The 72,089-nt window shown below is 36.0% G+C and overlaps 4 protein-coding genes and 2 long non-coding RNA genes across 7 annotated transcripts in view; 1 reads left to right on the top strand and 5 right to left on the bottom strand.

The window, feature by feature from the left end:
- LOC114522982 overlaps positions 1-2,600 on the bottom strand; it is a 2,952-nt gene extending 352 nt beyond the window's left edge. Inside the window, exons 1-2 of the long non-coding RNA XR_003686973.1 lie at positions 2,462-2,600; positions 1,161-1,194 (exon numbers count right to left, since the gene is read on the bottom strand). This is a non-coding gene — a long non-coding RNA (uncharacterized LOC114522982). The remainder of the gene's footprint in view (positions 1-1,160; positions 1,195-2,461) is intronic.
- Positions 2,601-5,441: 2,841 nt separating this feature from the next.
- On the bottom strand, positions 5,442-11,225 carry LOC114522976. The gene is made up of 8 exons (XM_028543765.1): positions 10,832-11,225; positions 9,709-9,744; positions 8,956-9,198; positions 8,663-8,839; positions 7,106-7,282; positions 6,599-6,772; positions 5,995-6,105; positions 5,442-5,833 (listed from the first exon to the last, which is right to left on the bottom strand). Exons 1-8 carry the CDS (start codon positions 11,223-11,225, stop codon positions 5,442-5,444), a joined length of 1,704 nt encoding a protein of 567 aa, XP_028399566.1.
- A 4,362-nt stretch (positions 11,226-15,587) lies between these two features.
- Positions 15,588-16,370, bottom strand: LOC114522983. Its single transcript, XR_003686974.1, has 3 exons — positions 16,329-16,370; positions 15,961-16,068; positions 15,588-15,646 (listed from the first exon to the last, which is right to left on the bottom strand). It is a non-coding gene; the product is annotated as an uncharacterized LOC114522983 (long non-coding RNA).
- A 25,883-nt stretch (positions 16,371-42,253) lies between these two features.
- On the bottom strand, positions 42,254-48,060 carry LOC114522975. The gene is made up of 3 exons (XM_028543764.1): positions 47,963-48,060; positions 42,534-42,914; positions 42,254-42,437 (listed from the first exon to the last, which is right to left on the bottom strand). Exons 1-3 carry the CDS (start codon positions 48,058-48,060, stop codon positions 42,254-42,256), a joined length of 663 nt encoding a protein of 220 aa, XP_028399565.1.
- Positions 48,061-60,826: 12,766 nt separating this feature from the next.
- LOC114522980 lies at positions 60,827-67,796 on the top strand. Of its 2 annotated transcripts, none has more exons than XM_028543771.1 (17): positions 60,827-60,977; positions 61,213-62,206; positions 62,488-62,596; positions 62,766-62,986; positions 63,098-63,147; positions 63,393-63,474; positions 63,935-64,111; positions 64,353-64,498; positions 64,591-64,699; positions 64,775-64,858; positions 64,935-65,115; positions 65,194-65,283; positions 65,391-65,459; positions 65,567-65,636; positions 65,747-65,815; positions 66,023-66,210; positions 66,372-67,796. In XM_028543771.1, the coding sequence occupies exons 2-17, from the start codon at positions 61,667-61,669 to the stop codon at positions 67,058-67,060; spliced, it is 2,874 nt and encodes a 957-aa protein (XP_028399572.1). In that variant the 5' UTR covers positions 60,827-60,977; positions 61,213-61,666; the 3' UTR covers positions 67,061-67,796. The 2 variants fall into 2 exon arrangements, with proteins under 2 accessions (XP_028399572.1, XP_028399571.1); XM_028543770.1 differs by having other exon boundaries at positions 61,095-62,206.
- Positions 67,797-70,826: 3,030 nt separating this feature from the next.
- On the bottom strand, positions 70,827-72,079 carry LOC114522981. The gene is made up of 2 exons (XM_028543773.1): positions 72,001-72,079; positions 70,827-71,688 (listed from the first exon to the last, which is right to left on the bottom strand). Exons 1-2 carry the CDS (start codon positions 72,077-72,079, stop codon positions 70,913-70,915), a joined length of 855 nt encoding a protein of 284 aa, XP_028399574.1. The 3' UTR covers positions 70,827-70,912.
- Positions 72,080-72,089: the final 10 nt, after the last annotated feature.

Below are 72,089 nucleotides of genomic sequence, written 5' to 3'. Positions count from 1 at the left end.
GTTCACCTATTTGATATGCTTCGTATACCCATGAGATATTTTAGGCAACTTCTGTCACATTACAGCCGATTACAAACAATTACAGACAGATTGCAGCTAATTTGAATTTCAAAGGTGTCAGGTTTTTTTTACTCACCCTGTATACTTTTATTTTATTATATAATTTCATAAGGATTATATGTATATATTCTTTGATAAGGCTTATATAAAATTATATGGGCCAAGCTTGTCCGGTAACCCAAACCGATATAATTCTTTCGCTATACTTTATACGATTTCTATAAATTATACTTGAAAGAGCAGCTATTCAAGGTTAAGTGCAAGCTAGCTGTGAGTTTGATTATACACGTTCTGTTGTGACCCAAAAAAGACTTGAGTTTGATTATATAACTTCCGTCTGACATAAAAAAGCCCCTTATAGCTATCGATGTTGAGGTATTGAAATGAGCAGATAACATGATCCTGACAGTCGTATAATCACCACAACAATAGTATGTGCTTGTTTGGTGTCATAAAGACTTATTTCAATACATCAAAGTCCTCTCACGCTTCGTTGAATCTCGGGTAACCGAGCTGTAGACAGCCCCTAAAGGCTAATTTCCACTCAGGAAAACGAGCAGCGGATCGGATCGGATCGGAACGAAAGATAATCCGCGCGTGCGCCGTCTGTTGAAATTTTTGGCTTATATTGATCCGAAAGCGTCCGAGACCGGATAAAAAAAAGTTCAAATAGTTTTAACTTTTTTTTATCCGATCCGAAATCACTTCATGGATCGGACCAGGCTCGGAAAAAAATCCGATCCGATCCGATCCGCTGCTCGTTTTCCGGAGTGGAAATTAGCCTTAAGTCCAACCAACCGCGGAGGCTTAAATATTCTTATTTTTTTTGCCAAGAACAAATCTCAAAGTTAAAATCCAAAGTCCATCATATCTATATTCAACCCTGCGGATCACTAAGCGGAATATATATGGTGTTAAACTTGAAAGTCAGGTATACCAATCGCGTGAACTTTTGTCTCAATTAATTCGAACACGTAAAACGGTTTCGAAACGCGAGAAACATTTTCCCACACATCGTGGGAAAATTTCGCCGGCATCATATAAGTTCGGAATTTATGGACTTCCTTTCTGATATAGTAGCAAGAAAATCGTATGTATACCTATTTTTATCTTCATCATGAAAATTGTAGCCACCTAAAACAAAAGAAAATATGTTGACATCAACGCAAACTCTATGGCGGATGCATGCAGGTGTACATGAGGAATCGGTACACAATTTATCGAAATGCCCCTATATAAATTCGCAAATTTGACCCGATTTATATTAGACACGGGTTATCCGTCCGGTCTGAACGAATATTACCTACAGGAATCCCTCTAATCCGGTATATAATATGTTTGGCGGGAAAAGTAAATGGACATCAAACGCTTGCAAACGTTTCCGATTAAAAAATTTATTCACTGTCTGTCCACGCGAGGATATTTTTTTTACTTTTTGCTTACCCTTCGTTGTCCGCCATTTTGTTTGTACTTGGATCAATCTGGTTTCGTGTGATCAAGACAAATCCGATACGTAGCTACCATAATGATGTATATCGAATCAACGTAGATAATCCGATACGAAACTAATCCCGTATCGTGTAACTGGGGCTTCAAATTCGTCTAAATATAGACGAACTATGCGGATAATTCGTGTTGCAGATGATCCGTCTGTTTGTCTGTGTTTACACCCAGACGAACTACAGTATATCTTTTGCTTGCTGAAGTTCATTCAGACTGATGCATCACCAGCCATTGTCAAGCCATTGTTATAATTTATAAATGCTTGCAATTGTTATTTGGGTATTTTTGTTAAGTTAAATGTGTTCGAGATAAAAGGCTATATATGCAAAACATTGTTCCCTTTTGTTCAAAAGCCCAGTTTTAATCCTAATGCCGGCTTTATATACAAAATACAAAATTCTGATTGGCTACTTCTGACGTTATATGTATTTAACTATATATACCTTTTTATAACCGGCCTCTAGATTAGCGCAATTCTTCAGAATTTTGTACGTCAAATATTTCAGAAATAACGAAAATGAATAAAGGGTCAGGCTTACCAAAAATGCCATCAATTGGCGCTAATTCAGCGCTGCTAACGATATTTATTCTGAGGCATTTGTTCGAAGCCCATTCGGCAAAATGCAGTTAAAATAAATATCTCTCACGCATGAATGAACCTAAATACGCAGGCAATATTATATGTACTGAATATGTAGTAGTAAAATTGTCGTACTATTCACTTTAAAAACTACTAAACTCGTTTTTCAATAACGAACCTTTAGTTTAGACCTGCTTTGAACTTATAAATACACGGTTTTGCTAAAACGGCTTGATGCACGGCGGCCCGAATGCATGCACATGCACAATGTCAATGATATACACAAATTTAGATACTCGTGATTGACTTTCACTTTACCTGCAATATTTGTGCGGAATATCGATGCCAGAATTAGTATAGAGCCACTGCCACAGATAAAATTGAACATTCCCGTCGTATAAGCGACTCCAATCTATGAGGGGTGTTCAGAAAAGGTCAACCAACACCAGCATTTACTTTAGTGTATTGTATTTCATATGATTTACGTAAACCAGCTCAATTTCCATAAAGACTTCCGCAAAGTGTCTGGCACAAACGACTTCCTTTAGTTCCTTATTACGAAATATGCAAAGCAATGCATGCAATGTAAATAATATGCATGCTTTTGCAAGAAAGTTTGCCAACAGTGATTGTCACTTTCTTTTACAAAACATCGTTTTCTTTCGAAAGCAGCAAAGTCATTAGGGTAGCCAACCAGGCGATTTCGTCTTGCTACACCAATAATTCTGTGTTCATTGACTGTGAAAACAATCAGTTTCTAAAGAAATGAATAATTACTCAAGTATTAGCAAACGACCCTTGCCGTTATAAATGTGTGGTGAGATAGGGTAATGCTGAAAGAATATGACAGATTGTAAACGACGAAAGTATATAGCCGATATTTTTTCAACCTTGGACGCAGATGACATATTTGCATTGTATGGTCTGCATTTAACGTTCTAACGGATCCTAAGGCTCACATCAGTACGATAGCACACCAGCTCTTACACTATATTTTTGCCCGCTGCCGATCGGTAGGGATGGAGACGGTATCCGAGCGAAACGGTCGGGCTAGGGGTGAAACGGTGTTTCTTTTGAGTTTGCTGTTTTCGGCGCAGATAATAACTCAACGAACCATGCTATTTTAACGGTACCTCCTCCATCCCGTGATCAACTGTCACACGTGAGTCACTGAAGTGAAACCGTGGAATAAACGATACGAACATCAAAGTACACACACACACAAAACAAAAAAAAAAAAATACCTGTAAATGTGGCGATCATTAATGAATTTACCTTTACCCCAAACACCCATTCCACGACCAAAACGGGTGTGAAAAGAACTGTGCTTAATCCTGCAAAACAAACTAACAAAAAAAACAAACCCCAGCGAGATTAATAAGACGCTTCTCCCGTAGAGTTCACAACATCGCGTGAAGTCGTTAGGGAAAGGGGCGGGATGGGTCACGCAAGCAACTAACAACTCGATCAGGCAAACTGGGCTCATATTTGTACTCACCGGAGGGGGCAAGTAGCCGACCGGACAAGCGTCCTAGGACCCGCGACACTACGATACGAAGACCCGTATAACATTAACTTCCTTTATTATTTAATAATAAATACATTTAAAAGCAAAATATTTTGTTTACATTTCAAAATTTTATGCTACTGTCTACATGTCTAAATGCATTCGTCAATCAACTATATTTAGTTTGCTGTGCGTATAATGAAATACTTGTTGTGCGTTGAACTGTGTGTGTATAAACTTGCTAGAGTTTTTGAGCTATGTATATTTAAAACAGAGTTGGAACAGTTTTTTGAATCAACCGATGAGCAGAAGGCGCTGTCACCCGTTTAAAACACAATTCTCGATATTCCATGAAATTGCAGTAATGCATGCATAGCCATATAGGCTTGTAGTGCATATTTTCTCGCGCGTATAAAGGCATGTTGCACGTGCACGGTGCAATTTTTCTTGCAACTTGCAATGCCATTCTACTTTCGAGAGATGTAAATTTACCCACTTCGAAACTTTTATGTTTATTACACTCCATGTACATTTCTTACACTCACATTTTGAATACACTTCACTATTTTGCATATTTTAGAAGTAGAATTGCATTGCATTGAAAATTGCATCGTGTAACATGGCCTTAAGTAAGAATAAATTATTATACCTAGAAGTTATATTAATGTAATCTTAAGAGGTATTAATTGTGAAAATAGGAAAGGGCCAATAACATTTCCTTGTGGAACTCCACCGATTTGTTGGAAAGCCATGCAGTCTTGATAATATGAAAGAATTGATGATATGATTTAATCGATGATCGAGATTTGTCTGCCTTGGTTTTCGAGCAGAATACCTTGGGAAATAAAATCAGTTGTCTTGGTAAATCAAAGAACGTCAAAATTTAATTCTCTGTAATGCAGTGAAAGTTGACCACTTCTGGCGATCATCAATATTCAACAACCTCCTGTATTTACGCTTTTCGTTTCGTATATGATGTATTTATATATGCAAATTTTACATGTTAAAGATATCAAAGCTTCAAAGTAATCTCTATATTTTACGCTTTGTCCGCTTGTTAGGCTAGGTCTGCCGCGCGTAACCACGCAGCTCAACAGTGCTGCGTTCCCATGATCAAACATCCATCAATCAATCAATCATTCAGATTGAAGGCTGGAGGCTATACTAAGACATTAATTGGCAACGAAGATTAGCAATAACTCACATTTTTTATACAAATCAGCAGAGGACGGAATGCTAGCATTTCCTGCAGTCTGATTGAAACCTCGGTAAAATATTTACTATCATTATATTTACTATCGAGATATACTATCATTATTTGAAAAATACCAAGTTGGACGATATTACTTTTTTAGTACAATGATTGCAACAATTATTCTGTCCCGGCAGTAAACTATAATTTATAAAGTAATTTATAGGAACGTATGTCGTTATTTCGAAATCCAGCGAGTGTATTTTACACAAAAAGCACAACAAATCGTTTCGATAATTGCTTCTCGCTCAACATGAGAAATAAGTATTAATATGTTCTTGTGATTCACCATAGGTGGGTATATTTTTTCAAAATTATTGCGTAATATTCCGGTCATCATAAACAGGCAGTTCAGAACGTCTTGCTGTTAGAAATTAGGTAATACCATTCGTTAAACACCCTCGGCTCTGGTTGGCAATACCACAGCTGGAAATCTTTCCAGGGTATTGTAAATTGAACTAATTGCCTCCGTCTCACTTTCACTAGAGTCTTCCTGCGCTGAGCCGGGATCAGAAGTTGCATCGCAACTTCCAGCGGAGTCATTTTGCCACTGCGTGTTCCAGCCTATCGTATGGGACAAAGACTTGTCTGACATCACATTGCATGACGTCATAAATATGGTTGCCAAACTCGTCCACATTCCCCCACGCGTTTCGAAGCCATGCAACAGCCATTGGCCGGAATACTTGCAGTTTGCCATACAAGGAACTTCGCGAGAGCGTGTTGGCGTAATAATTTCTGTGATCTACAACACCTCGGGAAAGGCCTGGAGCCGGGTTTCCTACGATTGTCAGGTTTTCATATAATTTATCCCTCGTATCATTCCCCTGTAAGAAGCTTGCGCCTTCTGCTGTATCATTACATTGGTGATGTTGCCCACCATCCGGGGAATTTTGAGAAGAAAAACGAAAAATGGCATAATGTTGACATCCTAGACAAATTAAACCGTTGAGAATCTGTCATACGGCAATAATCAGCTTCAAGTTTGCGTATGTTGAGATAAAATAATGTGCTTTAAAGGCGGCGCCTTCAATTATTTCATATCGTGCAATTAAAACAGAAATTGTACAATTGCAAAGCAGTGAAATTTACCTTGTTTTCGCCATCGTTTTCGTAGGAAGAAGATAAGAATGGCAACTGCAGTAATGAATGCTAAGCTTGAAGTAATAACGATGATGCTAATCGTCCCGGAATCAAGGACAACTAAATATTAAAACATAAATAAAGTTTCACTGTTAAATAAAAATATTGTAAGTTTCGAAAACAATAAAAAATATGATATCGAAAACAGCACTTTAAAAGTCAGGTAAACTATATGTTCATTATAAATGAGAATAAAGTAATTTTCTTGTACAGTTGTACATATCATGGCTGTGAAAGTGCCAAAAAGCTATATATAATATTCCGTGGTTTTACTTTATGTCAATACTGAACTAAAACGCAGTTCTTCAGAGGGCAACGAGTTAAATTTTTGGCTGGATGGAGAAAAAATTTGGTTAAATGCTAGTAGTGTATTTTTTGGTGGGAACCCACTATGACACGGTGGTTAGCGCCAGTACGGAAATCTAGTAAAAATCAAATCACCTTTAAAGATTATAAGAGGCTCGTCCATATTAATTTTGCAACTCGTAAGAATTGTAAAGAATATACTTGACATTTGAACCCCAGACAAAAAAGTTATCATGTGATAGCTTACAAGGACATGGTTGCTTCTCACACAAGCGTTCATCTTGATCCTTGCCCTGCTTACTACAGTTACCACCGTACTTTCCAGGGGGATTATCACAATGCCGTATCCAGACCTCGACTCCACCGCCACACGTGGTACTACATGGCGATGCTTTCGTCCAGTTGCCATAGTTACCATCAACTAGAGTAAAAATTTGAATATAGATTGCAAGGAGGTATAAGTATCCTATTATTCATGTCACACAGTAAAATATTTTGTCCTGTAATTTGGATAAAATAACAAATATAAGCCTGGTATAGCTCCGGGGAAAACTAGTTTCTATTAAAAAAGTTAGGGCAAATTTCCACTTGCAGAGAAAGAGTTTGCTAGGAAAATGTTTGCAGATTCTCTGTTGAATTTTGACAAGAGAAATAACTTAGTTCAGCTTAACTATTCTTATTACAAAAAAAGGTGCAGATATTTCGCTAGCGAACAATCTCTCTGCGAGTGCTTTAAATATGCTTGTACCATTACCTGGACAAGGTTTTCTGTTACATTTTCTTTTCTCAGTTGAGCTTCCAAGAACACTGCAGTTACTGCCTCCGTATTTTGGTTCTGGTTTATCACAAGTTCTTTCCCATATTTCCACTCCTTCACCGCATGAGACATGGCATATGATACTCACACTCCAGTTGCTATAACCGCCATTGACTAGGGATTTAAGAATATAAGAGGAAAAGTGGGTATAATAGACCCCTTTATTCTATCTCTTATACGCGAGTATTATCTCTTATACACGAGTATTATCTCTTATGGACGTTGCGAAATCCCTGAAAGAAAAAATTCTGGATACGAGGCTGTTAAAATCTATCCATGTAAAATAACATTCTGAGAAATATTGGGGAATTATATACCTTGTGAAAAACAAACCATAATAGTGTTTTTTGCCTGCGGAAAAATTGATCATAGTTAATTGATCATAATCAATTGATCGTAATGTAAACATAATAAGTCGTAATGATAACATAATGAATTGCCAATAAATTGATAGTTATGTGATGTTTATAAGTACCCTACGAAGTGTTATTCAATACGTTTGATGTAAAAGGTTTACATCCGAACATACACCAAACGTATGTAAATTAACCGGTTATTATTTAAAATGACGCTAACAAGTGATCGTATTTTTCTCTTGTGGTCATCTGCGGTTTTTATCGGTCGAACGCAACCGAACCGCGACCGAACCGCGACCGAACCGCAACCGCGACCGAACCGCAACCGCAGTGTTCAGTTATTTCTGGACAGTACTATATACAATACAGTACATATATGTGATTTTGAGTAATAAATTTAGAACTATAAAAACTTTTAATTTTGCCTTTTGTCTCTGCAGCATATTCATGCATGGAACAAAACATCAACGTTTATCACTGTAAGTAAATCTAGACGCAACCAACCATGATACAAAATTCATTGACATTTTAGATGCAAAATTTTATCTACACATAGGCATAAAATAATACTTACTTTTTAATTAAATGAACGTGTATGTCTTTAAATCTTGAATTCTTTAATCAGTTATTTGTGAAAATTTGGATCAACTTCAAGTTCGGAGTACAACATGTTTTTGGTAGAATCATGCAAGAACCTAATATAAGTGCAGATTTGCACTGCTCGATTGCATATCTAACACTAAATAATTGTATATTCAGGCTATCGTAAAGTGTAATATAACCAGACAAAGAGAAACTGGACACCATTTTCATGTAAGCTTACACCAAATTTGGTGTAAAAAGAGTATTTATGCCGAGGAACGTTAGCAAATAACAGGAACGTTAACATTGTGTGGAGTTACACTTTCCAAGTGTTGTGTTACACTCAAATGGTGTTCGAGTATAATCGGTGTTATCCTACACCTTTTCGGTGTTAGCGTAACACTGCGAGATTTATCGTGTTAAATTGAAATTATTACCCTCGCCTACTAGCCATTGTGCTCACATGCAAACCCACACCAATATATTCCACCCACATAATATATTTTTGCATGCATAATGCTACGGCTTAGCGGAGTTATTTGAAAATTTAACTTACCAGGACAAGGTCTTGCTGAACAAGATCTGTCTTCAACTGGTTTTCCAAGATGACTACAGTTTCTTCCACCAAACTTTGGCTCAGGATTGTCGCAATTTCGTACCAATGTTTCGAAACCTTCCCCACAAGTTGTGTTACACGCATCCTTTAATCTCCAGTCGCCATAACCACCATCCACTAAAAGAGATACCATAAAATATCATTCTATTTTTCAATACATATGATAGAATAATCGATTTATCTATTGTCAAACCCGTGAAAGTCCAGCATTCAATATGACATTATGACTGTACCTGGTGTACACTTAGGGATATCACAGTACTCCCATCTTTTGTTTCTATCTGTAGTAAAACACCAAGGTCTTTGTCCCGAGTTCTTGGGATTGCGACAGTAATTCTTGGCGTTATTTAATTCTGGATACGTGGTGTTCATGGTATGACGATGTGGACATTGTTCTGTCCATGGCTGACACGGAATACCCGAGGCTGTCACTGATATGTTGCCATGGTAATTGCTTCCGTTTAAGTAAAGACAATCTGTGAAGAGAGACTGTCAGGTATTGGAATTACAAGGGGACGAGGAAATCTATCCCACTGAACTGTGATGATAAAGGTAAGTGGGACTGCCTCGTTCTGTAGTGTAAAAATGGATTAACACTTCTGAGCACAGTTAACAGAATATACATGGTTTGGAGACTAAATACCACTAAGTACAATACCACTCATTAACTACGTTATTGTCCAGGTTCATGCAAAAAATGGTTCCTTTCTCGTCACGTGTCAATTGTATTTTAGCCAAATTTACCAATGGCATTCGTCGTGCTAAACTCCTTAACCTTGACTTGAAAAATATTTTAATTAATTAAATGATTGCTTTGATGAGAAAGGAACAATTTTTGCATAAATCTACCTCATATTTAGTGAGCTTTATAATTTATAATCATGTATTTTCTACTTAACTGACACTGTGTTCTGAGACATACATGTAATAGACACTTTCCTAATTTGTAAGATATTGCATATTTTATATTTGGACCAATACCTCACCTAATTTGTCTGGCGATTCTGGGGCTAAAGATTCATCTGAAAAGAAACGTGAATCACATAAATACCTTAAACACATTTAGTTTCTTTAAATCGTTAAAATCTAAAAAATTACGTGCACAAATTCGTCGCCTTCAGGCTTCATAAGGTTTTCATTATTTTTTATGTTTTTGAATCACTCAAACTGCATCTTTTTGTGAGAAACACAAGTGAGAACGCTCAAAAATGTTGCTGTTAATTGCACGCTGTTCGAAACCTTTTGTACTTTCCTTCTTTACTTTAAACACCCAAAAACATAATTCGGAATTTAATTAAGTGCCCAGGGAAGGTAAGTAATAACATCGGATCAGGCTATTCTAGCAAATGGAATATTTTCCCAACTTAGCGATTGGCGTTTCTTAAAATACGTGAATATTTTAATTAGGTAATAAATATCACTCAATTCACTAAAATATTAATTCGTTTGTTACAGATTGTGAGGGTAGCTCGACCCGATGCAATGAAGTGCCCTCCTCAGTCATTTCAGCCACCGATATGAATTGCGCATGCGTTAAATTTCATCTGGGCTTCTTCTACGATAGATCAATCATAGCATCTGATCCATTAGAACTCGGAATTCGTGGAACGAAAATGTTGGCGATTTTGACTTTTGAAGAACCACATACAGCCCTGTTACTCCTGTCGATTGTCCTCGCCCAACGCAGGTAACCATATAACAACGTCCGTTTGCCTTTATGATTTCTCCATGATTTCTGTGTTTGGATGCCCAGTGAACTTGTATGTATGATCCTGGCCTCCACCCGGAAATTTCGTAGGTAAATGGCGGCAATTATAAATTTACCTTTTACTATGTTGCGAGAGTTAAGAAAAGCGCGCGAAACACGAGCCAAAGGCGAGCAATTTTGCGAGCTTTTCTTAACTGTCGTAACATTCCCAAGTGTTTGGATCAGGCCATCCAAACACGGGAATCCATTAAGTAATTGTTTTGTAAAATAACAACAACCATGTAGTGTTCCAAGTTTCATTTCTAAAGGTGAATTAAATTTCAGCATCCAAAGACGGGCTTCGACCAATCAGAACCCACGTTATACCTGCACATTTTTTTTTTAATATACTGTAAGTTTACCTGTGGAGTTTGTAAAATCTTCATACCAGCATTCTGGGCTATCACCAGCATTTCTATAAGGCTGTAGTTCACATTTAAATAGTTCGTCTACTTTCATGTTTGGGTGTTTAAGTTTAACTGCGACCCCGGTTATTTTCCATAATTTCAAACATGTATGCATTGCCATAAGACACGTTTCACGACAAATATTTTGCCTTTTATACACGCTCTGAGTCCGATCGCAACTTGGGAAAAAGAAATGGCATCTGATTAGCGCAAACATACGCTTGCAGATTTTCAAAGTGACCACGTCCAACTTCAAATAGTGGAGTATTTTCTTATTTCCGAACCTGGTAATCTTTACATCGTCCTTATTTGCGTCATGATTCGCCACACTTTGATTATGAGGCGGCATATACACATAGTTGGGTAACGTGATTCCTTGATTTTCACAATAAGGCCAAGTGAAATTAACCAAAGGATAACAGGAACTCGAGTTGAGTATTGGCTCGGCTTCGGCAGGAATACACGTCCTACATCGAAAGTAAACACAAAACAAATTTTCATATGGTTTCAAATTTTTACAAATCACTGGATATAAAAAGCGGTTCTAGCTACATGTTTCTCCAGCGCGAGTATTAGAGCTTCTTCCCAGTGTCGCTTTTTTTTGCACGTATAAGTATATATACGTACACGCGCGCGTATAAGCTTAAAACTTCAAAGTTGTTAGCTTAATATATAATTTATCCCAGAAAAAACACAAAATCATCAACAGAATCGAACCCTATATGCATCAGTTCAATCGTTGAATTCATCAGCATCATTTAAATGATACTTATGAATACTTAACTTTTTTACGTGCATTCGTACAAAAAACGCAACAGTGGAAAACGGCGCTAAAGCTGCATTTATACCCCCGAAGAATTCCACGGAACCGGATATAATCAAACGTGCATGTAACTCAGCCTAGTTGATATATATTTTACGTATTTCTCCGATCCATAAAAGACTAAAGGCGAGGAATTGGAAGCTCGTATAAATAGTAAGATTCTAACCCGAATTACACTTCAAATTAATCCATTCAATAAGTCTTTTTCGTATGAGTCGTATATATTTATATATACCTTATTTCGTCCCGAAATTGGCGTCCTCCTAAAAAATATAGGAAACATTGAGTGAATGCACCCCCCAACTTGCCAATTGCAACATTTCTCACAACATAAAATCTAATTCGCATTGATCCAGAAATAAACCAACAATGTGGTGTTTATTTTAGTATAGCAATTCATTAAAAATGTAAACAAAGCATTTGTTAATGTTTACATTACGGATAATATGCATGCACGTTATTAAGATATCTATGACCGATTAAGTTTTGAAGATAACAAAATTTACCTGCAGCATTTCCGTGAAATATCAATGTCAGAATTAGAATAGTTCCACCGGCATATATATGATTCAACATTTTTAGGTTACTTATTATGACTTATCATTCACTATATACTTACGCGTGACTTATATATCAGCTACATGCGTGCATCACGGAATTCAATTTTGACTTCCGCAAAGTGAAGTATACTTACATATTCCATGCGGGCATGTATTTAATTTCGACTTCCTCGAAGCGAAGCATAAACGATTTCCTTATCACGCAAATACAAAGCACACGCAAAAGCCATAAAAATTTCTGTTTTTTAAAAGCAGTGACGTTACGTTTTGGTTGTGGAAACATGTACAAAGGAAAGTTTCGGATATCATTTGTCGGATCTAATGCACTTCTAATGAATGTTTCACAGTCTGTTGGCTTGCATATATATGGACTGCAAAGCAACTATAAAACTAGTGCAGTTTTTTTTTTCGATTACAGATTACATTCTATCATGTGAACAGATCTTAACGATAAACGAAATCGAAAGGACTACGTCTACGTGTGCTCTTTTCAAAAGCAGTACAAGCTTTTGCGGTCATATAAACACTTTAAAACACTGACTTTTACGGCAAGCCGGGTTAGCCGCGGCGACCGCATGTTGAAGTGGTAACAATGACGCGGAAATTAAAGCATGAGAATATCTAGTAGGCTATCGGAAACCTTTAAGATTTACTTTCGAATGATATTTGAAGTTTGCCAATTTTGTAGTTTTTCACGGACGTCAATTTAAAATCCCAATTCAAGGAAAATGTCTAGATTTCGTTACTAAAGAATGTTATATGGGTAAAAAAAAACCATGACCAGCCGACAATTTAAAAAAGTAAAGTAAAAAGCAAATTCCGAAAAAAACAAGACATCTTGAGAATCAAAATATAATTCAAACAAGGCACAGATTGAGACTGTAAATTTACAGTCAATTTCACAGCCTTTTATATTTAAAAAATTCATCATCATTCAACTTCAAGGTCTGTTCACACGATTCAATTTTGTCTGGTCCAATTAACTTTTGACGTACGTATGGGACGAAGCCTGTCATTGATAATGCAGTATTGCAATCGCTTGAGTTGATCTGACTTGATCACAGTTGATTCGCTGCCCATATACATTGCAAGTCAACAGACTTTAAATAATATGTGAACAAGATGTGACAAGCCATGTTGACAAGCCACAGCAAAGGTATATATTATGAGTAGAAAAAGCCTTGAAGTGGTGCTTAAATCAGCGAACAAAGACAATATCACAAAATATCAAATATTCTCGAATGTGTAAGCATTGTTTTTTATTATACTTCCCGTGTATTTGATCTATCACGTTTATCTTTAGAAAAGCAACTGGCTGTTGGCCATAAGCACAGCGGTTGACAAAATGGGGATGTTTGTATGCATGGAATTAACTCTTATCTATACATTTTGGGTTGTTAAATTGTGGTTAACAATGAAACAGAGTACAAGTAAATTAGCTTGTAGCTAAACCATGCACGTATCATCGTATGTATTTAATGTACTGCAAAGCTTTTGGTCCGTTAACCCGGGCCTTCATCAGAGAAATTGCACGCCCTATTAAAGCCGGTTTTCCACTAGCGATATTTTTCGCGCGAAACGACTTTATTCCTTTGTATTTGACCAATTTGTTCCAGATGGTTGCAGTTGAGAGCTCTGGAACAAAAGTGAAATGTCGATTCGCGCGAAAAATATCGCTAGTGGAAAACCGGCTTAACTTCATTATTTTTATAAACAAGGGAGAATTTCGTTTTAAACTTATCGGCATATTTGTTTACATTTTTAGCCAAAGCGAATCAGAATGCCCAAATTTTTCATACTTCATGTAAAATGATAAATAATGTACCTTCTTGCCGTAAGTAGTCAAAATTTTTGCATTCTGATTGGGTTACTAAAAATGTAAACAAATTTTCTGGTTGATCTAAAACGAAACTCACATATCTATTTTCCGCGCCGAATCGTACCGAGGATATTCCAATTGTTAGGGTGCTTATATAGATTGATTGTCGATGTTTTCCAAGATATTTAACGATTTTTTAATCATTTACAGACGAAACTAACGATTCACTAACTTGGTCGACGCTTTGATATAAGAATTTGTCGCTTGGTTAACTTGCGTGGATGTTAAAGAGGTTCACATGCATTTAACGCCCACTTTTTAGCATTAAGATCGCTCTTCTGTTATTTGATGATCCAGGTACACCTACGGAATATAACAAATAGATTACGTAGACTACCTTTAAAGGCTTTGGAAGAGATGTTTTCAAATATCAGTTATTTATCAGTTATTGAGATAGGTATACCGGGTGTGCCAAAAAATACTCCAGTTTGATTAAAAAATTGCTTCTTATTTTTTTCAAAATTGGCACATCATTTTGGGATGTCTCTAAAATAGGCAAAATATACGCTGTATAAAAATATTATTTATTTAAGCTTTTTTGGGGGGACACCCGGTATATAACTTATCTTCATAGATTATCAACAATATTAATATAGAGTTGGAATTTCCTAGTGCTTTAAACGACACTGAACCGTCACCTGCACACCTAACCTACAAACCATGTTTATTATCTCATGTAGCTTCATGCCTTAATTGATACTTGACAAGCGCCTCTACAGTGCTTTTTTCTCTCATCTTAATATCATCTCCTTTGTTTTTTTCATTCTTGTAAGATAAAGTTCCTAAGAACCTAAGATCAGTTGTTGTATGCATAGGCAACTCTCTATTGTATTATCACTTGACCCATTCACCTTTACAATGTACGTTCACTTCTTCCATGAGGCAAAATGCCTTGTGGCTTAAATGCATATTTCTTCTATGTTATTACTATTGAATTTGACATTTTTTGGGTTGCCCTATGCTATAACTTCAATGTTATATTCGATTTTATCCATAATATTCCTTGTAGAAACTATAAGATTCACATAACCTAATTCGTCAAACGATTGCAGTCGTCGGGGCATTTTCAGTGCCCGCGGCTATCATGGCAGCTGAAGATGTTTCAAGTGTATCGTCAGCTGAACTACTCGTCTTTTTTTATCAAAGCCTTCCATTACAATGTTTCCAATCTTGTCGTACGAGACAAACACCTGTCCGACGTTGCGTTGCAACACGTCATAGACATGGCCGCCCTGCTCGTCAACACTCCCCCATACGTTTCGAAGGCATTGCGCGGCTAAGGAACGAAACAACTGAAGTCTATCATACCGTGAGTACCGCGAAGGTCGCGTATTTACGTAGTCCCCACTACAAGAGGCAACACCGCGCGAGAGGCCTGGAAATGGGTTTCCATCAGCGGTCAAGTTTTCGTACCTAACAATAGTACAAGTTTCACGTGACGAACTTTCGTTGAGATTGCCGAGAAGCGCGGATATCTGTAATTTCTGTCACAGCACTATACGATGAGTCTAAAAGATTTAAATATCGTATATTATTATCACGTATATTATATTATTATCGTATATTATTAATATCACCATTGGAAGTTGAAAAGACATCACCGGGATGACTCATAGGTAGTCTATTTATTGTTGGGCAGTTTTTGTAGTGAAATTTGACGTTGGTCCAAATGATGTCGATAAAGTGAGAGGTTAGAGCTTGAGGCACTGATGGTAAATTTTACATGGCAGAGAGAGAAAATGCACGAGCAATTATAATTCAAGTAAAGAGAAGAATTCACATAATGGCTCATGCAAACAATTTAGAAATAAATAAATCTTACGGCTTTCTTTGTGATTTCGTCTCAAGAAAATCCAAACAATAACCAACACTGCAAGTACAATCACCCCAGCAGTGACCATAAAAGCAGTCGTCCGGGAATCGATTACAACTAAAAAGTATTGAGACACTTTTTACTCAAAGACGTTTTACTTCTTTTTCTATTGCTCAGGCCCAACACAAGTCCCATTCGTCTTTTCTAACTTTCACTGATATAAAAGCATATTTCCTCCAGATATATACAATGATATACAAAAAATCTTTCTTCAACACACAAAAGAATTATATATTTTAAATGATAAATGTGGGAAAATGCTCTCTGACTTGGAGCATTATTTTGGTGCTAGGGATTTCCCCAGCGGCCGCGCGTACCTGGACAAGGTTTCGTCACACATATTCGGGCCTCATTATCCGTCCCCAGATGCTACAATTTCCACCATACTTTCCAGGGGGGTTATCACACTGTCGCGTCCAAACCTCAATACCTTGACCACACGTGACACTACATGGTAAGGACTTTGTCCAGTTGCTATAGTTACCGTCAACTGAAAAGATCAAAAGCAGTAAGAACTAGGAAGTTTGTTATTAGTTGATACAATCAAATAGTTTACAATCACAATTTGCATAGCTCTTTTGTTTTGTACACTGGATTTGATTCTTACCTGGACATCGTTTTCTTTTACATTTCGTTAATACACTCGAGTTCCCGAGTTCACTACAGTCACGCCCCCCGTATTTTGGTTCAGGATTATCACAAGCACGTCGCCAAAATTCCACTCCTTCACCGCACGAAACATTGCATGGGATTCTCAGACTCCATTCGCTATAACCGCCGTTAACTAGAAATAGCAAATGAAAATGAAAATGGCAATGAGATGAATTGAAACCTTTCATTCAAATCTACTCATTTTCTATCCTACGTCAGTCGCTCTAGCTCAGTGAACAGTAATAAATAGCAGGATCGAACGCTACCTTATGATTGTTTTCGTGAAGCTAAAATTTGCGGGACTTTAAAAGAGCCTTTATTCTATAAACTTTTTATTTCTATAGGACTTGTAGTCGTAAAATTTTGGACTGATGCGAATTTTGACATGTTTTTAAGACTGGGTGTGTATAATTGTCATTATTTGTGGCTGCTTAAATGCCGTTTAAAATTAGAACTATTTTGTTTAGATTGTTTCAAACTTATGTTCAATGTCTTCATTTAATACTATAGCAGTATTTAAAAGCGTGTTTTCTAATCTTCTGTGTTTTTACTCTTGTGTTTGTGAAGCTTGAAATTATTACTTAATTACCATAGGCAAAGGGGACCAGATGACGTCACAAAGCTAAAAATCCGCCATGTTTTTGCTTCACTTTCTGTTCGAGAGCACTGTCAAGAACAAGTCCTCCAGGAATTATTATATAGCTCAGTGGGCTCCACTTACCAGGGCATGGTTTCATTAAACATGGTCTGTACTCAAGAGGTTCTCCCAAGTGGCTGCAGTTTCTTCCGCCGAACTTTGGCTCATCATTGTTACAATCTCGTGACCATGTTTCAAAACCTTCACCACAAGTTACATTACACGCACTTTTCAGCGACCATTTTCCATAATGACCGTCAACTAATAAAGTATAGTACTAGTTCGATAGAGCCGAGCCATTGAGAAGAGTTCTCTAGCTAGGCTCTTTAGCGATACAATAAATGAATTTTAAAAAAATAAGGGCAATCATAGTTTTACATCATTTTGGAGAAGGCTTTCTTGCGAAAAAGGGTTAAGGTTTTTTTAGAACAAAGTTTTCTTTTGTATTTTCACATATCGCGATAGACAAAATTACATTTATTATATTACAAAATTATAAAGATACCTGGTGAACATTTAGGGATATCACAGTACTCCCATCTCTTATTCCAATCTGTAGTAAAACACCAAGGTCGTTGTCCTGAGTTCTTGGGATTACGACAGTAATTCTTGGCGTTATTTAATTCTGGATATGTGGTGTTCATGGTATGACGATGTGGACATTGTTCTGTCCATGACTGGCAAGTGATACCTGCGGCCGTCACCGATATGTTGCCATGGTAACTGCTTCCGTTTAAGTATAGACAATCTATTAGGAAAGATTTTATTATCATTATCTAAAAACACAAACCGATGAAGTGGAGCATATGAGTAGTGTTGCACTCAAACCACTCTCATTACATAGCTCAAACAACACGAAACATTCCCCATGGTAAAATTGACCAAATGTGTCACACCGTGTCAAAACCCTGGGGCAAAACACGACACATGTTAGAACTGGTCATACACATATGCATGAATGCGACAATACGAGGTTGTTAAAATAACACTTTTACCGCTAGTGGTCTATACCGATCGATAAGTGATAATCGATCAATCGAAATCAATCAAAACGAAAATCTCCGTCTTTTTCAGTCAAAGTGTTAAACAAAATGGATATTTTATACCAGTGGTATCGCCAGACCAACGTTCCCCAGGTGGCAATGCAAAATTTTCGAGTTAATTGTTATCCCAGAGATTTTAGTCGCGCCAGGCCACTATATATGCTGGTCGACAGGATGAATATGTAACGTAAGACGATGAAGTAAGCGATTCGGTATTTCGACAACCAAGCGCCACAAGGTATATATAGACATCCTGTTCATTTAGAATATCATCACGTAGAGACGATATTTGTACACTTTACACGTAATAAAATAACGCCAGTAATGGTTATGCTTACCTGCATTGGTAGTCCACTCTGGTGCTTTGGGTGCATCTAAATGAAATTTAAAGAAAAAACATGAAGCGTGTTGATCCAGGGGTTGTATTAATCCAGCAAATTCAAGGCAAGCCAAGGCATCTTTCACCTGTCCCCCAATAGTCCATTACACTTAACATTTCTGTACCTCTAAGATATTATATTTTTTAAAAATTATAAATCGAGGATACCTGTCGAGTTTACAAAATCGTAGTACCAGCATTCTGGCGAGTCACCAGAGTTTCTGTATGGTTGTAGTTCGCATTTAACAAATTTTTTCGTTTTTTCATCACGACGACGAGTTGTCGCATAACTCGCAATTACATCCCATAATTTACGGCAAATATGACGAACTTGAAGACAAGTTTCACGGCAAAGTTTTTGTTCCCTAAAGACGCTCGACGTTCGATCACAACTCGGAAAATTCATTTGACATTTAAGTGTTATAAAAAGATGCATGCATTTTCGATATGTTGTTATGCTCGTTTGTAACCAGCGGGTTATTTTTGATTCTCCCAGCCTTCCCAAGGAGTCGTTGATTTTATTCATCTCGTCGTTTTCCTTAATTTGGCGACGGGGGGTATTGTAAACGTAGTTTGGTAACGCGATCCCATAACTTTCACAAAAAGAGCGAGTGAAGTTCACCAAAGGATAGCATGAACTTGAGACGAGTTTTGGCTCGGCTGCTGAACTGATACAGGTTCTAAAAAGAAAGGAAAGAATAAAGATAGAAATAAAGGGCCGAATCAAACAATGAACAATTGTAAAATGGCCTTTAAGTCCAACCAGTGAACCTATTGACCTTTTCAGCTTGTATGCAAATTAACCCATTTCATACCACATGGTCTAAAATGGTTAAGATTTATTGGCTATTCCATAGTCACAACATCTGAAATAGGTTAATTTGCATGCAGGCTGAAACGGTCTATTCTTAAGAAGTTTTGAAAAATCGAACTCCTCTCAACCAATCAGCATGATTACGAATTAAATTATTACTGTTTACATGTTCCCGTTTACCCGAGATTGAACGAGGCGACGAAGCGTAAGGGGCTGTTTACATGAGCCCGGTTACCCGAAATTCAACGAAGCGTGAGATGATTTTGAGGTATTGAAATGAGCAGATAACATGGTCCTGGCAGTCGTATAATCACTACAACAATAGCATGTGCTTGTTTGGTGTCATAAAGACTTATTTCAATACCTCAAAGTCCTCTCACGCTTCGTTGAATCTCGGGTGACCGGGCTCATGTAAACAGCCCCTGAGATGACTTGAGGTATTGAAATGAGTAAGCAACATAAACCCGGGAGTGGTGTAGTCATCCATACAATAGCATGTGCTTTTTTAGCGTCATAAAACTTATTTTAGTGCATGTCTCAAAATTATCTCCCGCATCGTTAAATCTCGAATAACCGGGCTCATGTAAACAGCCTCTAAAGCAATCTTTTTCTCAATTATTTCTAAACCCCTGTCTGATTGTGGACCTTTTGGCGTGCCAATGACAACGAAAAGTATTTCAATTTTGTTTGACATTATTTCTATTTGTTTCTTTGTGTCTGGTATTCAAAAAATATCCTTTTTCATGCTAACTTTCCCGACAAAAGGCTTCAATCAAAGCATCGCGAGGTTTAAGTTTATATCACGCATGGGCATTCCGAAAACCGAAAGTAAAAAATACCTGTTGTTGTCTTGAAGACTGTGTTGATCTTGAAAAGTATTAAAGAATGAAATATTAAAACATACAGTTAATCCAATGGACTATCCTTTAAACCTTAAACCTTAAACCTATTGAATGTAAATTCTAGATGTTCAAAGGGTCTTAATTTCAAGTGGAATTATACACACTTCAAGTTCAAGTCAGGAACAGTTGATGCAAAATGAATCAACTATCGGTTCTCTAGCAGGAATCGAGCCTACGCTTTTGCGATGCCGGTGCAATGCTCTTGCCACTATTTGAGGGATTTTTTCGGTATTTTACGGGACTAAATCACTGGCCAATATGCAGCTAAAATACTCCACCATTAGTCATAAATTTAGCATAATTTCACCGTCAAAGTTCTTCCATACATGTCAACTTGGAATAATCCGTTTTAATAACTGTTTTAATTTCCTTAGAATAAATTATGTCGAACAAACTGTTTAAACTCTGTCTATATACGCATCATTCTGACATAAATGAATTGAATTTGAATATACCGCGACGTAAACATTACATTATACGATGAGTAAAAACGGTATCAAATAACTGGTATTACCTGCTAAATTTGAGCTATAAAAAATGGTTGAAATGATCAGCATTATTGTACAGCTACAATTCGCGATATCTATGAATGTACCCATGGCCATATAGTCGTCTGTATACTGTTTATATGAACAATGAAGTTAGTTTAACCACCATAATATGGAGATGGCAGCCTTTGAAGACTTTCAGACAAGGTTTTACTCGTTCTGTCATATACTTCCTCAAAGGAAGTAATAAGTCATAAATATCAATTTCAAAACATAAAGAACTTCCTTCTTCGAATATTTGCATTATGGAACTATTATTACTCACTCGGGTGACAGCAGTTGGCATGGCACAAATAATAATTTGAATACTGTTTCCTTCTGAAAGATTGTATATGTCAAATTACTTCAGAAATACTTCTGTTTGTAGTTGAACTAAATTGTATTTATGTATATTTTAGAGGAAAAGTCAAGTTTATTCTGCACATCGGCTGTGCTCAGAAGAATGCGAGTGGCCAGTCCAGTTTGCATCTTTTGAACTATTCTGAACGAAAGGTCTAGTTCCTACTCTTCAAAAGCGTTGCGAACGTTCATGGTGTTAGATATTCATAAAACTCGTTGTATGTACAGACACTAGAAATTCAAAACGTAAATAAATCATGTGTTTACATAAGAAAACGTCTGAAGCAAAAATAAGGCGATTAAAACTAGAGTAACAACGCAAACATTAAGATGAAATATTATAAATTGAATTAACAGTCATGTTTTGCTCTGGATGTATGTCAGAATATACCCCAGCAAATGCCTAAATGTTTTAAGACTAAGGTTGGCTTCGACTTCCGTCAAGCGCGGCTTCCTGGCTTTTGTGATTACATAATATCTTTTATATAGTTTCCTTATTCAGCATGCATTGTTTTATGAAGTTTTCGAGCATTTCTTGTGTTATATTATGGAACTTCAATGTTTGTTTGGAAAAACGTAGTGAATTTGGCAGTTCTAAACATGAATAGTTACAAATGGTAAAAGGAATTTCAAAGCCATCTTCAAACCCGAAAGCTTGACTGCCTGTCTATTGATATGCATGGATAATAACGGAAACGGAAACCCAGCTATTAGCAATATGATACCAACGCAATTAGCAGATTTAGTCTTGATACATTTGCTGATAATTAACAATTTGGTTGAGTGTGATATCGAGAATTATCAAGGTGAAGTTTAATAACGCAAACTGAGGCTTGATAATTCTCGATATCATACGAAAAGCGAATTCAATAATTGTTTTATTATGTATCTCCTTTTTAGAGAGGAAGCCTGCGCCATTATTGACAACAAACTAGCGGTAAAAAATTACGTCACCTACGGATAATTTTCAATGTCGTGTAGGTGGCAAGACATTGAGAATTATCTGTAGGTTTTTAGCCAATCACAGTCGAGATTGCATTAGTAATGCATACTAATATAGAATAACCGCCACAGCCCACAGTCTTTTTTCTAGTTAGATCATTCGAAGCACTTCACCCATGCAGTCATCTTCTACAAAGTTATATCGCTCTAAGACTATTTGGGTTTCTTTTCGGGTAATTACCGGAGTCTTAAAGAGATCACCGAAAGAATTCAAAATTCGGTAATCACAGCGCTCTAAATTCCACTGGGCACAATATATAACACTGATCTGATAATAAACTGGAATTAGTAATTACACTACGCAAATCGAAGCGCGAAATCTGCCATCTGTGACAAAGGACGGACGTTTAGAGATTCAGAACCGAGAAACCTAACATTACAGGCGTCGCTATCAACCAAAAACTTATGATTTAGGTTTAGTAGATTTATTTGAATTCTGATGCAAACTGGAACCATTGGCATTTAATCTTGGACGTCACTACCCTTACCCGTGTGGATGGTTAGGTGCAGACGTGGCTGCGAGACTGACACTATCAGTTACTTGGATTCAGGTCCGCATCACGTGAGCATGCTTAGTCCGGACCTGACCATCCGAAGTCTGCACCTTATCACACTGAAACAACTGATCAGTGGAGGTAACCTAACCTTGCTTGCGTTTGAAAAGAGGTGCACCGTGACCCGAAAAAATTTTTTTTTCAAACTAGCGGACTACTTCTCTTGCTGGCGTTAAATACGTTTTAATGTCTCCCCCGCGTGCTCATCCCTCGCTATATCCGCTCCTTTCCAGAGTTATGAGCCTCATCCCAGGCCCCTCGCTGGCCCGCTAGCGCGCGGTTCCTACGATATTAACCTTGGTTACTGCGTAACCTTATTAAAATACATATACCGGTTCTCCCCTATCTACACTAACGGCCAACGAAGTGCAGCTGCACTGCTAGTCTGCAGTCCACTTCCGGTCGTTTCATAATCTTTTTTACTTATATATAACGAAGGAGAAATGCGCGCCTTTCAATTCGAGAGGCCCCAACTCTCAAAATGAGTGTCAAGGATAATGGTATTAACCTTGAAAGGCTTTAAATGGCAAATTTAAATTTTTCTTTAAGACACCAGATGAAGAAACGCATTTTTGTGTTCAAATCATCAATAAAAGTATCAAATAGACAGTAAAATTATTTCAATGATGTAACGTTTTATTTAATGCTATAATAATACTGCTTCGATGCATGAAAGCTTTCATTAACTAAATTACTGCGGTACTGGTAATATTTACAAATCGACCTTACACATTCCTTATATCACAAAAACTCATACAATATTTGTTTATTAGTGGTTTGAACAATAGCTACAATTCAAACCTGTAATGTTATTCTGCTCAGATGAAGAATGTGTGAAGTTCTGGGAAAGTATTTTCTCTCAATACATCCTTGCTATCAAAGAATTATCGATTTTGAAGATATCTGAGAATATCTTTAAAGAGGGCCCGGAGATTTCTATTGCCCGACATGAATTTTATTGTACCCAACCATTTCAGTTTTGTTTTCTTCCTAAGCTGCTGGTATACTTTGTAATACTTTGTAATATTTAATTTTCTTACTAGAATCTTTCAAACTTGTTTCCTCTTAAAACAACATTTTCCAAACGGGCGCATCGTTTTGTCCAAAATACCGTATATTAAAGGGTTTACTGAAGCTGTTCCAGCAGCTTGTAAAATTAAGGATAAACTTAAAATCCAAGCATTTTTCTTGAATACTTCTTTGCTATCAGCTATCTTCAAAATATGGTAAATAGACATGAGAATATTTCCCATCCCATAGAAAAGAACGGTAGTAAGACAAACAAGAAATGTCCGTCGATTTCTAATATATCTGAGGATTTTAAAAGGAGGACTGAAGCTTTCTTCCCCAGGAGTTGAATGTAAGCTTCTCAGATATTTGTTTTGCTTCTCAAGCGCCCGATATACTTCATAATACAACACAGCCATAAATAAAGTCGGAGCCACGTACAGTAATGATACGACGTACGCACGAACATATTTCTTCATATCATCAACGACGTTCTTTTGTAGAAAACATAGGGGAAGATTGGTTCCAGATTCCACAATGAGGCCAAGAATGTACCCTGAGCAACAAATAATTTTCAAGTTTCGTCGTCTGATGTTGTGTTTTAATGAATGAACAGCAGCGTGATAACGAAGAATTGCAATGATCAACATCATGTATATTCCCGCGAATTGAAAAACGTTCCTTACATATCTTGAAAGACAATGAATTAGGCGAGATATGAAAAGCCAATCTTTGGCGTAGAATCGATAACTGATGAATAAAAGCTTAATAACAAGCCAGCCCAGATCACAGATCGCAAGATGTGAAACAAGATAGTAGTAGTTATTCTTCAATAGACGTCTTTGCCTTAAAATGGAGACGATAACCAACACATTTCCAAAAATTCCCACGATAAGAACAATAGCAAAAAGGACATCATATATTGCTTCATATTGCGCCATTGCTTCATATAAGGAGCACCGCTTTTTTCGAACGAACACCGGCCGCGACACGTTCGCTTACAGCCTGTAGCGTCAGAAGACTGCAGCGTCACAAGACTGCAGCTGAATTTACTTTGTTATACTCAAAGCGGATCAATATTGTTATCTTAAAAACAGCATCGTTTGAGAAATTATAATACCCAAAAATTAAAGACGTTGTTTTCGAAAATTTTCTTTCTTTCTCGGTTTTTCATCAACGATCATTTATCAAGCATTACATTTATTAAGCAATGAAAACTAGAATGAATTTGGTATTCATAAGTACCACTTGCTAGAAAACTAGAATGTATTTGGTATTCATAAGTACCACTCGAGTTGGCTTGATTATAGGCGAAAATACATCATTTGCTGCTGTCTTGCAAATTACTCATTGAATTCTCATATATAAAGCTCGCTTTCTTGAATTGCAACGTTCGCTTGGATCAATCAAAGACTGTATCTTATGATCATTTCTGGGGCCTATTTTTAAAAAAGACTAATTAACTTTTAACTGTGGTTAAGGACAGAATCGGCCAATAATGGTTGTGTAATTCTGAGTTAACTAGAAATGAACTATGTAGATGAAGAGTTTTATGCAACTGCCCTTGTAGCTAATACAAAGCCTGCATTGAGCGGTCAAAATTTCCGAGGGTGAAGTTTAGTACAGGATGGCTGTACTTGCACGAAATGAATTCTACTTCAGAAAAATAATTAAGATTATATATAGGAAGAAATATATTTTCAACAAGAATTTCTTTGGCGGCATATTGCTATCATGCAAATTTATCACTTTCCACTTTGAGAACCATTCAAGTAAATTCACCTGCTGGCTGTCACGGACGTTTTTCGATGGAGCGAATATATACTTTACTTTGAAACACTGAACCTTCTATATAATATAAGTATTTGATGAAGCAATAGCGCAATGCCCCTTTACATCGGTGCTTTACATCGAGAAAATAAAAGAAAACAGGCGCTGAATGGTTTAAGAAGAACCTAACGCAAAAATTCGTCAAGTTATTGCATAATTATTTTGGGGTCTGTTTACTTAGTTCGTTTCCTCGGAACGTTTAATAACGTTGTAAATAGAGACCATGGAAGATTTAACCGTCGGCTCTACGGTTTCATATTCATTTTCACATTCACATTCAGACATGAATATGAAAATAGCCGGGCATCTCATGTACAAAATGTGGAATAACTTCGCTACTTTTCATGCAATAGATTTTTCTCTGCAAGTAATCCTTGATCAATGCATTAGGCATTATTTGATGATGTTTTGAGTTTATTTGACCCAAGCACGAAGTCCAGAAAATTCGCCGAAGCTGCTTGGCTAAAATATAAATTTATACAGCGTCGTATTGCGGTTTCTGATCGTTATTAGTTTACGTAATAAACGACCTCATTCTCCTTTGTTTCGAGACAAATATGACTCGGACAAATCGCACTGTTAGTGATTTTCAACCTCCACCCCCATAATTGCTAAAAGCGCTGGTTGCGTTTTGCGAATTTTCTATAGCTAAAACGGAAAGTTGTTTAAATGTATAAAATTTATCAGGACAATTTATAATAACTGTGGAGAAAAGAAATTTAATTTTGTTTAAGACACCAGATGAATAAACGCATTTTTGTGCTCAAATCATCAATAAGAATATCAAATAATAGACAATAAAATGATATCAATGATGTAACGTTTTATTTAATGCTATAATATACATAATACTTTTTCGAGCATGAAAGCTTTCATTAACTAAATTACTGCGGTACTGGTAATATTTACAAATCGACCTAACACATTCCTTATATCACAAAAACTCATATACAATATTTGCTTATTAGTGTTTTGAACAATAGCTACAATTCAAACCTGTAATGTTATTCTGCTCGGATGAAGAATGTGTGAAGTTCTGGGAAAGTATTTTCTCTCAATATACATCCTTGCTATCAAAGAACGATACTAAGACAAACAAGAAATATGGGTCGATTTTGAAGATATCTGAAAGATAAAAAAGAGGGCCCGGAGATTTCTATTGCCCGACATGATTTCTATTGTACCCAACTATTTCAGAGTTTTTTTCTTCTTAAGCTCCTGGTATACTTTGTAATACATCACAACCATGAACGAAGTATTCAATAAGGATGGCCAGTTCTTTCAACTTGTTTGACTTTCTTACTAGAATCTTTCAAACTTGTTTTCTCTTCGAACAACATTTTCCAAATGGGCGCATCGTTTTGTCCAAAATACCATATATTAAAGGGTCTACTGAAGCTGTTCCAGCAGCTTGTAAAATTAAGGCTAAACTTAAAATCCAAGTATTTTTCTTCAATACTTCCTTGCTATTAGCTATCTTCAAAATATGGTAAATAGACATGAAAATATTTCCCATCCCGTAGAAAAGAACGGTGGTAACACAAACAAGAAATGTCCGTCGATTTCGAATATATCTAAGGATTTTAAAACGAAAACTGAAGCTTTCTTCTCCTGCAGGAGTTGAACGTAAGCTTCTCAGATACTTGTCTTGCTTCTCAAGTGCTCGATATACTTTAAAATACAACACAGCCATGAATAAAACCGGAGAAAAATACAGCAATGATACCACGTACGCATGAACATATTTCTTCATATCAACAACGACGTTCTTTTGTAGAAAACATAGGGAAAGATTGGTTCCAGATTCCACAATGAGACCAAGAATGTACCCCAAGCAACAAATAATTTTCAAATTCCGTCGTCTGATGTTATGTTTTAACGGATGAACAGCTGCGTGATAACGCATAATTGCAATGATCAACATCATGTATATTCCCGCAAATTGAAAAACGAATTGATCATATCTTGAAAGGCAATTAATTAAGCGAGATTTGAAGAGCCAATCTTTGCCGTAGAATCGATAACTGATGAATAAAAGCTTAACAACAAGACAGCCCAAATCACAGATCGCAAGGTGTGAAACAAGATATTAGTAGTAGTAACCAACATATTGCCAAGAATTCCCACCATAAGAACAAGAGCAAAAAGGACATCATAATGCCGGCGCCATTGCTTCATACAAAGAGGACCGCTTTCTTCGAACGAGCACCGCGACACGTTCGCTTACAGACTGCAGCGTCACAAGACTGCAGCGTCTTAAGACTGCTGCTGAATTCAATTTGTTCTACTCAAAGCGGATTAATATTGTTCTCTTGAAGAGAGCATCGTTTGAGAGATTACGATTGATATACTCCCCAGAAATTAAAGACGTTGTTTTCAAAAATTTTCTTTCTTTCTCGGTTTTTCATCAGTCATAATTTATCAAGCTTACAGTTATTAAGAAGGGCCAGTTGTATCAAGCCCGTTTAGCTAAACGGTAGATAGGTCAAATTTAAATAACACCCTTACATCTCTCTTAAATGAGTCAACTTGAATATTATGCACTGAATATGTAGTTGTAAACAGTATATCGTTGTTTTAAGGTTAAGGACCTTTTTATAACCGTATTTATGCCTTATTATATAGATTAAAAACTCAAAGAAAGTGACTTAATAATACTAGAACATTTATTACGTTCTTTAGATTTCCAACGTCATAAATATCGCATTCAATAAATGTTGATTATTACAATGATTCAATAATAATGCAATCTCTACCTAATGTTACTCTTGTGGCTGGAATGATACATATTATTATGTGTTACTGCGAAAGTCCTTGTTACAGGACTAGGCTTGTTACTAGGCTTCGCTATACTAAACTGAGATGTCACGACTAACTTCCGTATAATTTAATTAGAATGCGCAGAAAATTGTTACAGGAATCATTTCATGCACACAAAAAAGCAATAAACAAGTCTAATATCAACAGGACAATTGAGACTATGAGGGAACTATAGGTTAAAGCTATAAAGCTAGGCATATAAACATTTTCAATCAACACTAAAAATTCGTGACAAAAACGCCGTCGCTTGTGAACTAATTTGCATTTAATCCCTACACATGCAATGCCCTTTGTGATGTACTATATGAAAAGCGTTGAGACAAAATATAAAGTAACGTAAAATCGTCGGAACCACAGACTTTGTCAAAACATTGTCTGGTGATCTTCAGATCGATAGAGCAACGTTTTAGCAACCGAATTTGTTCGGATTTTTTTTTGTAATGACTTTAAAAAATATTATCACTCCCGTCAGTTAGTATCTATACTGAGTCATTGAGCCAAGTCATTGAGCACAATACCCCATGGTGAGTAATTCGATCATCAAAACGTTGCGAAACAGCTGTTCTATTGATCTAAAGGTCAGCAAAAAGCAGTGGCGTGGCCAGCCCGACAATTTAGTCATGCTATGCTAATATTTTGGCGTTTATTGACTGTGAAAACAATGCATTTCTAAAGAAATGAATAATAACGTAAAATTTGCATAGCATGACTAAATCGTCGGGCTGGCTACGCTACTGGCAAAAAATAGGAAAGGTCCGGGCCAATTAAGGGCGATTTTAAATATAATACTTTTACTTCATGTATTTTATAATAAAATTTGAAGGCAATTACGTTAAAAGTTAAATGCAAATTAGTGTACATGCTACACTCATCGTGTCAATGAAAATAGGATGTTCTTCCAAACCGTTCGATTTTCTAAGTAAATCGTTCAAATTTGTTTTTTCTTGAAACAACATTTCGCAAACGGGTGCATTGTTTTGTCCAATATACCGTATATTAAGGGATTTACCGAAGCTGTTCAAGCAACTCGCAGAATATATGCCAAGTCCAAAATCCACTTATTTTCCATCAAAACATATTCACTTTCAGTGATCTTCAAAATAAGATATAAAGACATGAAAAGGTTTCCAATCCCATAACAAAGAACGATACAAAGACAAACAAAATATGTCCGTCGATTTCGAATATATCTGAGGATTTTAAAAGAGGAACCGCAGTATTTTTTCCACGCAGTTGAACCTAAGCTTTTCAGATATCTGTTTTGCTTCTCAAGTGCTCGACGCACTTTATAATACAGCACAGCCATAAATGAAGTCGGAGCAAAATTCAGCAACAAGACCACGTATGCATAAACATATTTCTCCATATTCTCCGCGACATTCTTTTGTAGAAAACATTGGGGAACACTGGTTCCACATTGCACAACTAGGCCAAGAATGTACCCAAAACATGAAATAACTTTCAATTTCCCTCGGCTGATGTCATGTTTTAACGGATGCACAGCTGCGTGATAACGAAGAATTGCAATGATCAACATCATGTATATTCCTACGAATTTAAAAACATGCTTAACATATCCTGAAAGACAATTTATAATAGACATTTTGAAATGCCATTCTTTCAAAAAAACGTGATGAATGTTAAAGGAGAGATCAATAACAAGCCATCCTAGATCACAAATCGCCAGATGTAAAACAAGAAAGTAGTAGTTATTCCTAAACAAAGGCCTTCGCCTTAATATTGACATGATAACCAAGACATTTCCGACCATTCCAAAAATAACAACAATCGCGTAAAAGAACTTATAGATATTATATGTCGTTTGCGCCATAGTTTTCATCGAAATATTATGAACTTTTGTCATAAAACAGTATTGGAAATATGGACTACAGTACGTTCACTCGAATAACGTCACAGTCAGCAGGTGAGTTTTCTCAAGCACTCATGCAGGGATGATAAATATTGATTAACTCTCAAATTTATGAATTGTGGACCGAAAAAAGCGGTCAGCTTTTTTTGAGCATATACATGGCTCAAAAAAGTCGCAAAAGTTCTATAATGGAATCATCTATTTTGAGGATTTTTATTGAAAAAGCAACTTAATTAAAGAGACCTGTTTACAAGGGATGTAACAAAGCGGAAATAGGACGTACGAGAAAACATAATTAACAATAATACCACGAGCTCGAGTCGTATATGAGCTGTCGTATATCAGCTATATACCACGAGCGAAATGGACATTGCATAAAGCGAACCACCTGAGAAAAGAAAATTCCAAACTCTCTAAAAGCAGTGTAATTTATGATTTGACTTGTCCCGGCTGTTCAGGTAGTTGTTTGAAGACGCGACTCTCTGAGCACACTGATCGGGCTAAAAGTGCTATAGGGCAACATTTTCATAACTGTGAAAATCTACCACACCTTGCTGACAAACTTTATATTAATCTAACACCTACAAATAATGACGTCTCTACTTTTATTTCCAACCTATAATTATTGACAATTCCTGAAAACTTCACACTACTAACTCACGAATGTTGTGTAATTTCCTCATATCGCTTGAAGCACTCATATCAAATATCGTTCACCTAAGCTAAATTCTGGTATCAAGGCAAGCAAAAAACTCCAGCTTTTCTCGTAATTCTACACCTATGCATATCATCACACCTCTCCCTGCCAACCTGTCGTGCTCCTTTGATTGAGATTTCCGTTTTATGTCATGGATTATTGATTGTATATAAGACCTTATGAATATGTTGTAACTTCAGTTAGTCTGATGATGATTTTGTAATAAAATCGAAATATCACTTGTCTTGTTTTCCACTCCGGAAAACGAGCAGCGGATCGGATCGGATTTTTTTCCGAGCTGGTCCGATCCATGAAATGATTTCGGATCGGATCAAAAAAAGTTTAAACTATTTGAACTTTTTTTTATCCGGTCTCGGACGCCTTCGGATCAATATGAGCCAAAAATTTCAACAGACGGCGCACGCGCGGATTATCTTTCGTTCCGATCCGATCCGCTGCTCGTTTTCCGGAGTGGAAATTAGCCTTTAACCTATATTTTGGGTTTCAAGATGTTAATCTTCGGATGGTGTGTTGTTTTGTATTTATTGAACAATTACTTTATGGTTTCCATGTTTGGGTGGCCTAATCCAAACACGTGAATGTTGCCAGAGTTAAGAAAAGCGGGCCAAACACGAGCCGCGAATGCGAGTGATTTTGCGAGCTTTTCTTAACTTAATCGCCGTGTTTGGATGGCCACATCTATACGCGCTTCTACCAATCAGAACCATGCAGCGTTAAATACATGCTATTTTATATTAATGATATAGATATCATATTTTATAATGGCGAAAATCGTTCCGTTTCTTGCAGGACCCTTCTTACAACAAGACATTAAAGATTCGCCAAAACGGAATGTAACGATGGGATGACAATTATAATTCAAAAGCAGAAAATATTACAGACATGAAAGAAATTTTGGTTGAAACCATAAAGCGAGGCATATACGCATTCATTTGAATCCCTGATATTAATCAACAGATATTAATCATCCCTGATATTAACAAATTATCGTGAGTCACCTAAGTGCTTGCAGTCAGATGGAGTGGGAAACTGTATGATTGCATCAAGCGAATATGCACGCAGTGAAAATGGCTTGTTCTTCAAACAAATTCGATTTTTTTTACAAGAATTGTTTTCTTCGTAGAACAACATTTTCGAAACGGGTGCATCGTTTTGTCCAGTATACCGTATATTAAGGGATTCACTGAAGCTGTTCCAGCAGCTTGCATAATGAAAGCTAAATCTGAAATCCAAGTATTTTCCTTCAGCATATCCTTGCTATCAGCCATATCAAAAATGAGGTAAAATAACATAAAAATATTTCCTACCCCATAGCAAAGAGCAGTGGTAAGACAAACAAGAAATGTTCGTCGATTTCGAATATATCTGAGGATTTTAAAAGAAGAACTGAAGCTTTTTTCCACAAGAGATGAATGCAAGCTTCTCAGATATTTATTTTGCATTTGAAGTGCCCGATACACTTTATAATACAACACAGCCATGAATAAAGTCGGAGCAAAATACAGCAAAAAGACCACGTACGCATGAACATATTTCTTCATATAATCCACGACATTCTTCTGTAGAAAGCATCGGGGAACACTGGTTCCACCTTCCACAATGAGGCCAAGAATGTATCCTAAGCAACAAATAATTTTCAATTTCCGTCGTGTAATGTTATGCTTTAATGGGTGAACAGCTGCGTGATAACGCAGAAATGCAATGTTCAACATCATGTAAATTCCTACAAATCGAAAAACGTGTTGCGCATATCTTGAAAGACAGTAGGCGATTGAGAACTTCAAAAGACGTTTTTCGCCGTAATGACGCATGACGAAAAGTTTAACCACAAGCCATCCCAGATCACAGATCGCAAGATGCAAAACAAAGAAGTAATAGTGATTCTTCAACAGACGTCTCTGCCTTAATATGGAGATAATGACCAAGATATTTCCGACAATCCCAAGAATAACAACAATCATGTAAGAAAATATATAGAAATAATACGATGTTTGCGCCATTACGATGTATATATACGATGTTTCTCACCTGCTTCGATAGCGCGTCAAACTGCTGAATTTACCTTAGTACTCAAGATGATATGCATGGTAACATTTTACAGCCAATGAACGTGTTTTGCCTTCAAAATATACTTCAAAGGAAACGTAAATACACGAAAAACGTGATGTATATCACCTGCACTCTACAAATCAAACATTGTTCTGATCGGAGAGCAATCGATCATCTACAAAGCCATCATGCATGGATGAGATATTAAATATTGTATAGCATCTTTTCCAGAATCTGGTTGGTTGAAACTACATCAAGTGAAAGGCAAGAAATTAAATCCGAATATTTATCGGAAAATTTTATTTGTCATGTTTGAACCAGTCGGATCGGGGCTTAATGCATTTTAACCACCGGGAGTTAATAAACGCGGAAGCCGTGATGCTACGTTACATCATCTGACATATGACCTTTGAACCTCAGCCGAACTCTTTATTCTCGTTTTCTTAAAATTAAAAGTTTGTCTGTTAGTTCTGCCTATATATACGTCTTTGTTGCGTATTTTCACATAAATTTTGTTCAATATCTTTCGTATTCATGATGAAATTTTCTTGTACGGTCCGGATTTTTTGGTAATGATGACAACGAGAGTAGCCTGTTACTCCAATCAGTTCGATATTTTTTACCGTTCAGATTTACTGTTCAAAGGGTGCGTTTTTTGTCCAATACGCCGTATATTAAGGCATTTACCGAAGTGCATGTTTCCAGCAACTTGCAGAATATATACCAAATACAAAATCCAACTATTTTCTATTAGTAGATCTCTATTACCAGCGATGATTAAAATAGGTGCGTGAAATAAAGACATGAAAAGAAACTCAACTACCCAAACTATTGCTAGACATTCTTTCTCAGTGGTAGACAACTTCATTTCTCGAGGTCGTAGCTTCCTACTGGCAAACACAACAGGATGATCCTGACCTTCACTGTCTAATTGACAAAGTATTGCTCCTACACCATGATCTGACGCATCTACTTGCAATATAAACAATTCATCCCAATGAGGGGATTTTAGGATTGGGGTGATTTCAAAAAATATTTTGATTTTTTTTATATGCCCTTTCACACGCATCCGTCCATCGTACACGTGTAGGCTCAATTTTTCTCGTCTGGTTAGTCAAAGGGATTGCAATATCTGCATAGTTTTTTATAAGCCTACGATAATTATACCCATCAGTGAGTCCCAAAAATGAGCGGACTTGTTTCTTGGTTTCAGGTCTAGGAAACTTTTCTATGGTATGTACTAACGCATCTCGGGGTTTTATGGTGTCCCTACCAGCCAGGTGACCAACAAAATCTACAACAGACTTGGCAATCTTACATTTTGAAGGTCTTGCGCACAATTTAGCCTTTCGAGAACTTTTCTAAGATGTAATATATGTTCTTCAAACGTTGAATATGTATCTATCTCAACATCATTAATATAAGCATCGGCAAAGGCTTCAAAATCTTTAACACTTTATCCCGCATCATTCGTTGAAAAGTGGCGGGTGCCGTTTTCATGCCAAACGGCATAACGGTAAATTCAAATAGACCTCGAGGGGTAATAAATGCTGATTTTGGGATTGTTTTCTCGTCTAAAGGAATTTGCCAATACCCCTTAGTTAGATCAATAGTAGAAATAAACTTAGCTTTAGCAAATTTTTCGAGCATTTGATTTGTGCGTGGCATATGATACGCATCCATTTTAGTTACGCGATTTAGTTTACGATGATCGACACAAAATCGAATATTTCCATCTGGTTTTGGAACTATAACTACAGGCGATGCGCAAGGACTAATTGAGGGTCGAACTATCCCCATTTCTAACATCTGATCCAATTCTTTATTTACCGCATTCACTAAGCTTTGTGGAATCCGATATGGACTAGAATGAATTGGACTTGCCTGACCTGTGTCAATAGTATGCACAGCTACATTTGTTCGACTCGGAATGTTTGAAAAAACATCCGAATATTCCTTAAGTAATTATCGAACCTCTACGGTTTGTGTCTCACTTAATTCCGATGAAATTTCGACATCTTCCCACGTCTCATCCTTTTCAACAGAGGAAAAACTATGCTCATGTGATAAATGCTCAGAAAGTGGTCGCGAGGGAGCAAAACTACTTATTTCCTCTCGAGTTTTCTAAAGCCTTAATAGGTTGCTATGATAAGTCCGTTTTTGTTTTCGCCCCTTTTCTCGATCTAATTCATAATTCAATGAAATATTCGGAAATAATCATCAAACATAAGAGCCAAATACAAAATCCAAGAGTTATCCTGCAATATAACTTCTTTATCGGCGATCTTCAAAATAAGGTACAAAGACATGCATGCAGAGATTCCCAACACCATAGCAAAGAACGATAGCCAAAGCCAAACAAGATATGTTCCTCGAACTCGAGAATATCTGAGGATTTTAAAAGGGGAGCTAAAACTTTCTTCTGCCGAATTTGAACGTAAGTTTTCAGATATTTGTTTTGTTTCTCAAGTGCTTTATAATACGCCACAGCCATGAATAAAGTCGGGGTAAAATACAGTAGGAAAACCACGTATGCATAGACAGATGCATTTCTTCATATAATTCTTCTGTAGAAAACATCCGAGGACACTGGTCAAACCTTCGAAAATTAAGCCAAGAATGTAGCTTAAGCAACAAATAACTTTCCGTTTCCGTGGGCAGATATATGCCTTGTTTCAAGGGGCGCACTGCAGCACGGTAACGAAGAATTGCTATTATCAACATCACGTATATTCCTGCGAATTGAAAAATGTGCCTTACAAATCTTAAAGACAATAGATAGTGAAAATTTTGAAAAGTCCTTCCGTGAAACGACGGAAACCACCCTAAATCGCAAGATGTAAAACAATAAAGTAGTGGTTATTTTTCAATAGACGCCTTCGCTTTATTATTGATACGGAAACAAGGTAAATTTACTTAAAGTGCCTATATCACTTGTGGGATCTTTTCGGATTTGATTAGAGCTTGAAAAATCAGTTTATAAGTTCTACAACCCTTTTTGATATAATTAAATAGTTTCGAAAATACGTGGGTTGGGGGACTGGGACTCAGGAATGATTTGCAAACACGCCGTCTTTTATAATGTAGACATGAAAAGTTTCACTGGCGATATAGTTTGCGCTTTTCAAGAAAAAAATGCGGGAACGGTGCGTTGTGTATTGCTGTAGCAACTGGGCGAGTTTTTCTCAAAATTTTTTACGTTATTGGAAGATCGAAGTAAAATTACAATTGATTATATTATGTTTGACAAGAACTCGGTTCCTGAGTCCCAGGCCCCCGACCACGACGGAAATTTAGGCAAATCGTCATGTTTAGATGTAAATATTTCCGAAACTATTTAATTATATCAAAAAGAGTTGTAGAACTTATAAACTAATTTTTCAAGCTCTATTCAAATCCGTAAAGATCCCACAAGTGATATAGGCACTTTAATACTTAAGAATGATAAATATGCGTGACAGCAATATTCCACCGCGGTAAGCGTGCTTTGCTTAAAGAGTATACTTCATTTTAATATGTGGACAATATTCATAAATAACAAAAGGTTCTTCGCACCAAGAACAAAAAACATTTTTGGGCGTTTCTCGATGAATAGAATCGATATATTTCGATGAATAGAATCGATAAATCTTTCACAATACAGTCGACCATTTGTTTAACAATAAGCAGTCGCTCCTTAAAGACCATGCAGGGGCCGGTTGCATGTATAAAACTCTTATCTACATTTTGTCTAGTTCAATTGAAGTTAAGTCAGAAATTCAGGCAATTCAATCGTGCCCAGTTAAGTGTGAGATGGTTGTCGCGTGACCTATGTCTTGCATGTACTCCTTTTGGTAAGTTGCAGTGGCCTTCCAATGTGAGCAGCGCTCTGTAGGCGGCACTAATTTTATCTCTGTTATTAATAACTCGCGTAACTAAAAAAATTCAAATTAAAAATTACTCAATGAGTCAAAATTGGAAAAAAATAAGCAAAAGTCTACGAACAAAATACTGCATGGACAAGACTATAAAGTCTGAGAATTACATTTATAAACATCCATTAATTCAGTTAGTCTGATTCTTTGTTAATTCGCGGTTTGCAGCCATACAGGTATGACTGACAATTAATTCATGCGGAGAGCGAATATTCATGGGTTGGCTTTCCAATCTATTCAGTTTCAATACAGGAATCGTTTAAACATCTTTCTTCTTAGGACAGCATTTCGCAAACGGGTGCATTGTTTTGTCCAATATACGCGTATATCAAAGGATTTATCGAAGCTGTTCCAGCAACTCGCAGAATATATGCCAACTCAAAATCCACTTATTTTCCATCAAAACATACTCACTTTCAGTGATCCTCAAAATAATATACAAAGACATGAAAAGATTTCCAATTCCATAACAAAGAACGATACAAAGGCAAACAAAATATGTCCGTCGATTTCGAATATATCTGAGGATTTTAAAAGAAGAACTGAAGCTTTCTTCCCTCGGCGTCGAACCCAACCTTTTCAGATATTTGTTTTGCCTTTCAAGCGCTCGATACACTCTGTAATACAGCACAGCCATGAAGGAACTCGGAGCAAAATACAGCAGCAAGACCACGTATGCATAAACATATTTTTCAATAATCCACGACATTCTTCTGTAGAAAACATCGGGGAACACTGGTTCCACATTGCACAATTAGGCCAAGAACGTACCCAAGACATGAAATAACTTTCAATTTCCCTCGGCTGATGTTATGTTTTAATGGATGCACAGCTGCGTGATAACGAAGAATTGCAATTATCAACATCATGTATATTCCTACGAATTTAAAAACATGCTTAACATATCCTAAAAGACAATTCAATAATAGCAATTTTGAAATGCCATTCTTTCAACAAAACGTGATGAATGTTATAGGAGAGATCAATAACAAGCCATCCAGATCACAGATCGCCAGGTGCAAAACAAGAAAGTAGTAGTTATTCCTCAGAAGCCGCTTTCGTGTCAATATGGAAATGATCACCAAGACATTTCCAAACATCCCAAGAATAACAATGGCCATGTAGGAAGACGTATAGGCAATATATTCTGTCTGGCCATTTATTGTATATAGGTATTAAGTACTGTATAGCATCGCTTCATTCGCTTGGATAACGAGACGGTTTGCAGATGAATTTACTTTGGAAGTAAAGGAGATAAACAAAATATGTTCAAATGTTTATATTAATAACCGGCACCGATAAAGTGGTCGCACCTCAATAACAGTCATATATTGAAGACCCAAAAACGATAGACCAAATACTTTATACTATAGAGTTTGAGCTTCACTTTCTGAAGTAGTACGGTTGGCGTTCTCTTTGAAATACTCTTCGGAAAACTGTCTTGAGACTGCTTGTCTAAATAAAACCTTAAAAACTGTCTTGAGACTGTATGATAAATACCTTTAAACGTCTATTTACCGGTTTCCAATAAAGTAGCCGTAAACTTTCGTTACAGGTATATTTTGAAAACGCAAAAACTGCGGGATTATGTTAACGGCATTCAGAGGACATTTCTTAAACATGTCGACACCTTCATTATAGACAGACAGGGTTACCTTCGATAGGATTCCAAACTCGACACTTCATGGTTTTGTAGCAGCATCAAACGGGTCAGAGGAAACGAACTAAATAAACTTTAAATGATGCAACAGTCCTGTAACAATTTCTCAAATTGTTCCAGTTCGCTTGATAAGAAGACAGTTCCGCTCTCTGCAGGTGAATCTATTTTAGTGCTCAAGCTCGAAGATGCACATGATAATGATTATATCGCATAATTTTTATTTAAGTCTCCCACTTAAACAGTATGCTTCGAGAGATGCCTATAACTATAAGGGGAAAAATTATTTTATGCTCGAGCGAAAGCGTATTTGTTTTGTTTTTCTATAAGGATTTATTCGCAAACGTTTGCATTTTTAATTTCTAAATATATGGACAAAATTATTATCACGATAAAGCGAAGTGAAATTTAGTAAATTAAACAAATGAGGTTTTGATTGTTACGTTTTGTCGCCATTGCTGAGTCTGACTACACATGCAAATGGCAGTACGATCGAAGCCATTTTTTGTTAAAAATAATAAAGGAATTATTGGCATACCAATAAAGAATTATTGCTTCCTGCACTTGAGACTTAAAGTAGATTAAATACTTTAGTTTGACGCGCGGGTAATTTCCCTGGAATTCTGATGACATATAGTAAAAAAAATTAAAAAAAAAAAAAAAAGAAAACAAAACCAAACCAAGGCGAATTTTTAACTCCGCGCTCACGCCGGAGTAATACGCAAATGTCTAGGAAAAAAACACTGGCCAAGACTAAAGTCGGAGAATTATATAATTCCAACAATTCCTTAACCTCACCTTCTAATGTTCAACCTCATTCAATCAGGCACGTCGGTGCTGGCGCCTGAATGAACCAGCTGTCACATGTTTTTGAGGTGAGTTCCCGCCGAAAGTTGTCCGGCAAAGTTGATAAACATTACAGAAATATTTCTGCAAAATACGTGCATAACAATATATTATAAGATCTACGCGAAATACAATTCAGCAAAAGAAACGAATCAGCTTGGTTATCCGGATGAGCCATGCATGCAGGATCGTATATAAAGCATAAAGCTGTTATGTTGTGGAACAATATCCAACTGCACCTGTGGTGTTATTTACGCATTTTAATTTCGACTATATATCATTACAGATGATGCTAAGTGAGTGCGTTGCGACGCATTCTATGTCTATAATAATGCAAAGCTGTTTTGCTCTACAAAATTCCCGTTTGTTGTCGTATATTATCCTTTGTATATACATTTATGTAATACACATCACATTAAAATTCAAAGCGACAAGCTAAATAACTATGAGACCAAAATATACCACGATAAGTAGTAGTATATATACCCTCTCTATCGAGTATTTAAAAAAGATGAGTTTTTTTTCTAACTTGTTCGACCTGTATTTGCAAGTAATACAAGAATCGTTTAAATAATTATGTTACTTCTTGGAACAACAGTTTCCACACGGATGCGTAAATTAGGGGACTTGATGCAACTCCAGCAACATGGAAGATAAAAACCACGGACGGAATTAATTTATTTTCCATCAATAGATCTTCACATTCAGTCATCTTCAAAATAAGGAACAAAGACACGAAAAGATTACCAGGCCATAGCAAAGAACGATACTAAAACAAACAAGAAATGTCCGACGATTTCGAATACCAGAGGATTTTAAAACAAGAGCTGAAGCTTTCTTCTCCCCGTTTTGAACCTAAGAGATTTGTTTTGTTCCTCGAGGGCCCGAAGTAGGAGCAAAATACAGCTGCAAGATCACGTATGCAAACACATATTTCTTCCTATAATCCACGACTTTCTTTTGTATATAAACATCGGGGAAAATTTGTTTCACCTTCCACAATAAGGCCAAGAATGTACCCTAAGAAACAAATAATTTTCAGTTTCCGCCGTCTGATGTTATGTTTAAATGGCTGCACAGCAGCGTGATAACGAAGAATTGCAATGATCAACATCAGTATATTCCTACGAACTGAAAAACACGCATAACATATATAAAACACGCAGAAAACAATCGATAAAGAAACTCTTAAAAAGTAATTCTTTGGCGGCGTAGTGATAATTGATGAACAACAACTTAAGAAACAGCCACCACAGACACAAATCGCTAGGTGTAAAACAAGAAAGTAGTATTTATTCTTCAACAGACGGCCTAATATCGAGATGATGACAGGACATTTCTGACAATCCCAAGAATAACAACAACCATGTAAAAAAATAGACATCATTTTCCGTATGAGCCATCGCCTCGTTCAATATTTACTTGATAGAAGTTGTTTTTCTCTGCGTGAGAGCCTCAAAAACATACACCGCGACGGCCTGCGCGCAGTACTCATGTGTGATAAAATGAATGTGGATGATATATTTCCTTCGCCAACGAAAGGTGTCAAAATATATAATGAGAAGAATATGAGAATATGACTATGTAAATCAATTCCTCGATTGAACTCAAAACATAGCTAAGACTATCGCTCAATGCGGGCCAATTTAATAAAGATATATGAATTACGGATAGTGTGCAAATTTTAAACGTCTAAATAATCTTCCATCATTATTAAGATATATACCGTTTTCATAAAGATAGCTAGCTATCTAGATAGGTACATCGCCCCCCCCCCCCCCCCCGCCGACACTACCGGACAATACATCGCAGATAGAATTTACTGCGACCTTAAAATTTCCATCGAATAATATTTGACAATACAATAAAAGTTACGCCAAATCGGGATGTCACAATAAACGTCCCATAAACGGAACGTGGAGTATAATGAAGTATATATGCACATTATTAAAATATATTATTCTGCATGATTTAAAATTCAATAAACCAAGCAAGTCATTTTAATTGAAGTACATGTATTAGCCATTTTATTACTAACCATATTAACCATATTATATCATAAAGTGTGCATCTAATATAAATGATGATCATTACAGCTAGTGAAAATACCTAATGTTATTATCCATTTCGTGTGTATATTGTCGTTCCTCATTGGTCAGAAAGCACCGGTTGATTCTCAATATTCTGTATTAATTACGTAATTTCAGCTGCTGACGTGCTCAGCGTGCAATATTTATCGTTTAAACATGATCGTTTTACGACCAGATGAATGCGGAATATTTATTTACAATGCAAATGAAAAAGTATATCTACAACATATTGGTAATTTTAAAGTAATCACCTATGTAATTGTACTAAAACAATTATTCACCTCAGTCTCGGTGAAAATCGTTGAATAAAACCTTGACTTTGACGAATGAAACATTGGTTGAAACGACAATAAAGCTAGAAATATAATACATTCATTCTCATTTCTATTCAATTCGTGAGCCACCATTACTATATAGTTAGTAATACTCTAAAGCTATTGCAAAATGGCTTAACTATCAACATCACGTATATTCCCGCGAATTGAAAAATGTGCCTTACAAATCTTAAAAGACAATAGCTATATAGTGGAAATTCTGAAGTCCTTCCGTGAAACGACGGAAACCGAGGAGCTTAAACACGAGGAATCTTTTGAACATCTTTCTTCTTAGAACAGCATTTCACAAAGGGCTGCAGAGTTTGGTCCATTATACCGTATATTAAGGGATTTACTGAAGCTGTTCCAGCAGCTCGCAGAATAAAAGCGAAATACGTTAGCCATATATTGTCTAACAATATTGCTTCACTATCAATTATCCTTAAAATAAGCCGCAAGCACATGAAAATGTTTCCAAACCCATAACAAAGAACTACGTTAAGACAAACAAGAAATGTCCGTCGACTTCGAACATACCTGAGGATTTTAAAAGAGGTGCTGAAGCTTTCTTTCCCCGGTGTTAAATTTTTTAAATATTTGTTTTGCTTTTCAAGTGCTCGATATACTTTATAATACAGCACGGCCATGAATAGTGTCGGAGCCACATACAGTACCAATATCACGTATGCATAAACGTATTTGTTCATGTAATCCACAACGGTTTTCTGTAGGAAACATCGGGGAACACTGGTTCCACATTGCAAAATCAAGCCAAGAATATACCCTAAGCTGCAAATAACTGTCAATTTCCGACGACTGATGTTATGTTTTAATGGATGCAGAGCAGCGTGATAACGAAGAATTGCAATGATCAACATCATGTATATTCCCACGAATTTAAAAACGTGCCTTACATATCTTGAAAGACAATGTATGATGGATATTTTACAAAGCCCCACATCGGGGAAATAGCGATCAACGATAACAAAGAGCGTAAAAACAAGCCATCCTAGATCACAGATTGCAAGGTGCAAAACAAGAAAGTAGTAGTTATTCCTCAAAAGCCGCTTTCGCCTGAATATGGAGATGATAACCAAGATATTTCCAAACATCCCAAGAATAACAATGGCCATGTAGGAAGACATATAGGCGTTATATCCGGTCTGCGCCATTTATTGTATATGTATTAAGTATTGTATAACTTCGATAGGATATCGAGACGGTTTGCAGGTGGATTTACTTTCGAAGTAAAGGATGATAAACAAAATAATTTAATGTTCAAATGTTAATTAACCGTCCCCGAATAAAGTGGTCACACTTCACTAACAGTCATATATTGAAGACCATAAAACGATAGACCAAATACTTTATACTATAGAATTTTAGCTTCACTTTCTCAAATAGTACAGTTGACGTTCTCTTTGAAAACACTCTTCAGTAAACTGTCTTGAAACTGCATGATAAAGAAAATACCTGTAAACGTCTATTTACCAGTCTCGAATAAAGTAGCCGTAAACTTCCCTTACAGTTATATTTTGAAAACCCAAAAACTTTGCTGCGCGATTATGTATTTATGTTAACGGCATTCAGAGGACATTTTTTAAACATGTCGACACCAGACACACGGGTTATCTTCGACACGATTCCAAACTCGATATATTCCAAACTCGATAGTTCATGGTTTTGTAGCAGCATCAAACGATCAGAGGAAATGAACTAAATAAACCAACTCTAAATGATGCAATCATGCACTCGCCGACCGATCGAAGCCTTTCCTGAAACAATCCAACGCTTGTTTAATCTCATTAAACCATGTTAGGGAACTTTGTTTCATGAGATATTAGAAGATTCAATTTCTCAAATTGTAAACGTTCGCTTGGATAATTAACAAGACAGTCTGCTCTCTGCAGGTGAATCTGTTTTAGTCATCAAGCTCAAAGATGCACATGATAATTATATGCATAATTAAGTCTCCCACTTAGAGAGTATGCTTCAAGAGATGCCGAACAAAAAGGGCAAAATTGAAAAATATTCGCAATGTCTGCATGGCTGCATGTCCATGCATGTTACGGAATTATTTGTTTGGTTTAAAAAGACAAGGGGATCTCATAAATATCGCATTTATATAATAAACGTTTATCTTCACAATGAGTATAAATAAAACAATTTAAAACTGGTATAGCGGTGCATCAATAATGGACTTTATATTATATTATTATATTATTATTATATTCTCATAGAACATGGCAAGAAATTCAGGCCAATATGGGTGCCAAGCATGCGTGACCTACCACTGGCAAGCCACATTTAAAATTGTATATTCAATACAACACGGCAGCTCGTGTTGTAAACATTACTTGTCACTTAATTGCAGTCAGGTAAATCGAAATCTTTATGCGTCACGCGTCTGTGCAAAGAGACTGGTTTTCCATTTTCATTGACGTAGCCAGCCTTCCTATTTAGTCTAGTCCATCTAAACTTTATGTCATAATTATTCTTTCTCCGAATAAGACTAATTCTGACATTATATGTTTATTCAAATGTCCTGATTCTTGGTTATTTCGCGAAGCCCCTTGTGTATAGCTTTCACCCAAGTATCTTCGACAGCTGAACGCAATGAAACCAATTTTCAATTGAGGATGGGGATTTTATCCCTTGCCGTTAAATTACAAGAATCATCTAAATATGTTTCTTCCCGGAACGACATTTCCCAAACGGGTGCAACGTTTTGTCCAATATACCGTATATTAGGGGATTTACTGAAGTTGTAAGAGCAGCTCGAAGAATATAAGCGACATACGAAATCCAAATGTTATTCTCTAAGAGATCTTCTATGTCAGCGATTTTAAGAATTAGGCGCAAAGCCATGAAAAAATTTCCAAACCCGAAGCAAAGAACGATACTAAGACAAACAAGAAATGTCCGTCGATTTCGAATGTATCTGAGGACTTTAAAAGAGCTGAAGTTTTTTTCTTGCGAAATTAAACGTAAATTTTTTAGATATTTGTCTTGCTTCTCAAGGGCCCGATATACTTTATAATACAGCACAGCCATAAATGAAGTCGGAGCAAAATACAGCAACAAGACCACGTATGTATAAACGTATTTCTCCATATTCTCCGCGACATTCTGCTTTAGAAAACATTCGGGAATACTTGTCCCACATTGCACAATTAGGCCAAGAATGTACCCGGAGTAACAAGCGATTTTCAATTTCCGACGGCTGATATTATGTTTCAACGGATATAACGCAGCGTGATATCGTAAAATCGCAATTGCCAACATCATATATATTCCTGCAAATTGAAAAACGTGTCTTACATATCTTGAAAGACAATAGAAAGTTCGAATTTCGAGAAGCCATCTTTTAGGGAAATGATCATGGATGATGATAAACCAAAGTGTAGTAACAAGCCAACCAAGATCACAGATCGCAAGATGTAAAGCAAAAAAGTAGTAGTTATTCCTCAAAAGACGTCTTTGTCTTAAAAAGGAGATGATAAGCAATATGTTTCCGAGAATCCCAAGAATAAGAATAACTATGTAAAAAGACACATAAACATTATATGCTGTCTGCGTCATTGCTTCATTGAAATATCAGACACTAGAATTTAATTTCTACTTTCTCGAGTAGTATATATAGCGCACGTTTGATTTAATGAGACAGTTTGCATAGGAGTTTATTTCGGCACTCAAGAATGATAAATAAAACACCTCCGAATTTTTATTAAGCGGCACCGAATGAAGTGGTCATTTAACAGTCGCGTCTCAAAAACTTTGCGATGATCATGTACGATCCCATAGGAAGAGCCTTTGAACATTCATTGGGCAGACGTGGTTATCAGCGACGTTACTAGATGCAATCATTGGGGGGGGGGGATTTAGTTGTTACCTTAAACAAGCTCCCAAACCTTTCAATATTTTGCAGCATCAAACCGTTTGAGGAAACAAATTAAGTAAACAGACGCTAACATAATGCAATAATTCAGTTACAGGCCTTTTTTTTCTCGTTTACTCGATGTAAGACAGGATGTAATTGGACATCAAATGCTGCGTATGTCGGCGCTAAAGTTTCATAAAATATCTAGATAAATACCAAGCTCACTTTCAAAAACTGTTTAAATCATGTTCGCTTGAACGAAGCGACAGCCTGCAGGTGAATTAATACTAATCAGGGTTGAAGATCATAAATATGCATGATGACAATATGCTTGTCAAAATTTATTGATATAAGCAGACTTTAAAAGATGCCAAAGTCCAGCGGCAGATCGAGGGAGAGAATAAATTACAATAGCTCTAACTTGCAATCATTTAGGTAGATTTCATTGTAAAATATTCGTTTAGAAATGAATATTAACCAAATAGCATTGTTATCAAGGTATTATAAACTGAAAACCCTGAATCTGCCACAGTGTCAATTTATGTATATAACAACTTCTCGACCGATATACCTCAAAACATTGTATTCGGGCATCGCTCGATGATGGAGAGTACTGGAACATTAGTCATGAATTTGCTTTAGTTATATTTTATGCCCGTGCTTTCCCCTTTTATTTCTTCAATATTTATAATAGAGTCTAATCTTTATTAAGTGCACATAGTTCAAAAGGTGATTTGTCAATGGCAGAAAATTGTACAATGCATGACTCGGCCAATATAGGATATATCTAATTTGAATATTACACGTCGTCACAAACGACTTATTTAAAGCTTTTTAAGTCTTATATGCATTAACCCATATTATCTCATGATGAAACTCAACACCAGTTTTAAATAAAAAGAAATCGTTTAGTATAGTGACTCAATGATATTATAGTGTCACAATGATACAATTTTAAACTTAATCTTAAAGTCCCTACATCAATAAGCTAACTAAAACTCCACGAAGAAATATCGGTTGTATAACCATAAAGATATGGACAAATATGCGTTCATTCTAATTTTTTGTTATTAAATTCATGAACGTATATAAAGTAGCTATAGCATCATTTCGCCAGGTATAAACGAAAACTTCAAACGATAAAGCTTATATTACTCATCATATTCATTTATTTATCATTTCTTGTTTAATATGCCAGGCACAATATTACTTGCAGTCAGCTATAGTCTAAAGCTATGTGCAATAAGACTGATTATTATTATTAGACTGGCTTGCTCTTTAAACCAGTTTAAATTTGTTTCTTGTGGGAACAACATTTCCCAAATGGATGTAACGTTTTGTCGAATATACCGTATATGAAAGGATTTACTGAACATGTCCCTGCAGCTTGTAAAATAAAAGCCAAATCTAGAATCCAAGTATTTTCCTTTAAGAGATACTTGCTGTCAACGATCTCTAAAACAAGGTACAAAGACATGAAAAGACTTCCAATCCCATAGCAAAGAACGGTGGTAAGACAAATAAAATAAGTTCTTCGATTTCGAATAAATCGCAGCATTTTGTAAGAGAAACTGAAGCCTTCTTCCACTTGGGATGAACGTAAGCTTTTTAGAATTCTTTTTTGCTTCTCAAGTGCTCGATATACTTTGTAATACAACACCGCCATGAATAAAGTCGGAGCAAAATACAGCAACAACACCACGTATGCATTAACATATTTCTTCATATAATCAACGATATTCTTTGGTGCAAAACATCGGGGAATACTGGTTCCACTTCCACAACGAGGCCAAGAATGTATCCTAAGCAACAAAAAACTTTCAATTTCCGTCGACTGATAGAGCATTTTAATGGCTGTACGGCAGCGCGATAACGAAGAATCGCAATCATCGACATCATGTAAATTCCTGCGAATTGTACCACATGCTGTCCGTATCTTGAAAGACAGTAGGCGATTGAAAACTTCAAAAGATGTTTTTCGCCAAAATGACTGGTGACGAAGAGCTTAACAACAAGCCATCCTAGATCACAGATCGCCAGATGTAAAACGACAAAGTAGTAGTTATTCCTCAACAAACGTCTTTGCCTTAATATTGAGATGATGATCAAGATATTTCCGACAATTCCAAGAATAATAACAACCATGTAAAAAGAGGTAAAGACATTATATGCTCTCTGTGCCATTACTTCATTCAAGTAATAATTATATAGGATTCTGAGCTTCGATTTCATAAACAGTGCACGTACGTTCGCTTGGATAACATGAAAACTGCAGGTGAATTTTACATGGTACTCAAGAATAATGAATATGCATGACAGGCATATGCGACCAATAAGCAATCTCTTTTTGATCAGTGTTCTTTGCTTTACAGCATCGCAATTATGTTTTAAACAAATAAGAAGCACGTTAAAATCATTATTGCATCAATAACACTAAGGGGAAGTTTGTAAACAGCACGGTACTAGAAATAAAATGCATGCAACAACCTCTCCACTTTTCAAACGAAGCAAAATATATATATATATATCGCGCCCGCGGTGCGCCAGCTGACGTCCGTCTGGAAGTTCGAAAGCAGTAGCAGAGCAAGAGGTGGGGATTTTGTCTAAGCATGCGCGAACCAGTGAGCTCTATATATATATGGAGTAGTAACTTGGTTGCTAAAAGTGAGGCCAAAGATGGCGGAAATTGAACGAGCTATTGGAAGACACCCCAATCCTCCTACGCGCACGGCCAAACATTTTTTTCATGGTTTTGACCGGGAGTGATGGCTCGCAAAGCTCGGACTTTTGTATGTTTTTTTATTTCAAAAGAACAAGAGTGGGAAAAAAGTTGATTTTTTATAGCAATCAGTTCCTCTGCATCTACCTTATCTGACTACTATATTTTCCCACTACAGTGTGAGTAAACACGAATAGTAATTTTTCGCTGTGAGTACAAGTACGCTTCAAACTTTTGTTTTGTCTTTCGAGTAAATTTTGTTTTTTACCTTTTCTGTTTTCGACTCTGTAATTTTGACACAGTTTTACGACACCGATAGTCCTTTATTTTTGCCAATCGTGCTAGAGCATAGGGCAGTTTTTAAAGATTTTCTTCATGCATGAAAAGTTCGTATAAAAATGTCATATTTTTATATTTTGAAACTCGTATGTTTCGGATAATTTCTTTGCAAGTTATTGTTTTTATGGAAGATAGCTTTCCATATATCTTTTCTCTTGAAACTGAGATAAGGTAACATCTTATTTTTTATTTTTTGAGTGTATTCTGTTATTTGCGAGAACGTCAACAGCCCACACTCACTTCTTTTGAGATATTGCTCCTTTCTTAGCAAATTTAAGTGAAACAACCACGATAACACCAAGCATGTTGCCAGACACTTTACCTCTGGTAATCATTGTGTCACGGACATGAAAATTCTCTGCCCCATTTCCGGTACTAACGATAGCCGTAAACGACAAGAAATGCGACTCATCCACAGTCTTGGCACTCTCCATCCCACTGGAATAAATGAAAGACTCTCTTTCATTTAAGCTACTTCACCCAGAGTAATATGACTCCCATTTCTTTGTTTACATCAAAGCTGGTTGTAATGGGTTTTCGTCGCTCATCAGGCTTCTCTCATTGCGGGCTATTCTTAGCCCGCAATCATGCAGGCGTCTTTTTGGCAATGTAATGTATTCCAATTTGTTTCGATTTTTGTCTTCTACTGGCCAATTTTTATCACGTGTTTTGCCCCCATACAAAACATGTATTCTACAGTTCTCCTCCTCTCCTCCTTTCATACTAACTCTCCTGACAAAGGCCCTCAGGACGAAACGTCTGAATTTTGTCTATTCTAGGCAGTTGTTATACCACATTTGACGCTAAGTTCTTTAATACTATAACTATATATTTCATATATTCGATGAACTTTAGTAAACTTGGACTTACATGCATGAGTATAAGCAATAGTTACAACACACTGTATATATCAAACCACGATAGCATGTGCAACAACGTACTATATTGCGAAGGGGAAATGACTTGTAGTTTTAGTTCTTCCCCTAGCCAAAATCTTTAAGGCATCATTATTCATAAGGCATTAGCCTGGAAAACAGCATCACGATGAAAAGAAATACCGAGGGACACACAAATATTGAACAGAGACAAGAAGGCTAAATCTATAGAGCCATACACTTGACGATGCTAATTTAAGCTGTTAATATCAACATCAACATGGATTTCTAACTAGAAAGCTATTCGCTGTTCAAGTAGCCAGTCAAGCTATCGAACTATGTTACTAAGACCAGATAAGTTATTATTAAGAAATAGGATAATGTTAATATACTTTGTTAAGTTTAAATTACTATAGTTCACTAAAAGTTTAAAAATGCTCAACACCGTTCTCAATTTTTGGTCGTTCTCACCGGTAAACTTAACAATATAAAAAGATATATATAGACTTGCATCAAATGCTCTCCGTATCATTGCTTTGTCCAGTATAAAGCTAGGTTACTCTTGCTCAAACCATGGGTGGATCCAGCACAAGTGCACTAATTTGCATGACACAAGAAAACTGCTCAAAATAGCCATTTTGTTTTGTAATGCAAATTAGTGCACTAGTGCTGGATCCACCCCTGGCTCAAACAGTATTGTATAATTTTCTTTAGATAACGTGGGAGTTTGCAGGTGAATTTACTTTAGTATTCAAGGATGATTAATAAGATGCCTGCGAACTGTTATTAAACAGTACTAAATAAAGCATCAGCATTTATTAACAGTTTCTTAGTAAACAAACCCTACAGATATTAGAATAACTTGACGACTTTTCGACGTATTTCTTAATGAAGTAGTTCAACGCCTTTTTCGTCTTATTTTCTTGATGTAAGTTACGTAAGGTAGACTGCATTATGAATTAAATACTTTTATAATATAACATTTATAGTACGCGCAGCTGATTGGTCGAGAAGCGTGTTTTTATAACTGCATAGAAAGACGGAGATTTCCCGCCGAAATTGACAAGCAAAGTAATGTAGTGAGAATTTGTAATTGAATCGAATTCAAAATCTTTCGAATGAGTTATGTTATAAAGGAAATAGGAAACATTTTTTCCTGTGTTCATACACTGTTATGGAAACACTTGTGGGAGTTGGGTAGATCTCGAAATATTGTGGGAAAACTCGTCATACGGGTTCATTTCCCCACTGATTATTTCGAGTTCTCCCAAACACTGCATGTAGAAGCACATTAGCTCCATGCAAATTAGAACTGATGATTATATTACCCCAGTAGCTGGGATAAGAAATATATTGCACAGGAATCAATGCATTCACATCAAACAGTAATTACGTGATAATACTAAAAGCATACAAGTGAAATATTAATTTCCTTGTAAAACCTTGCACACTATTAGAAAGAGACAAGATTAATAATGCTGCTATTTATCTATTATACGCTTTTACAATACTGTTCTTCGTTATATTACCGCGGCTAAGCAGATATAACATTAATTACGCCCTGTATTATTCTTGTCACACTCATCCATACAATAATAGTTTTATTATGACATTGATTCAATAATATACACTTAATGTATGCTCCTGAGGGAAATAGTGAGTTTTGTTTTCTCAAGAGTTTGAATGAAGTCGAGTTTTGTTACATAGGAACAAAAAACATATACATCTTACACAACAATTTCATTAAAAAAACCCCACTTTACAGTTACGACAAGAAGTGGGCAACAATTTTTCACTTGTTTCCCTGGCAGGAAACATTGCATTTATTTAAAGTCATGTCAAGACTACGAATGAACCAATCATATTTAAAATGCACAGCACCTATATAACAACAAAAATTATACCCAATGTTGTTCTGCATGGTAACGGAAATGAAGAATATATAATAGAATGAAGAGCACGAAGAATACTCTTGTTTAGTATATGTAGAAAGTTGTTTAAATTTGTTTTTTCCGGTAGCAAAATTTCCCAAACGGGTGCATCGTTTTGTCCAGTATACCGTATATTAATGGATTTATTGAAGATGTCGCAGCAATTTGTAGAATATATGCCAAAGGCCAAATCCAACTGTGTTCCATCAATGAATGTCTATTATCAGCGATCGCCAGGATGAGGTATAAAGACATAAAAAGATTTCCAATCCCATAGCAAAGAACGGTAGCAAAGCAAACAAGAAATGTGCGTCGATTGCGAATATATCGGAGGATTTTAAAAGAGGAGCTGAAGCTTTCTTCCATCAGAGTTGGACCTAAACTTTTCAGGTAATCGTTTTGTTTCTTAAGAGCACCATAAACCTTATAATACAAGACAGTCATAACTGACGTCGGAGAGAAATACAGCAACACTACCACGTATGCATAAACATATTTCTTCATATAAACCACGACATTCCTCGGTAGAAAACATCGCGGAACACTGGTTCCACATTCCACAATTACGCCAAGAACGTACCCTAAGCAACAAATAACTTTCAATGTCCGTCGCTTAATGTCGTGTTTCAATGGATGTACGGCAGCGTGATAACGAAAAATGGCAATGATTAACATCATGTATATTCCTGCGAACTGAAAAACGTGCCTTACATATCTTGTTAGACAATAGACAATAGACATTTTGTAAAGCCTTTCCTGGTTAAAATAGCGATGAATGGCAAAGATCAGTTTAATAATAAGCCATCCTAGATCACAGATGGCGAGGTGTAAAACAAGAAAGTAGTAGTTATTTCTCAACAAACGTCTTTGCCTTAATATAGAGATGATAACCAAGATATTTCCGACAATTCCAAAGATAACCACAAGCATATAAAAGGAAGTATAGATATCAAATACTGCCTTTGCCATTGCTTTGTTCTGTATAGTTTTGTTTCCTCAAACAGTATTGTGTAATGTATAAGTTCGCTCAGATGACGTGGGAGTTGGCAGGTGAATTTACTTTAGCATTCAAAGATGATTAATAAATGCCTCAACGTTTATTAAACAGCAGCAAATAGAGCGTCACGCTTGATTATAACAGTCAGTTAAATTATCCCGATAACATCCGAGAACACGGCTTCCACATTCAACAATTATGCAAGAATGTACCCTAAGCAAGAAACAGCTTTCAATTTCCGTCTGCCGATGTCACTTTTAATGGATGCACAGCGGCACAGTATCAAAGAATTGAATTCAATGATCAACATCATGTGTATTCCCATGAATTGAAAAACGTGCCTTACATATCTTGAAAGGCAATGGATGATAGAAATTTTGAAAAGCTATTCTTCGGCAAATATTAATGGCCATGAACAGCAAAGAAAAGATTAACAACAAGCCAACCTAGATAACAAATCAGATGTCAGTGCAAATCAGTGCAAGACAGATACGTAGTAGATATTTCTTAAGAAGAACTTTTGCATTAATGTGGAGGTGATAACCAAAATATTTCCAAGAATTCCAAGATTAACAACAAAAATAGAAAATATATAGACGTACGTGTTGCGGAATTTACGTTCACGCATGGTTTACCAACCAACCGTATAAGTAAACGGTCATTTACATAGTATGCGCAAATATATAGTGTTATGGTCGTAATATGTATTGTTAAAGGAATTGTTATGTAAATGTTAATAGTGTAGTATCATATACCGTAGGAAATGGAGGTTTTGAGGTAGCACGTAGCAGCAACCGCGACGTGGGTTGTATTGGAGCGAAATCTACAGAAAAACATCCTGTAGTCTGTAAAAGATGCGTCAGGGAAATTCATCATTGATTGATAAAGCATCCTGTTTTGTTATTATAAATATAGGTTAAAATCATTGTTGTAAGATAGTTGTGTATTGTAGAGCGTGAATTGTTGTAAAGTGTTGATTCCTGAATAAATGTAAAATTATATACAGTCCCAAAGTGTGAGGTTTGGACCAGCGAAGCGGAAAATCAGACTTGTTTAGAGATTTTCAACAGTATGACCTTGGCGCCATTGCTTCATTGAAATAGTATATTAAACTACAGCAAGGGCTACTTTTTAAATAAAATGACAGACAGACATTGTGCAGGTGGATTTGCTTTGGTGTGGACGGGATGATAAATATGATAACTATGATCGAATTTTATTAAGACGCAAAAAGTGAATTAAGCGTCAACCCGTTATTAAACAGTCACTTTTGAGGCCCAGAAAATTTAGCGATGTATAATAAAAACGCCATGCATCTAAGTACACAACTGCTAACATATAATGCAAAAAATGATATTGCGATGATATTAAGACCTCAGTGAAACAGGTCAGCGTCTTAAATCCTTATTCGATATAATAAATATATACTTTTTAAATATATACTTTCTTAGTATGATGAAAACTAGTCAAGAAAACTCGTCGCAAGGTAGATAAGTTTTCTAATAATATTTATCGTGCTTTTTGTTTGTTTATCTTAAATGAAATCTTATTAATATATGAGAGTAAAAGTAATTATAATCTCGTTCAGTAGCGTAGCCATCCTGACGATTTTGTCCCGCTATATTTAAATTTCGAGTTATTATAATTATTCATTTCTTTAGAAATTTATTGTTTTCACAGTCAATGAACACCAAAATATTAGCATAGCGGGACAAATCGTCAGGCTGGCTAGGCTACTGATCTCGTTTAATATTGCTTCGGCAGCAAACCCAAACGAAGTCAGTTGCATTGCATCGCTTTACATTGTTTCCCGCCTCGTTTCCAAGCTATTGTTTTGTGTGCATGCACCCAAGCAAATCCGCGAAGTGTCAATTTAAATCTTTAAATTTTGTAAAGCTCGAGATCCTGAGAATTCGGAGCGGGATAGTTTTTATAAGATCAAATCTTATACATGCCCTTTAACAACTTCAAATTAAAAATTCACTTTATATATGACTCAATTCACTTTATAAATAACTACTAAAATTAAAAATATAGGAAAACGCGCATTAAACAGTAATCAAAAAGTCTAAGCTAGTTGAAACTCCGCAGAAAAATTCTGGTCCAAAGAAAAGACAGAAAATTATTCATTATTTCTCATTTTTGGTTCACGAAGCGAAGAACAGTGTCGCTTTTAGCTAGGTATTTTCAATAACGGCACGCATGCAAAACGAATTTTCAATCAGGGTGTCTTTCTTTAAAATGTTCACCATCTTTAGAAAATTGTTTAAATTTGCTTCTTTTTAGAAACATTTCCTAAACGGGTGCATAGTTTTGTCCAATATACCATATATTAAGGGATTTACTGAAGCTGTTGCAGCAACTTGCAGGATATATGACAAATCCAAAATCCAAGTATTTTTCAGAAACAGACCTTCACTGTCAGCGATCTTCAATGTCAGATGCAAGGACATAAGAAGATTTCCAACGGCATAGCAAAGAACGGTACTGAAACATACGAGAAATGTTCGCTGATTTCGAACATATCTGAGGATTTTAAAAGAAAAGCTGAAGCTTTCTTCCCTCGGCGTTGAGCCTAACCTTTTCAGATATTTGTTTTGCCTTTTAAGGGCTCGATACACTCTGTAATACAGCACAGCCATAAAGGAACTCGGAGCAAAATACAGCAACAAGACCACGTATGCATAAACACACTTATTCATATAATCCAAGGCATTCTTCTGTAGAAAACATCGGGGAATACTAGTTCCGCATTGCACAATCGTGGCAACAATGTACCCTAGACAGGAAATAACTTTCAATTTCCGTCGGCTAATGCCATGTTTTAAAGGATGCAGAGCAGCGTGATAGCGAAGAGTTGCAATAGCCAACATCATGTATATTCCTGCGAATTGAAAAAGGTGCTTCAAGTATCTTGAAATGCAAAAGATGGTAGAGATATTAAAAAGACCTCCTTCGGCAATATGGCGATTAACGATGAAGAACAACGATACAACCAGCCATCCCAAATCACATATGGCGAGGTGTAAAACAAGAAAGTAGTAGTTATTTTTCAACAGACGCCTTTGCCATGATATGGAGATGATGACAAAGATATTCCCCAATATCCCAAAGACGATGACAAAAATATAAAAAAATATATAGACAATATATTCTGTCGAAGCCATTGTTTATTGGGATTTATAGGCTATAGAAATTTCAATTTCCCAAAGAGTATTTAAAACGTTCCCTCGGGACAGATGGCAGGTGATTTTACTTTCGTATTCAAATATAAATAATTATAATACATTCGAAAGTTCATTACGCGGTAACAAATAAAGCCGCCATTCTTCATTAAAAAGTCATATGTTGAAGTCAGGGTAATTTTGCTATGTCATTATTTCAACGCAATAAAGAAGACCTCTATTAAATTTAGGAATGGCCTTCATTAAGCAGACGTGTTAACATTTCACAAGAAATGTTTTTTAGTATTGTTTTGCAACTGTATCAAACGGTTAATATCCAAAAGCCATTCCGATATTCATGTCAAACTGGTTCTATCGACGAAAGATTCTTATCTCGGTATCGAGCACTTAGAACGCCGATTTCTTTTGTCTTAATCGCGTGCTAGCTTTGTTACGCGGCTGCTATCTATAATCCGGATAATCGGACAATCAACCCAGTAGTGATATGTTGAAAATGTGGGTAAATCTTATCTTTCAGAAATTTCAAGTGTTTATATTCAAGGGTTTTTATTCAGAATTGAACCTGGTATTCGTTATTATTATACATTATAGTAGTAAAAGCAATTTGATTGGCTAATAGTTGACAGATAAATTGCGCAATCACGCAAAATTCAGTCATCTGCTAGGGTCGGCGTTAGATCATATCGAACTAACGTACATGACGTCATAAAATTTGCAATAACCCTAACCCTAACCGTAATTAAGGTAAAGCTAGAGATACTATTACATAAGTATATGATCACTCCTATACTGGGTATGAGGGTAACAGACATTTACACTTTCGTGTACATTTATAAATGTATAAATGTATCATCATTCATCGCCATTTTTATTTTATCATTTTTATGAACCAGCTCTAGAAAGACTTCATGTCAGACTTCTGTTATTATACTTCCGTTATTGCAATATTTATGACGTCATGTACGTTAGTTCGATATGATCTAACGCCAACCATCTGCTAGCAGACAACTGAGTTATCTGCAAGTGAGCCTGCGGTGATTAACAAGCGGTATTCATTTGAATGTATTTATGTATTAATAATTGATGTATTTTTGGATGTTGCTATTAAATAAGGTTTTTCATTCGTTAATACTATGTTTACTATTCTTCAAATGTATAATAAAAACAATCATTGAATTCGGTTTTTGTGATATTCAGAGTTATAACTCTGCATATCACAAAAACCTCATCCAATAATTGTTTATTTTATGGAAAAAATATGATGGAAGCCTGGTACCAGTGACTGGCACCAGCTGGCACATCTTACTAAAGGAAAAAATAGAGCTCACAATAAAAAGTACTTACGCAATACCTGGACAAGGTCCCTTCTCATATAATCCATTTAGTCGAAAAATCCCTTGTTTAGAATTCTTCCCGTACCTTCCCAGTGGATTATCATAATTCCGCCTCCATAATTCAACTCCTTCACCACACGTGACACTGCATGACGTTAAGTTGGTCCAGTTTTTTATAGTCTGTCACTAAATTGAAAATATAGTGTTATTCGTTCTGAAAGCAAACACGGTAACACATACCAGGAGGGGCATGCATATTCATCTATTTATTTATGTGCACATGCATGCAAACCTGTACGAACAATGCATATAGGTATTTAAAATAATTTAGTCGAGCATAACATGAACGTAAATAAATATGCCCCGCCAATTTGGCTTTTATCCTGTCTCACCAAGTAAGGTATTTTGTATATTACGTCTAAAAGACAGATTCTCTTTCAATAATTCACTAGTGATATTTACGGTCACACGGCCACTCGGCCACAAAACTAAAACATTGTTGTCACCTTCAAACACAGACATAGGCTTACACACAAACCTAGCAAGAAATATATTGATGTTAAAATAAATATTTTCCAGATTAATGCTATTAATCTTGTCTCAGCTGTAATTAAGAAGACAAGAGATAAATCGTATTAGGACTCATTCGACCATATTGCGTTGAGATTTAGGATTGCGGACTCTAATTTCTCAACATTCGTGAATAATTATTAATTTAAAAAATTTCAGAACATTGCTTCAAACTTCACACCAGACGACGTCAAATATGTGAAATTGTGAAATATTTCCCCTGTTTCTTCTAATTTGGGAGCGTAATTCAGAAAAAATTGCACGATTGCTGGTAAATTTGAAACACACGGGTACAATTCTTCAAAAATAGCGCCTGTGGAAACAGCCTCGTACGGCAATACGTACTAAATGCATAACTGCACGTAAAATCAGTTCAACATTATTTCGCATTTCCAATTCATCGTTAATCTTGTTTGGCGAAACATCATGTTGGAATTACGCGGGATGTTATAATACCGTATTTATAGCGTGACGTTTACAAATACTTCTGTTGAAAGACTCTCATGCATTAAATTAGGGTTTTTAATGAACTGAGAGAAAATTCGTTGCCTGAATACAATGGCTGAATACAATGCATGTCATGCAGGTCACTGGCCATAGCCGGGTAAACACAAAAATTTAGATTGTAAACACTGGTAAATACTTGTGCAACTAGTCATGCATGTTTCTTAATCATAGATACGAAAAATTGAATTGATTTTCCTTATCAAGCGATAAAAAATACAAGTTGTATTAAGTTGTATTATACAACTTACATATTAGAAGTATCCGGGCATAAATTTGTTTTACTCTTCGATCGGTAAACTCGAGTGGGAGATTATGCAACTTTCACAATTACTGATTTTATGAATGAGCTACAATCATTGCCAAATGTATTGGGACGGAAAGTGTGATTTTATATATTAATCATTAATTTGAATAATAACCCGCCTGCTCCCCCCCCCCCGATCAATGTTGTTCGGGATTTTTTACAGCTCATTTATAATCCTTAGGATCATGCAACATTGGATAGGCGGTCCGGGGGGAGTTTAGTTTTGGTTACATTTTTAAAAATATTACAGTTGACGCGCCTTTTCTGCTAATTAGCTTACGTTCCTGAAACTTTTGGCCATGATTCGGATTGTAGACCTAGCTTCCAACTATAGATTTTTCATTTTTGTAATGCAAAAGGACTCCGGCTAGGAACTGTAGGCCAATCAGAACAGGTTAAGACTTTCAAAGACTTTAAAATAAGGCAAGCTTATCCGAAGGACATTCACTTGGGAAAGTTAATAGTTCACACCTGGCTATAGTACAGGCCTTTATAGGGTTAGTGTAAGCGCGGATATCCTAGCTACATGTTGCCAACAGGGTGCGTCAAAAACGTAAAGACCTTCCAAAACTAGTCTAGGTTAATTTAATGTCTGGAGCACGGCCGATGGAACGCAAAAAAGCAAGATATATACTTCGCTACTTAGCGCTACTCGTTATAATCCATGTTCGGTCATGTCTAAAATAAAACTATATCAGGCCAGCGCATTATATTAATAGTATGGGAATTCCAGGTTGCGAGTTTTTGTACATCCTGTGGATTGGAGTAATCTGTCTGGACGGAGCTGGGCAAAGCAAAAGTACTTCGTCTCATTGACAATGCACTAGTTAAAACCATCGGTTTACCACTCAAGATGAACTACCTTCGCCTTTGACGAGAATTTCTCCTGTTGATCGAGTAGACATTGTTTCATCGTTTAACATTGTTTCATCGTTCGGAAGATGAAAAATTTTCTCTGACCTCATGTGAATATTTTCTAAGCATTAACGTTATTATGGGGCAAGAATATTAATGCGATCACAATTCATTTTTTAATTTTTAAAGCCATGCAAAGCATACGAAAATTGCAGACCTTTAACCTTCTAAAAATTAATGCAAATATAAGTTAATTGGAAACAACGTGAAACGATTCATTTATTAAACTTTTATAGATCAATGTAATCTTATACGCCACACAAAATATAGACCACCGTAAATAAAGTATTATTCCTTTTCGCCAATTTACCGCGAACAACATGGCTCGTTTGGTATGTCTTTCATTGGGAGTTACCGGAGACCTATGCAGAAATGACTTATTGAGAAATCCGTTTAGGAAATAGCTTATAAGCTTTGGTACTAAGCGCATTTATGCTACTTATTTGCACAAATGTCGTCAAAATGTAAATGAAAGTGATTTTCCACAAAATGTTCTTTGATAAAAATGTAAGACCATGTATGAATATAGTTAGATATCTATTATATTGATGTTGCATTTCTTGTTGACATCTATCAGATAAGGTCAAGGAAGTCGTACCCAAGTTCGCTAAATGTATTTGTCCGTAAAAATCCGCGTCCGCGAAAATACAAAGCATAAACATCTGGTGATCACCGAACGTATAATTTCTACACAATTCTTTAACAGATATATGAGGCGTGGCATATAATTGCTCACTTTTTTAACCGCGTGTGGTAAATTGCGCACTTTTCTCATGTTTACATCATTCAAACCAATATTCAATTGGTAGTGACGTGCACGAGATGGGTATATAAGGACACAATGTATGACCTATATGCATGAAGCAAAAAATTATTCAACTAATGAACAACTGCATGCCTGAAACACAACTTAAAAGTTAAAAACGCGAAACTATTTCTTTGTATATAGCATATATAAGTGCATGCATGTTGGTTCCATCACAAACTGTAGAGAAAATACGGCAAATAAACGGGCATATACATCACCAAGTGCATGTGCTCTTAACGATTGTTGAATGCAATTAAAATCCCGCAGCTATGAGAAGTTATAAAAAGATGTCCGGCAGAATAAACAAAGACGTTACCTTTTGCATATACTTTGTCAGGCAATTCAAATCATTTCCTGCCCACAATACATGACGCCCTAACTTTAATGACGCACCGCTAAGCTCGTCAGTCAACACTTAGTATTTAGTGAATTCATATATATTTCTATAATTGACGCCACTACCGCATTACATGCACATTCTTAAACACGGGAAAGCAGATATATATACGAACTTAGATCGTAAAACAAAAATCGCATTGAAAAGTCAAGCATGCCGAACGATAGCAGAGATGTTTACAAAATCGCGTTGTTAGGTTCCGAGGGATGTGGAAAGACCGGTAAGTTAATATATCTTCATGCACATATTTATCGCTGATACCATTTATCGAATCAGGGAACCCAACACTTTGAGCAGGCTGCACTTTATTTCTCACAATTTACATGTGTGTCGCTAGGCTGGTATGTCGTTGTAAAGATTGTCATATAGTGTTGTTCTATTCGGATAAAGCATTCAAAAAGTTTGTCATCTAATGTTTCATATGTTGAGTATTCATCACAATGAAACGATTTCAGGGAAGGTTCGTTCGTATCGCACCACATGGACAACCATCAGCCCGTCAGATTAATTTTAATCCACATGCGTCGCCAGCGAAAAAGGACTATATACAAAATATACATCAATCCTTTTGTTTACTATAGTAACTTAAACTATGTCATTTTGAAATAAAACTTTCTTGTGGAAGAAAAGAAACGCAGCTTTATATAGGTAATGCAATATAAAGTAGGAAATCGCGTTTCGATTAGGTCCTAACCATAACAGATGAATCATGAATTACATACCTCCTATAACAGTTATGAAGTTATTTATTCCTCGCATTATTCAAACGCATTGCGTGATTAGTAAATAGACACGAACTGCACCACCCGTTCCTCGTGTTCTAAATCACATATAGCGAGAGTTCTAAATTTTAGAACGTCGGATATATGTGACACAGGTGATCACCTAAGCATCCCTAGATGCTAATTTATGCCAGCGCATCAGCTCTACAGCAATATCACAAAATGGCGGACTGATATGGCAGAGCAAAGTCGTCGGATGAAGCGCTTTAAACCAAGCAAAGTCCGTGTTAAAACTCAATGTACAAGTGGAAAGAAGATAGTAAGGTCTATTACAGTCCAGACAACCCCAAGTGTTTCAGAAGAACCTGAAGAAGACAACAATTTGAATTTAGCCAATAATGCCATTGGAGAATCTACATATTTTGCGGATACGTTCGAGAATGCTTTGTCCGAAGGAAATGAAGCTCAAGGCCAGGTTGAACAACAAACATTGTCAAAGCATCATCAGCGAAGAGTAAAGGAATTTAACAAATGGGAAGCAGTGAGAGAACAATTGCTCAAAGCTGTAGTTGAAGAGGAAGTCATTTCCAGCCTGACATGTTTCGCATGCCCGAATGAAGCAGTATGTCGTTGTCTCGACTGTGGACCAAGGCAGTTCTTTTGCTTGGATTGCATTAAAATAGAGCACCACGAAAAAAACTACTTTCACATTCCAGAAATACACAAGGTTTGTTGATATTATGTTCTTAATTTATAAAATGATAATGAAATCATTTAATAAATATATTGACCACCATCTGAGATTAGTGAGATACTGTAGATATTTGGAGACATTATGAAAGACTCAGCTAAACATTCAATTTTATAAGGTCTCGACACTTATTGTTTATTGGCCTGTTCATCTGTTACTATAAAGACTTCTGAATATTGTAAAAGTATGTCAATATCTGACATGCTTATTTATTTTGTGCTTTGTTAATTTTTTCTTTTTCTTTGTTCTTTCTTTAGGATGGATGTTTTAGGCCTTTAATGATCAATCATAAGGAAATTTCACTAAAGCATCAAACAACATGCCCCACCTCTCAGTCAAGGGATATTGTTTGTGTTGATCAACATGGTAAGCTTATAATAGATTTAGTTTTAATACATACATACACCATACACACATGCACACCTCTTTTGTCGTAATGATAGCTTTTCTTCACTTCAATCAATTTGCACTACCTATAATGTATTGATTGTTTTCAAACCATTAATAATGTCATTTGTGTTACATTATTATGTAGGTTTCCAACACAAGAAATCCATCAGTTTCTGTAGTTGTGAACCAGATACCGTAACACTGGTTAAGTTGCAGTTATGGCCTGGATCTGCTGTCCGTCCTTTAGTTGCCTTTCATTTTAAGTTTTTGCTGCTTGCTGAAAAGTTTCTTCTTGAAAGTCATGTCTCGTTGTCAAAATTCTGCGACACTATGGGCCTTGGCAAATCATCACTACATCCTAAATGGGTATTAAGCAGTTATCATTTAATACAGTATCATTTGATAATTTTGATAGTGTATACATTTATTATTTACAGTGTAACCACACTCAATAAATTTTCATATTTTATCCTTTAGATTCAAAGTCTTTACAGAGTTTTAAATGATGATACTTTTGATGAATTCAGGTAAGTATTTTATTTTTAATACAATGTGGCACGAAAAAAACATAGTACGGTAACAACAAGTTAATTATTGTCCACGAGTTGGTTATCCTGTCCCTTAGTGTTCTTAACCCATTGCTGACTGCCTGGCAGCAATGGGTTTATAATATACTCTTCTTGCTATTAGGCTGGCTTTCAGGTTAATTGCAGTTATCTGCTTGGATAGATACCTTCCATAATCATAATACTGTGTACATTACCTGCTTTAGGTACCATAATCACTGTTTAAAATCCATTAAGTCACATCATGGGGAGCAAACTAATTACAAGATGTGCCCTTTATGCCCTCAGGTATAAAATGTTTCTTATATTCAATTAGTCATATAAATAGCATAATTTTGTGTATTATTATATTGTTGTAAGTAATGTATCTGAATTAGTCAAAAATAAAATAACTTGTGTCTATTTATTTTTATACTTATTGTTGTTAATTAGAGTAAAATTATTTGGTGCAGTGGTGTAGTACATGCTACACTGTATGCAAATTCCAAATCATCAGTATATTTATTCATTTCTTTAGAAATTCATTGTTTTCGCAATTTGAAAACAAGTAAATATTTGCTAACACGACAAGGTTGTTGGTCTGTCTATGTCACTGGTCTGGTGTTATACAGAGTAAAATATATAATGAGACTGGTTGGAGCAGGCCTTGGTGACATTGACATAATCTTTGGCTAACAACCCAAAACATGTGAAACCTACTGCACTCCTTCACTAACTTATCTTGACTTTCGCTATGTACTTGTTATAGACTGATGATGGTGGAATTCTTATTGAGTCCATGGATGGCTGTTTTGGCTTGGTGAGGAAAAAATCTGCTGGTGTAAATCTTTTCCCCCCACGACATAGTGGAACCTTCTTTGCAGAGCAAGAAAGTGTGGACAAGTTTGTTGATGATTATGGGAAAAAAGCTGAAGAAGCACCAACAGTAAGTAGTAGGCTAAAGCCTTTCTTGTCATGAACTGGTGCTTTCATTTCATATCTTTTTGTTTCACACCAGCTGCAACTAGCCTCTCAACCCATTTGCACCTGGAGCTTTCCTGCATGTATGTGACGAGTGAAATTGGCTAGCATTGGAGTAAAATGTGTTACAAAGCAGGTTGCAATTGGTATTGCTGGCAATAAGTTAACACATAATAAGTTATAACAATTCGTTTTTTTTTACCAAGGATTGCAATCAGTTCAAATCTGGAGAAATTGACACTATGTTAAGATCTAAGGGAAAGAACAAACTTTTTGACGAGAAAGGTGTTTTTGGTCGTGTGTGTAGACATGAATATCCGAAAGGATTTATCAGTATTAAACATGGAGAAAGGTCATTATGCTAGCTGTATCATTTCGATAGACATCTTTATAGTTAGTTCTGTTATTCCTTATTCTTTTTTTGCATATTTTGTTTCTGTTTAGGATATCCTATTCGGTCTATGAAGTAGAACGTATGTTGTGTAATTCTGGTGACACTATTGATGTACGAGTTATGTATGACATTGGATGCACATTGTCATCACACTTGAAGGTAAAAATTTCATTTCCTGCAATTGTAATGCTGTATGAATGGATGACCAAGTTATAATTATGTATTCTTACATAGAAAAACCATCGTGTTGATATACTTGAAAGAATAGATCTTGCTATCCCAGTGTTTCATTGCTATGGTCACAAATCGTCATGTCAGGTAAAGTAATGTACTGTTACTAGCTAATATGTCTAAAGTTCATAAATGTTTGCTTACTTAATATTTATTGCTGTAGTTTTCTTATGGCCCCAGACGTAAGAAAGGTTATGGTCTTACTGATGGAGAAGGGATTGAAAGGTTATGGTCTTACTTAAGAGGGTTTTCATCCATGACAAAAGAGATGTCTGCAGGCCGTCGTGTGGATTTGCTGACAGATGCCCTGGTACATTATGCAGAACACCGCATTCAACAATTTGGTAACTTAGAACATCTAGCCATTCTATTGTGTTTTATCAAATGCAGTAGAAATCTAAGTAAATGCTTTTTTGAAAAAGGAACATCATTGCCCAAGAAAATGGAAAAAACTAAAAAACTTATGGTAAATGCCATGTTACAGTTGGAAGAAATGTTCTCAAAATTGACAGGTGATTGCTGTGGCATCTGAGAATGATTAATTAGTTTAAAAGTTGAAAATGATAATATGTAGATTGTAGATATTTAATTGTACAATACTTAAACACTTCATTTTTAGTGTCCTACGATGCTGATCTTGTCGAGTCTTGGAAGAAGCAGGAAGAATCGTTATTAAAAGAACGAGAAAGTGAGCTTATGCACTTGTATTAATACTTTCTAGAATTCTAGTCTGCAGTTTCTTGAAACTGGAACAATTAATGTTTATACTTGATTTGTAATATTTTTTAATGTTAGTGACGAAATCATCTTCCTTATCCTGGCAAGCAAAATATGTACAAAGTTTGTGTCAGCTACAAGAACTAAGGTATGAACGTAATTCCTTACGTTGTAAATTTTTCAAGCTACAAATTTATCATTCCCCAGGTACACATAATATTCCAATGTGCATTTTTCCCTTCTATCAATATTTTACAGATCAACCGTTGCCTCTTCCGATCACGATAATCACGAAGCCATTGCTAGTATTGTAAAGAAAATAAAAAAGTATGTCTTTTTCGTATAGAAGTCCTGCATTGCTTCTCCTTTTATTTTGCAAACAATATTTAACCACATTACAGACCATTAAAATACATAACTGTCATTTGTTATAATATAAATTAACTTGATTGGGAAGGAAGTCGGAAACAGCTTCCTATATAAGTAACGAGAGATGACGATTCCATCTCGTCTTATTTTTTTTTCGTAATTTAGCACATTGAAAGTTGTAGCCACAACGGAGAAAAGTTACAAAGTGCTACAAAGATGGAAACTAGGAGACGAAAATTTCAACAAAGCTGCAATTTCCATTGAAGAAGAGAGAAGAAGCTGCACAAACGAGCGACTGTACTCATTAGCAGTGGAGAGAATGTTCTTGATGTCACTCAAGAAGAAGTATGCAGGTAAAAACGAAACACGTTTTACAGTTATAACGATTTCCTCTTCTCGTAAATGTGATGTCTGTACATACGTGAATTGGTTGTTTGTTTGGTTGATCACAGTTGTCTTTGCCTTAACTAACTTTTGATTAACCAAATGGAACATGGATTTTATGTTGATATAGACGGTCAAGCAATTGCTGCTAAGCTGTCTAAACAGATCACCAATAAGACGAATGCAATAAAAGCTACTGTGGCCAAATACAACGCTGCATTGGCTTATTGGAAGGATCCAATAGATGGAATGCCAGAACCGATAAACTTCGATGATGTGAAAGATCCAGAATCTCCTAGCTATCACCACTTAAGAGTTACAACTCCATCAGACGACAACATACCCTTAGAATTTAAAAGAAGTGCAATAGATTTACACAATTTCGTTGAACGATGCAAAGAAGAGATCGAGTATCTCGACCTAGAAATGGTGCGGTTGGTAGAGTACTTCCTCAAAATGAAAATGTCCTACCAGTCATGTTGCAATGAAGTGCAGGAAGAAGCAACTTCGGTTTATGCCAAAGGGCTCAACTGTATTTTTCAATCACGAATCCTTGAATGTGATAATAAACTTCACATGTTGGGTAAACTTTTCAAAGATAACATTCGCGAGGAGATGAAATGTTCCATTCCTAGTATGCAATGGAAATGCCAAAGTACTTTATTAGAACATGAAATTGCTCGTGAAGAAGGAACACTGGACGTTTCAGAATACTATTCTGCAGACAACGACGACGAAGACGACGTTTATTCAATGTACGATAGTTCCGACTCTGATTCGGAATCAATTTGGAACGACGAAGATATGAGCTGGGAATAATATAAAGAAAGCATGAAAACGAGGTTAAATACAATGGCAACGTCATTTTTATGCTTCATTTTATATTATTCTTTATAAAAGATTTTATATTATTCCTTTATAAAAGATTGAAATCATATATTTAAATTATTTCATTTGCTGTATATAAAAGTTAAATCCTAATACGGTGTTGTTCTGATTGTAATAGATAGTATTTTTGCAAGTCACCCACTATCTGTATATTGTTTTACAGCAGTTTTGCATAATCCCATCCATAGTACCGTAACAATTGGTGGGGCCAATCCCCCCTGTTGGTGCCTTGCAGATACCCTGGAAAATCTACTTTGGAACGACATTCAGTCATTAAGCTGAAGATAGCTATTATAGTGCTCATTTTACATTTTATAGTATTCTATAATATTATATAATATTCTATTATTCTATATTCTATATTGCAGTCTAGAAAGTTAGTGTGAAGGCATGCTTTGAATAGATGAAGGTGACACGAATTCGTTAATGCTATTAGTGCACAACTTCTGTAGTTTTCCTAATGACGAACAAAAAAGCGGCGTATGATGTAAGGAAGTAAGAGAGACCGAAGTGTATATAGGGTGCTGTGTGTGGAAAGCAGGTACTGTACCTATAGTAGAGCAGAATGTCAGGAAGCCACTGCATGATTAGGGACCAGTCATGCCGGGTGGAGCTGGAGCATCGAGATCGCGTGGCGGTGCGGGGAACCAAATATTTAAGGCAATCAAGGGGGGTATTGTCATTAAAACGGGGGCTAAAACAATTTTATAGATACTTTGTAACATGCTACACACAATAAAAAATGTTACACACTTTGTAACATGTTTGCATATAATAATTAAAGAACCTTGTCTCTCTTTTGATCTTCAGTTCATGTTTTTATGTAATTGAAAATGGTCGGGCGTGAGGATGGGTGGGTTAAATAATATATGTTATTGAGAAATGAGGTGTCCCAAAAAGAGAAAATATGTAGAGGAATCTCCTCTAGTTCCCCACCTTAATAATGGCATCAATCAATACTATCCGTATTGTGATAACGGCAGGCCCGATTCTTATAGTAATATGCATGCAATTAAGAATATTACACATGACGAAAAAACATATTTGCAACTATTGCAAACCCTGTTGAAAAAGTGGCAATGGCCGCGAATACAGTATCGCAAACCTATAGCAAACGCAAACAACATGTTTGCTATCATGGTTTGCAGCGCGTGCAAACCTAGCAGGAAAGTAGACAAAATTAGACAATTACAGGCTCCAAAATATGCGCTATACATACCGTTAGATTATACAGCACCCTAAAAACATCACAAAGCACCCTTTAATAATGCGTCACTAACTTTCATCCAGGCCCCTGGTGATAAGATCCCGGCATTGCCGCAAAACTTAGCAGCAACAGGCCGCAAAAGAAAATGGGCTCGATTTCCATAATTGATTTCCATATAAGAGTACCGAAATGACGTGATTAAATGAGAATAATGCTGATGTGTTTTGTATTGAATTTACCTTCCTGACGTCAGTGTCGTACGTAAAAGGCGTCTATAATTGGCTTTGTTTTACGCATTATTAGTGTTATTGGCGTTATCACCGTTACTGGCGTTATTAGCGTAATTGCCTTTACTGGTGTTATTGGTGTTATTGCCGTTATTACCGTTATTGCCGTTATTAGCGTTATTGCCGTTATTAGCGTTATTGCCGTTATTAGCGTTATTGCCGTTATTAGCGTTATTGCCGTTATTAGCGTTATTGCCGTTATTGGTGTTATTACTGTTATTGGCGTTATTGGTGTTATTACCGTTATTGGCGTTATTCTGTTATTGGTGTTATTGGCGTTATTACCGTTATTGCCGTTATTGGTGTTATTGCCGTTATTACCGTTATTGCCGTTATTGGTGTTATTGCCGTTATTAGCGTTATTGCCGTTATTGTCGTTATTGCCGTTATTAGCGTTATTGCCGTTATTAGCGTTATTGCCGTTATCAGCATTATTGCCGTTATTGGTGTTATTACTGTTATTGGCATTATTGGTGTTATTACCGTTATTGATGTGATTACCGTTATTAGCGTTATTGCCGTTATTAGCGTTATCGCCGTTATTAGCGTTATTACCGTTATTGCCGTTATTAGCGTTATTGCCGTTATTAGCGTTATTACCGTTATTGCCGTTATTGGTGTTATTGCCGTTATTACCGTTATTGCCGTTATTGTCGTTATTGTCGTTATTACCGTTATTGCCGTTATTAGCGTTATTGCTGTTATTAGCGTTATTGCCGTTATTAGCGTTATTGCCGTTATAACACCAATATATACGCAAATAACACCAATAACGCCAATAACGCCAATAACACCAATAGCACCAATAGCACCAATAGCACCAATAACATTAATAACGCCAATAACACCAATAACGCCAATAACACCAATAACACCAATAACACCAATAACGTTAATAACACCAATAACGCCAATAACACCAATAACGGCAATAACGGTATATTAACGGCAATAACGCTAATAACGGCAATAACGCTAATAACACCAAAAACGGCAGTAACGGCAATATTATTATTATTATTATTATTATTATTATTATTATCATTATCATTATCATTATCATTATTATTATTATTATTATTATTATTATTATTATTATTATTATTATTATTATTATTATTATCATTATTATTATATGAATTCATATTATCATTATCATTATCATTATTATTATTATTATTATTATTATTATTATTATTATTATTATTATTATTATTATTATTATTATATGAATTCATATTAATAATAATAATAATAATAATAATAATAATATTATTATTATTATTATTATTATTATTATTATTAATATTATTATTATTATTATTATTAAAGGAAAATTACATCGCAGCCCTAAGGCTGAATTACGTAATATTTAATACAATTTCTCAGAGAGAATGTGGATTCGACAGTGTTTCCCAAACGTGAAAAGGGCACACAGTAACCATGTTTATTATTATCAAGGAATTCGTAGGGTGATGTCTGGCGAGAGTGAGAACTCGTCTGAAACTAATATGTTGCCGTCATCGGAGACGCAAGGTAAGCTACAATATAAATTAAAACATTTGTTGAAATGAATGATGTACGTGATAGCTTCAGTTAGGACTTAGGTCATTGACCCAACCAGGTTATGCACCTATCAATTTAGCCCCAGGGTGGGGTGTCTTACCTTGGGCCAGGGGATCTTGACTTTTTTTGCTACAAAGTGTCAATTTCCCACCCCAGGGCCAGTCTGCAGAGTTAGGCACCTTTCAAGCACCTTTTTGCTTTCCGAAAATTTGATAAGCAGCATATAGCAACCCCTCCATACGGTCAAAGTCCCCACTCTCGTGGCATCTTCAGTGTTCAATTCCCCTGGGTATGCCCCCCCCATGGGGCTAAACATTGATAGGTGCATTAGTATTCTGTGCAACTATGGTCCAATATTAACAGGTGTTGTTGGCAAACACTAATACATTTAATTTTGATAACCTACAATATCCAATTGGCCACAAGTTGTTGACCATCACGACCATGTCATCAGTTTTTCTACAATATTTCATTTCATTTTGTTTGTTTTTGTTGTAGTTAGTCAAACCAATAAACAAAAAACAACTGTACTGTATGAAATACCAAGAAGAAATACCAATGCTAAAATAGAAACATAAAATTACAAAATGTAGAAATAAGTAATTATACTTACGGATATAATATTATTTGACCAGATAAGAAATGTGACAGGTATTATAGCAAACTCTGGTGACCATACTACAGGATACACTTATTTACATTTATGGAATCATAAATATATAACTATATGAAGCCATACTCGTTTAAAATAGCATAAATTTGGTCATGGAATGGCTCAGGAAGATTTACTGTTGTCTTAGTCTTAAGCAACAATGTTTTTTGTAAAAATAGGAAACTACTTGAATTATTCTCCTTTGTAATAATATTCAAAGTGTCAATAGATACTTTGTTTTTTGACATAATAAGCTTGAATGTCAACTTGTCTTCAGTTGCATTTAACCAATATCCCCAAATTTGTTGTTGAGAATGCTGGTTTAGAAGATCAGACATCTTGTCAGGAAAATAAAACAGCCAATAAGCATCTTCTGTGTCAGTATAGACAGGCAGGATGTATCCCTTATGATTAGAAAATGATTTATAATTGGCTGCCAAAGCAGTCAATGCATCTTCTGTGAAGCAATTTCTGTAATTTGTTGTTAACAGATTATACTCCATGTCAGTGAGTGCAAGATCTGTGACTTCCATATCACTCTCCTCGATGCAAATTTGGTCAGTCACCACTTGTAAAGCTTTTTCTTGGTCAACCACCTTACATAAAATATGTTGAAGTTCAGCTTGTTGGGGGTCGATTTCTTCAGTTACTGCAGCATCAGAATGTGTGATGCTAGGCTCTGGTTCAAGTTGAAAAACTATGCCTTCTTGAGCATTCATTATTGCTTTAACTTTCTCTTCCCCATAGTTATTTGGCTTTCTAAACTCTATTCCATTAGGAAGACCAGTTACTGTGAAACCTTTTTTCAGGTATGGCACACGAGAACCAGGTTTCCCACATGCTTCACCTATTATAACATTTAAAGAAAACTTATTATAGATGATTCAATTATTAATTACTTTTAATGTAGGATACTAAAATCCCAGTCACTGGTTATTTATTTAGCAATTAACCCGTTGCTACTAGGAGCTTTCCCTTGATGAATAAAATCATCTGGCATTAGACAGAGTAAAATCTACGAAAGGGCTAGTTGCAGCCCGCCTGGGCAGCGATGGGGTTAATATGCCATGTGATACTACTAGTTTACCCTGCACACTTAGCTTTTATAGCAAAATTCATAAAAACAAATTTAGCATACATTTCAAATTAAAATACTCACTGTACTTCTTGTTAAACAAGTCTCTTACATCTTTATTAGTGTAGTTTGGACCCCTATTTGTTGTATCTAAAATAAACATAATATACTGT

The sequence above is a fragment of the Dendronephthya gigantea genome, unplaced genomic scaffold (assembly GCF_004324835.1).
Source record: "Dendronephthya gigantea isolate DGI-Jeju-01 unplaced genomic scaffold, DenGig_1.0 000025F, whole genome shotgun sequence".
NCBI classification, from domain to species: Eukaryota; Metazoa; Cnidaria; class Anthozoa; order Malacalcyonacea; family Nephtheidae; genus Dendronephthya; species Dendronephthya gigantea.
This window is presented reverse-complemented; position numbering and strand designations above follow the sequence as displayed.

Excerpts from the sequence above, each read along its gene's own strand:
- LOC114522976 (XM_028543765.1), bottom strand. The coding sequence starts at position 11,225 with ATGCCGCCTCATAATCAAAGTGTGGCGAATCATGACGCAAATAAGGAC. Across the intron at positions 9,745-10,831 it reads AGATTTTACAAACTCCACAG|ATGAATCTTTAGCCCCAGAA; the intron begins GTAAACTTACAG and ends GTTTCTTTTCAG. Across the intron at positions 6,106-6,598 it reads TGAGAAGCAACCATGTCCTT|TTGTCCTTGATTCCGGGACG; the intron begins GTAAGCTATCAC and ends TTTAATATTTAG.
- LOC114522975 (XM_028543764.1), bottom strand. The coding sequence starts at position 48,060 with ATGGCACAGAGAGCATATAATGTCTTTACCTCTTTTTACATGGTTGTT. Across the intron at positions 42,915-47,962 it reads ATCATCATCTCAATATTAAG|ATATGTAAGGCACGTTTTTA; the intron begins GCAAAGACGTTT and ends TTGTCTTTCAAG. Across the intron at positions 42,438-42,533 it reads ACCTCTTTTAAAATCCTCAG|GATAATTGATAGTGAAGCAA; the intron begins GTATGTTCGAAG and ends GCTTATTTTAAG.
- LOC114522980 (XM_028543771.1), top strand. The coding sequence starts at position 61,667 with ATGCCAGCGCATCAGCTCTACAGCAATATCACAAAATGGCGGACTGAT. Across the intron at positions 62,597-62,765 it reads TGTTTGTGTTGATCAACATG|GTTTCCAACACAAGAAATCC; the intron begins GTAAGCTTATAA and ends ATTATTATGTAG. Across the intron at positions 65,460-65,566 it reads GTTATTAAAAGAACGAGAAA|TGACGAAATCATCTTCCTTA; the intron begins GTGAGCTTATGC and ends TTTTAATGTTAG.
- LOC114522981 (XM_028543773.1), bottom strand. The coding sequence starts at position 72,079 with ATGTTTATTTTAGATACAACAAATAGGGGTCCAAACTACACTAATAAA. Across the intron at positions 71,689-72,000 it reads CTTGTTTAACAAGAAGTACA|GTGAAGCATGTGGGAAACCT; the intron begins GTGAGTATTTTA and ends ATGTTATAATAG.